The following is a 72,089-nucleotide window of genomic DNA, read 5'->3' as shown; positions in this document are numbered from 1 at the left end:
CATGTACTACAATGGGCCTGCCCTCCAGAAGATAATCCTAGTTCACCCCTAGCCCCTTGGTAGTATCAATGTAAACACAACCTCTGCAGAGAAAGCTTCCCTAGCCATGTAAAGAAAGCCCATCAATCACTACCATATTTTTGTTGCTATTCAAGAACAGTTGTCTCCATCTTTACCCCACCACTCTCCTGCACCACACATGCCTGCCTCCCACCTTTGATCCTACCCCCTTAGAGTCCTATATACATGTTTCTCAATGTATACCCTTCCCCTATTTTCCCCCATTATCTCTCTCCCCCTGTCCCCCTGGTTACTGCCAGTTTGTTCTTTATTTCAATACCTCGGGTTATATTTTGCTTGCTTGTTTGTTTTGTTGATTGTGTTCCACTTATAGGTGAGATCATATGGTATATGTCTTTTACCAACTGGCTTATTTCACTTAGCATAATGCTCTCCATATCCATCCATGCTGTCACAAAGGGTAGGAGTGCCTTTCTTTCTTCTGGGTAGTATTCCATTGTGTAAATGCACCATAGATTTTTTATCCACTCATTTCCTGGTGAGTATTTAGGTTGCTTCCTAAATGCACTTGGTTATTGTAAATTGTGCTACTATGAATATTGGGGTGCATAGGTTATTTTGAATTGATGTTTCAGGATTCCACAGACAGAACCCCCAACACAGAACCACAGGAAAGAGGAAAAAAAAAAAACAGGGCCCAGCCTTCTGCTGCCTGCAACATCCAAAAAGACCAGCAGAACCCGCTTGGTGGGTTCAAAGTCAGCAGGAGGCACTGTTTTTTTCTTTTTCTTTTTCCTTCCAAGTGTAAGACAATAAGACCTAGAACTGTGAAAGAATCAAAGACAGATCTAGAGAGAGATTAGAAGGCTAATGCCAACAACTAAGACAATCACTACCATATTTAATCACAATTCATACATTTATATGCCCATGACCCTATCACAATTATAATTAAATTTCCATTTTCATGTTTTCCTATTTTTAATGTCTTCAACAAAAATATACATTAAAAATGCAATATCCATGACTATCTTATGTATCAAAATATCATACCACCTACCCAGCACCTAGCTCCATGCCTGGTATATACTAGGCAATTAATATTTTTTTCCTTTTTAACTATTTATCTAGCAAATCTTTTCCAGCTTTACTGAGATGTAATTGATACACAACACTTCATTAGTTTAATGTGTTCAGTGGGATGATCTGATACACATACATTTCAAATGTTATGACATATGGCTGGTTAACACTTCCATGACCTCATATAATTACCATTGTATTGGGTGTGGGGCTTAGAACATTTAAGATCTGCTTTTAGAAAATTTTAAGAATATAATAGAGTATTGTTAACTATAGACATCAGGGTGTACATCATATTTCCAGAATTATTCCTTTTATAACTTCCAGTTTGAATCCTTTAACCACCATCTCCCTATTTTCCCCACCCCTCAGGCCCTGGCCATCACCATTCTACTGTTTCTATGAGATCAGCGTTTTTTAGATCCCATATGTAAGTATGATGATGCAGAATTTCTTTCTTCATTTGCCTTATTTCACTTACCATTATGCACTCAAGTTCCATGAATGTTTTCACAAATGGCAAAAATCATTTTTTCTCATGGCTGAATAATATCACACTCATTGGTAGATGAACACTTAGGTTATTTCCATGCCTTGGCTATTGGAAATCATACTGCAATGAACATAGAAGGTGCAGATATATCTTCAAGGTTCTATTTCACTTCCTTTGGGTATAAATGGAGAAGAGAGATTGCTGGAACATATAGTAGTTCTAGTTATACACATCATTTTTGAGAAATCCATACTGTTTCCATAGTAGCTATACCAATTTATATTTCCATCAATGTAAAGGTCACCTCTTCTCCACATCAATGCCAACATTGTTATCTGTCTTTTTCAAAATAGTCATTTTAACAGATGTGAAGTGATATCTCATCATGCTTTGATTTGTCTTTAGCTGATGATAGTGATGTTGAGCATCTTTTCATGTACCTGTTGGCCATTTGTAGAATTCTCTAGAAAAATGTCTGTTCAGGTACTCTGACAACTTCTAAATGCGATTTTATTTTTACTACTAAGTTATAGCAGTTCATTACATATTTTGGACATTAATCTCTCATTAGATAGTTTGCACATATTTTCTCCCACTCCCTAATTACCTTTTTTATAACATTTATTATTTCTTTTGCTGTGCAGAAGTTTTTAGTTTGATGTAGTCCCACTAATTAATTTTGGATTTCATTGCATGTGCTTCTGAGATCATATCAAAAAATCATTGCTAAGATAATGTAGAGAAGACATAAGGAAACCTAATTGAAGGAGATTTAGGTTTCAGGTCTAAGGTTTAAGTACTTAATCCATTTTGAGTGAATTTTTTTTTGAGTGTTGTAAAATAGGGATCTAATTTCATTTTTCTACATGACCATCCAGTTTTCACAATACCAATTATTGAAGAGGCTAATCTTTTTCCATTAAGTACTTTTGACTTCCTTGTCAAATATTAGTTGACTATATAGGTGAGGGTTTATTTCTGGGCTCTGGATTCTGTTCCATTGTTTTATATTTCTATTTTTATACTAGTTCCATAGTATTTTGATTACTATAGATTTGTAATCTCATTGGGAATCACCATATGCATGTCTCCATCTTTGTCCTTTATTCTAAGGAATGTTTTGGTCATTTCAGGTCTTTTCTGATTCCATGTAAATTTAGAATTGTTTTTTCTATTTTTATGAAAAATGCCAATGGAATTTTTACAGAGAATGCATTTAATCTGTAAGTTACTTTGGGCAGTATTAACAATATTAATTATTCCAATCTATGAACATAGAATATCTTTTCATTTATTTGTGTCTTCTGTAATGTTTTTCATTAATGTTTTACAGCAAGGGTGTTAACTCATTTTCACCAGGGGCCACATCAGCCTTGCAGTTGCCTTCAAAGGGCTGAAGGTGATTTTAGGGCTGTATAAATATAACTACCCTTAACAGTTAAGTGACAGCACAGCACTGCCGCTGGGTAAAAACAAGGTGCCAGGCCTGATAAAATAAAGTCGAGGGCCAGATTCAGCCCTCAGGCCTTGTGTTTGCCACCTGTATCTTATAGTCTTCAGTGAACAGATATTTCACCTCCTTGGTTAAATTTATTACTGTTTTATTATTTTTGATGTAATGTAAATGGGGCTGTTTTATTTCTTTTTTAGTTTGTTATTGTAAAGAAAAGCAACTGATTACTGTATGTTGATTTTCCATCCCACATCTCTAGAGAATTTATTTGTTACTCCTAACAGTTTTTTGGTAGGGTTTTTAGATTTTCTTTTTTTTTTAATTTTAATTGTTGTTCCAGTACAGTTTTCTGTCTTTTACTCCCATCCCAGCCCACCCCCACAGTCCTCCCCATCTCCCTCTCATGTCTACCCACCCCTAGTTTTTGTCCATGTGTCCTTTATACTTGTTCCTGTAAACCATTCCCCTTTTCCCTTGAAATTCCCTCCCCTCTCCCCTCTGGTCACTGTCAGCCTGTTCTCTATTTCAGTGTCTTTAGTTATATTTTACTTGTTTGTTTGTTTTGTTGTTTAGGTTCCTGTTAAAGGTGAGATCATATGCTATTTGTCTTTCACCACCTGGCTTACTTCACTTAGCCTAATGCTCTCCAGATCCATCCATGCTGTCATGAAGGGTAGGAACTCCTTCTTTCTTTCTGCTGTGTAGTATTCCATCATGTAAATGTACCATAGTTTTTTGATCCATTCATTTACTGATGGGCACTTGTGTTGCTTCCAACACTTGGCTACTAAATTGTGCTGCTATGAACATTGGGGTACATAAGATCTTTGAATTGGTGAAATTCACCTATTCTATTTGATTCAGTTTGTTGGTATATAATGATTCATACTATTCTCATAATCCTTTGTATTTTTGTGGTATCAATTGTAATGTCTCCTTGTGATTTCTAATTTTATTTATTTGAATCTTCTCTCTTTTCAGTGTAGTTAAATATCTGTCACTTTTGTTTATCTTTTCAAAAAAGTCAGCTCAATTTCTTTGAGCTTTTTAAGTTATTTTTCTGGTCTCTCTTTTATTTATTTACAACCTGGTCTTTGTTATTTTCTTCCTTCTGCTTACTTTCAGCTTAGTTTGTTGTTTTTCTAGTTCCTTGAAGTGTAATACTAGGTAGTTTATTTGAGATATTCCTTTTTTTATTAATGTAGGTGTTCATCACTACAAAATCTTAGAATTCCTTTTGATGCATCCCATAACTTTTTATATTTTATATTTTCCATTTTTGTTTACTTCAACACATTTTTAAATTTTATCCTTGACCTATTTTTGTTGTTGTTGTTCAGTGTATGTTGTTTAATCTCCAATTATTTGTGAATTTTACAGTTTTCCTCCTGTTATGGATTTCTAATTTCATATCTTTGGGGTCAGCTACTGGATTACTGAATAATCATTATGATCCTTTGGTGGTATCATGCTTCCTTGATTTTTCATGTTCCTTATAGTCCTGAATTGTTGTCTTCACATTTGAAATAGCAAGTCATTTCTTACTCTTTACTCACTGACTTCAAGAGATAAATACCTTCTGTTATCCCTGCTAGGGATTCTGAGGCTTTCTCAGATTTTTTATGCATATAAATGTCATTACTCTCTTAATTTTTTATTGTTGTTCTAACAAATTACCTTAAATGTAGTGGCTTAAAAAGCACAAGTTTATTATCTTACATTTCTGGGTGTGTCAGAACTCTGACGTGGGCTAAAATTAAGATGTTTGCAGTGTTCTATTCCTTTCTATGTTGTGAATATTTGTGTCCTTCCAAAATTTACATATTGAAATTGTAATGCTAAATTTGATGCAATTTGAAAATGGGGCTTTTGGGAAATGCTTAGGTCATAAGGGTGAGGCCCTCATAAATAGGATTGGTGCTCCTATAAAAGACAACCCAGATCTCTCCAAACACTTTTGCTATATGAAGATACAACCAGAAATCTGTAACCTGGCTCTCACCCAATCATGCTGACATCTGATCTTGGATTTCCTCCTCCAGAACTGTGAGAAATAAATTTCTGTCATTTATAAAACATCAAGTCTGTGGCATTTTGCTATAATAGCCTGACCAGACTAAGATACTTTGTGAACACTCCAGGGAAAAATCAGTTTCCTTTCCCTTTCCAATTTCTAGAGGCTACCTACATTCCTCGGCTCATGGACTCCCATTACATCTCCAAAGCCATAATGTTGCATCTCTCTGACTCTTCTTCTATTATCACATCTGTATCTTTGACCACAGCTAGGAAATATGTTCTCCCTCTTAAGGACTCATGGTGAGCATAGACCCACCCAGATAAACCAGGATAATCCACACTTTCTCAAGGTCCTTAATAGTAATCACATCTGAAAAGTCCCATTTGTCAAGTAAGATAACATATTCACAGATTCCAGGGATTAGGATGAGGACATATTTGAGGAAGCCATTATTCTGTCCTCTACGATCATTTCTCTGTCTCAGTTCTCCCACCTATATAACAAGAGAAATAATAGTTCCTACTTCATAGGATTATAAGGATTGAATGTGGTTCTACAAACAAAGCAGTTGGATGAGCATCTGGCAAATAATTGTGGCCCTCAAACTATTATTTTGCCTCATAAATAATAATTTGTTCCTGCTGTGCCTACTCACTTCTAACAACATCCACTTTCTACTAACACAAAATAGTTAGACTCATTGATTCTGAACCTTTTTCTGTCACAGATTCTTGTCTATATCTCAGAGGACAAAATCTCCTGTTTTATGGCTAAATCTTTCATAAGCATCTGTCTCTCCTTCAAATAAGTAGGAGAGGTAGTACCAAAGGTTATAGCTGTACAAATAAAATGTTCCTAACTTTCACTCAGTAGTAGGCCCTAGCACCCTTCAAAACTTCTGAGCATTCTGGCTACATTTCAACCTAAATAAATCCCACACTAAAATTCATCATAAGCACTTACATGTCCCTTTCAAACAGGCCTAGAGCTAGAGGTAGTGAAGCAGCCAGCTGCCCATCTGCTGCTTTCAGAGGGCTGGGGTGAGTCTAGTCAGACTGTCAAGGTACACCTAGAGGCTTATCTGCTAAATCACAACTTTAAAGAAAACAATCTGGAGTTATCCAAGAGGGGAAAAAAACACACTTACTTGTCTCCAGACTCTTCACACAGACTATATTAAATTTTCCATAACCAAATTTACTGCAGGACTGAGACCAATGGGATATTTTTGCTGAAAGTTTTTGATATTTAAAAAATGCCTTTTATGAACTTAAGGCAGAGGTAAAAGTCCCTATCTCTCTGGCAAAACTCATTTTTTTTTTCATTTGGGAAAATTGTTTGGCCATCTACTTATTTTAGAATACAAAGTAAAAAATAAGCTCAAAACACAGGACCTAAACTAAAATAGAAAATTCTTTTCACTGTCAAGAAAAAAAGATTATTTAAACACTGTATTCAATATCATCAGATTGTTCAAGAGTTCTTTTAACACCAGTTTCTGTGACATTTGCAAATCAATAAAACACAAGTACTCCAACTAGCAAAACAAATGGCATAAAACTTACTTTCCTTAACAATTTGTAAACTAAATATATGCTTGGATATAGCAATTGTTGAGCCAAACTGGTAATGAACTTGGAGACTGATTTAGCATATTTCCAACACTTGATAGTCACTGCATTAGGTGTACAACATAGGAATTTAGAAAACAAGTAAAATGCAGACAAATAGCTTTGTTGTACTCATCAGTCAAGAGATGCCAAAAAAGAAAGCATGTTTTGTTTGAAAAGGGCACCTCAATTCCCACCCCTGTCCATCAAGTAAAAGGGAAAATACATGGGGATATCAACTGCAAAATGTCAGCATACTAAGTAGGATATATAGCTCACATTTCTTGATATGAAAGGAAAGGTTCTTGGTGAATGCTATTTGAAAGTCCATCCGTCACAGAGTTCTACTGTACTTTCCCCAAGTTCTATAAAGCTGCTCTGGGGTGATGTGCTGAGTGAGGAAGTGCTATCTCAATACATCACCCTTCACCACCCATGGCTGTTCACAGGAGTTCTGGGGAGAATTGGGTGCAATAAGGAAAATGAATTTAGAAATAATAAAAGAAGAGATTTGAAATTTAAGCAAGAAAAGGAAAAGGACTAAAGCAAATGATATGTTTACCTTAGCCCATGGGACAAATATGCATGAATGGATAAATATCATAAGATTTTTTGCTAAGCCTAAACATATCTACAAAATATAAAAAGGGTCTAGATCTTTTGTTGTCACTCTCAAAGAGTGTAAGTGAGCTAGTCCCAAGTGACAGTGCCCGTGGCAGAGAGTGAAAGCTCAAATGGAAATGGTGATAAACTGTGTGCAAGTCCTATAGATTAGATAAAAATTTATTGCATTTACACTCCAGATTTTACTAAAGAACACATACAATCTTAGAGAATAATTTTTAAAGCTTTAATTTCAAAAGAAAAAGGGGATGTAATATAGATGGATGAATCTGAATTCATGAATGTCAATGGTTACAATATCTAAATGTGTTTCTGCAACCACAAAAGCCCCTAATCACTTCCCAGATTTAATAGGATGGAACCAAACTATAAACAGGGTGATTTTATACAAAATAACACCAGAGCCAACTCTGGGGGAAAGCAGAAAAACATGACACAGTTGAAAAACATATGAAGAAAAAAAGTGCAACAAAACTACCTAGAGTGTATGTGTGAACATCATAAGATTAATATTGTGTGAAATGTAGCTAGAATCCTGCTACCCCTAACAAGTACATCAGATCACAAAATGCTAAGATGGCTGAAAACTTTTAAAGACAGGATACTGTCATTTGAAATGGATTTTGCTCTAAAAAGCTGGTGTTGATGTATCACTACACAGTTCCAAAAGTTAACGGGCACCCAAGTGCAACGAGTGCTCTCAGGAAGACACATTTTCAACAATGACCTAATGTTGAAAGTGACAGTGAAAAATACATCAAGGTTTGAGTTGCACTTTTCTATCGCATGTTTTAAAATAAATCTAATTAAATAAATTTGATTATTTTTAAGTGTGCCCCCCACAATCTCATTTTAATCTGCCATCCTATTTATTAAACAGAGAAATCAAAAACATACTTCATATTTTTAAAAATTTTATTGTTATTCTATTACATTTTCCCAATTTTTCCTTTTGTCCACCTCTGACCAGCCCACCCCCCACTCCCACAATCAATCCTCACATCATTGACCACATTCATGTGTTATTCATGTATGTTCTTTGACTAGTCCCTTCTCTTTCTTTCCACCACTGTCCCCCTCCCACCTCCCCTCTGGTCACTGTCAGTCTGTTCCACGTTTCCATGCCTCTGGCTCTATTTTGCTCATTTGTTTGTTCCATTGATTATGTTCCACTCATAGGTGAGATGATATGGTATTTGTCTTTCAGTGACTGTCTTATTTCATTTAGCATAATGCTCTCCACTTCCATTCATGATGTCATGAAAGGTAGGATTTCCTTCTTTCTTTCTGCTGCATATATTCCATTGTGTAAATGTGCCAAAATTTTTAATCCATTCATCTACTGATGGGCACTTAGGCTGTTTCTAGCACTTGGCTATTATAAATAACACTGCTATGAACATGGGGGTACATAAATTCTTTTGAATTGATGTTTCAGACTTCCTAGAGTATAATCCCAGCAGTGGAAATGCTAGGTTAAAAGGCAATTCCATTTTTAATTTTCTGAGGAAATTTCATACTGTTTTCCACAGTGGCTGCACAAGTCTGCATTGCAATCAACAGTGCACTAGGGTCCCCTGAACTGTTTGTTGACTTATTAATCATGGCCATTCTGACTGGTATGAGGTGATATCTCATTGTGGTTTTATTTTTTAATATATCTTATTGATAATGCTATTACATTTGTTCCAATTTCCCCCCTTTGCCCCAGCTCCACCCCGTACTCCCTCCTTCCAGCTGTCCTCCCTTTAGTTCATGTCATTTTGTTTTGCGCATAGTTCTTTGGCTTTTCCATTTCCTATATTATACTTAACATCCCCCTGTCTATTTCATACTACCAATTATGCTTCTTAACCCCTGCACCCTTTCCCCAACTCTCCCCCTTCCCCTTCCCAGCTGATAACCCTCCAAATGATTTCCATATCTATGATTCAGTTCATGTTTTGTTTGTTTGCTTAGTTTGTTTGTTGTTTTTTTTTAGATTCAGTTGTTGATAGTTGTGGAATTGTTGTCATTTTAATGTTCATAGTTTTTATCTTTTTCTTTTTCTTAAATAAGGCCCTATAACATTTCATGTAGCGATAGCTTGGTTATGATAAACTCCTTTACCTTTACCTTGTCATGGAAGCACTTTATCTGCCCTTCCATTCTAAATGAAAGCTTTGCTGGATAGAGCAATCTTAGATGTCGGTTCTTGACTTTCATGATTTGGAATACTTATTTCCAGCCCCTTCTTGCTCATAAAGTCTCTTTTGAGAAATCAGCTGACAGTCTTATGGTCATTCCTTTGCAGATAACTGTCTCCTTTTCTCTTGCTGCTTTTAAGATTCTCTCTTTATCTTTAACCCTTGGCATTTTAATTATTATGTGTCTTGATGTGGTTCTCTTTGTGTCCAACGTGTTTGGGACTCTCTGTGCTTCCTGGATTGCATGTCTATTTCTTTCACTAAATTAAGAAAGTTTTCTTTTATTATTTTTTCAAATAAGTTTTTAATTTCTTGCTCTTCCTCTTCTCCTGGTATCCTTATGATTCGGATGTTGGCACTTTTGAACATGTCCCAGAAGCTTCTTATACTATCATCATTTTTTGAATTATTGTTTCTTCCTTATGTTCCAAATCATTGATTTGAGTCCCAGCTCCCTCCCCTTCACAGATGGTTCCTTGTAGATTTTTCTTTATTTCACTTAGTGTAAATTTCATTTATTTCTTTTTGGTGTTGCTGTACTCAGTGAGTTCTTTGAGCATCCTGATCACCAGTGTTTTGAACTCTGTAACTGATAGGTTGGTTATCTCTATTTCATTCAGTTCTTTTTCTGGGGTTTTGTTCTCTTATTTCATTTGGGCCATATTTCTTTGTCTCCTCAATTTGGCAGCCTCCTTGTGTTTGTTTCTGTGTACTAGGTAGAATTGTTTAGATTCCCTTAGTAATGTGGCCTATCATAGAAAAGTCATCTGTAATTTGTGTGGGATGGATCCTTAGGTAATCACCAGGGCAAGGCAACCTGTTTCACCGCTTTTTGCCTCTGTGTCAGGGAAAGGCTCAGAGAGGAGACAGTTCCACTGACTGGCTTCTGGAGGTTTCCCTGCACTCACCCCATTTCCAGTCACTTCACCCACTCCCCGTATGTGATTGGAGCTCTTCCAGATGTTGCCTTGATGCTACATCCCATGGTGGGTGGGTTTGAGTACATTCTAACACATGTGGGCCCCTTAAGAGGAGTCTCTTGAAAGTCTTGCAGTTTCTTCTGCTACCCCAACCCCCACTGGTTTTTGCAGCCAGAAGTTATGGGGATTTATCTTCCTGGCACTGGAACACTGGACTGTGCACTCTGACCTTGGGCTGGGATTGCTCACTCCCATGTTATCCACCACATGTGAAAGTGGACCGCCCATCCCACCTCCTCTGTATGTCACACTGCATCTCCTTGCCTCCACACCTATCTCTGTGTCTCCACCACCTCCCACCCATCTGGGCGAATGTGGCTTCTTTAAATTCTTGGTTGTTGGACTTGCAAAGAGTTTGATTTTATGACAGTTCTGGGTGTTATCTGTTTTGAGGTTTAGTTGTAATTCTCTGTGATGGTGCAAGAAGGCAAAGTGTGTCTCTACCTACACCTCCATCTTGATTTTAATTTGCATCTCTCTGATGGTTAGTGATGTTGAGCATCTTTTCCTATGTCTATGGCCATCTATATGTCCTCCTTGGAGAAGTTTCTATTCAGGTCATTTGCCCAATTTTTCATTGGACTCTTTGTCTTCCTGGTGTGGACTCATGTGAATTCTTTATATATTTTAGAGATCAAATGCTTCTCCAATGTATCATTGGCAAATATGTTCTCCCATAGAGTCAGTTCCCTTTTCATTTTGATGATAGTTTCGTTAGCCATGCAGAAGCTATTTATTTTAATGTCATCTCATTTGTTTATTTTTTTCTTTATTTCCCTTTTCCTAGGGGATATATCAGCAAAAATATTGCTACATGGGATATCTGAAATATTCCTGCCAATGTTTTCCTCTAGGACTTTTATGATGTCACAACTTATAGTTAAGTCTTTTATCCATTTAAGTTCATTCTGGTAGATAAGGTAAGTTGGTGCTCTAGTTTCATTTTTTTTTGCATGTACCAGTCCAGTTCTCCCAACACCATTTATTGAAGAGGTTTTTTTTACATTGTATGTTCATGCCCCATTTGTCAAATATTAATTGACCATAGAGACATGGGTTTATTTCTGGACCTCTATTCTGTTCCATTTATCCATATGTGTGTTCTTATGCTGGTACCAGACTGTTTTATTACAATGGCCTTGTAATATAGTTTGATATCTGGTATTGTGATCCCTCCTGCATTGTCTTCTTTCTCAAAATTGCTGAGGCTATTCAGGGTCACTTATAGATCCATACAAATTTTTGAAATATTGTTCTATATCTCTGACATGTATCATTGTTATTTTAATAGGTATTGCTGATTAGGTTCCACTTATATGTGTGATCATATGGTATTTGTTTTTCACTGCCTAGCATATTTCACTGAGCATAATGCTCTCCAGATCCATCCAGGCTGTTGTGAAGGGTAGTAGTTCCTTCTTTCTTTCTGCTGTGTAGTATTCCTTAGTGCAAATGTACCATAGTTTTTATACCTAATCAACAAAACAAACAAACAAGCAAAATATAACCAGAGACATTGAAATTAAGAACAAACTGACAGTGACCAGAGGGGAGGTGGGAGGGGATAATGTGAGAAAAAGGGAGAAGGGTCATCAAGGAATATGTATAAAGGACACATGAACAAAGCCAAAGGGGTGTAGGATCCAGGGTGGGAGGTGGGGATGATTGGGGTGGGGGAAAGTGGTGGGGGGGGAATGGAGAAAACTGTATTTGAACAACAATTTAAAAAGGAGAAAGAAAAAGAAAAAATAAAATTTGCTTTAACAAATAAAAAATAGAAAAAAATAATATTTTTATTGATAAAAATAATAAGTATTGCACTGAATCTTTAGAGTGCTTTGTGGAGCATGGACATTTTAATGATGTTAATTCTTCCAACCCATGAACACAATATGTGCTTCCATTTATTTGCGAACTCCTTAATTTCTTTTCAGTGTTCTATAATTATTTGAGTACAGGTCGTTTACCCCCAAGGTTAAGTTTATTCCTAGGTACTTTATTTTTCTTGTTGCTATATAAAATGTTTTTTCCCCTAATTTCTGATTCTGATCTTTCATTGTGGGTGTACAAAAATGTTTTCAATTTATGAATATTGACTTCAAATCCTGTTTTGCCAAATTCATTTTTTAGGTTGAGTAGTTTTTTGCTGGAGTCTATACGGTTTTCTATGTACACTATCATGTATCTGTAAACAATGACAGTTTCATTTTCTCCTTTTCAATTTGGGTGCTTTTTATTTCTTTTTTTGTTTGTTTGTTTGATCACTGTGGCTAGAACTGCCACTGCTATGTTGAATAGAAGTGGTGAAAGCAGGAATCCTTGTCTCATTCCTGAGCATAGGGGAAAGCTTTTATTTGCCCCCTGATTATGATGTTGGCAGTAGGCTTCTTGCATATGGCCTGTATATGGCTGGTATGTACTCCTACTTTGCTGAGTGCTTTTATCATAAATTGGTGCTGTACTTTATCAATTGCTTTTTCAGCATTTATTGATATGGTCATGTGGTTTTTGTCTTTCACCTTTATGTGATGTATTACATTTATTGATTTGTGAATATTGTACCATCCCTGCATCCCTAGGATGAATGCCAGCACCTCACAGTGTATAATCTTTTTAATGTATTTCTGGATCTGGTTTGCCAATATTTTGTTAAGAATTTTAGCATCTATGTTCATCAGTGACATTGGCCTGAAGTTTTCTTTCCTTGCTGTGTGATTTTGGAATTAAGATGATGCTGGCCTCATAGAAAGAGTTCAGGAGTCTTCCCTCTTCTTGGATATTTTAGAATAGTTTGAGAAGAATAGTGTTTAGCTCTTTCCTATATATTTGGTAAAATTCTCCTGTGAAGCCATCTGGTCCAAGGCTTTTGTGTGCCAGGAGTTTTTTGTGTGCCAGGACTGCTTCAATTTCACTAGTTTTATCAGTCTATGCAGGCACTCTGCTTCTTCTTGATTTAACTTTGGAGGATTATATATTTCTAAAAATTTGTCCATTTCACCCAGTTTGCCAAATTTCTTGGTATACAAATGTCCATTGTAATTTCTTACAATTCTTTGTATTTCTATGGTATCCATTGTAATTTATCCTCTTTTGTTTCTTATCATATTTATTAGGGTCCTCTTTCCTTTTTCTGGTGAGTCTAGTTAAAGGCTTGTCAATTTTGTTTATCTTTTCAGAGAAAGAGCTCCCGGATTTATTGTTCCTTTGAATTGTTCTTTTAGTCTCTATGTCATTTAATTTTCCTCTGATCTTGATTATTTCCCTTCTTCTACTAGCTTTAGGCTTTGCTTGTTGTTGTTCCTCCAGTTCTTGTAGATGTTGGGTTAGGCTGTTTATTTGAAATGTTCTACCTTTTTTACATAGGCCTGTATTGCTATGAGCCCCTCTCAGGACTGCCTTCACTGTGTCCCATAGGTTTGGGGCTGTTGTGAGTTCATTTTCATTTGTTTCCAGAAACTTTTGAATTCTTCCTTGATCTTGTTGTTTACCCATTCATTGTTTAATGTTATGTTATTCAGTCTCCATGAATTTGACTGTTTTTGAGTTTTTCCCTTTAGGTTGGCTTCTAATTCTAGTCATTGTGATCTGAGAAAATATGTGACATGATTTCAATTTTACTGAATTTTTTAGGCTTATTTTGTGTCCTATCATGTGGTCTATCCTTGGAAATGTTCCTAAGCATTTGAAAAGAATGTGTATTTTACTTATTTGGGGTGAAACATTCCATAGACATCAGTGAAGTCTATGTGATATACAGTGTCATTCAGTGCCACAATATCCTTGTTGATTCTTTGTTTGAAAGACCTGTTCAGTGTTGAGAGTGGGGTGTTAAAATCCCCAACTATAAATGTGTTATTTTCTACATCTTTCTTGAAGTCCTCCAAGATTTTCCTTATATATTTGGGTGCTCCTATGTAGGATGTAGATATGTTTACAATGTTGTATCTTCTTGATGGATTCTATCCTTCAGTATTATGAAGTGTCCTTCTCTGTCTGTTCTTATAGCCTTTGTTTTGAAATCTGTTTTATCTGGTATGAGTATTGCTGCCCTTGCTATCCCAATTTTTTTCCTGCTCATTTGCTTGGAATAATTTTTTCCAACACTTCTCTTTCAGTCTGTGTAAGTCTTTTGTTCTGAGGTGGGTCTCTATTAACAGAATATATGCAGGTCATGTTTTCTTACCCATTTTGCTACCCTATGTTTTTGCTACCCTATGTGTCTTGAAGTGGGCCTCTTTGGGTTCCTCTTGATTGGGCCACTTTGTGTTTCCTGTGACTTTGAAGCTTCCCTGGAGTTCTTTAAAGTTCTTACTGAACTCATTGAGCATCCTTACAACCGTTAGTTTGAACTCCATGTCTGATATTTGGTTGCCTCAATTTCATTCAGCACTCTTTCTGGGGATTCTTCCTTTCCTTTCAGTTGGGGGTTGTTTCTTTGTCTCCCCACTTTAGGTGACTCTTCTTGTTTGTTTCTGCACATTGGATTAATCTGCTTTGACTCCCTGTCTTCACGATCTTCTGTGGTAGGAGAACTGTGGGACTCAGTGGTGCATTTTCTTTGATCACCTGAGCTTGATGCTCTTATGATGCTCTTTACGCCTTTTATGTGGGCTCTCTGGTAGTAACTGGATTTTGTTTGTCATTGTGTTGTTCTTTGTTGGGTTCTTCAGCAGACTGACTGAGAGGTACTCTGCCCTCCACATCTTGTATACCGTTGTACAGGGGCTACCAGAACAAAAACCAAACTGCCCAAGAAATAGACACACAGCCACAAAATTAACCTCTACCCACAGTTTATACTATCAACAGCCAATAAGCTAATATCAATAAAGGTACAACAAGATTAAGAGGATTATAAGAGCCCTGGCTGGCATAGCTCAGTGGATTGAGCGCGAACTGGGAACCAAAGTGTCCCAGGTTCAATTCCCAGCCAGGGTACATTCCTGGGTTGCAGGCTATAACCCCCAGCAACCGCACATTGATGTTTCTCTCTCTCTCTGTCTATCTCCCTCCCTTCCCCTCTAAAAATAAACAAATAAAATCTTTAAAAAAAAGAGTATTATAAGAAAGAATAACATATGAGATAACTAGCCGAAAGATATTCTGTGATGGTAGATGGAAGAGCAATAACAAAAGTAGGGAATAGAGACAAGGAAAAGTGGGAAATAAAATAAAATTTGCTTTGTAACTAAAAAGTGGGGGAAGGAAAATGGAATGGATTAAGAGAGGCAAAACATATAGTATTAGGTTGAAACTGAAATTTAAAGAAAATTTTATATATGTACATGCACAGAGAGAGAGAAAACAGACAACTACAATAAATATATATGTTATGTATATATATATATATATTTGTTATATAAATAAATAAAATGAACCTAATTGCAGAAAAATCTCCACCACAGAAATATCAACAACCAATCAGCAGAGATTTATGTAGGTGGAATGGAAATAAGAAAGCAAAAGGAAAGACAGAAGAGTTTAAGAGATGTCTAGTGGAAAGGGAAGTTATTTTGAGAAGATAGAAGGAAAAGGTATACTAAGAGTGTGGCTAAAAACCTGGCTAAGAGAGGGGGGGATTAACATTTAAAAAAGAAAAAGGAAGAAGGCAGGAGGAAGGCCCAATGGCATAGCAGAAGGCAACAGTGAAATCTGAGCTTTGAAATACAAAGAGAGTCACCATCTAGAAATAAGTTTGAAGAACTGTAACAACAACTATGTTACCCACAACCTATGACCAAAGATTGATAGAAGTGGAGAGATAATAAGCATAGTTTAAAACCGTGAGAAGGAATGTGAGATGACTGGTGACAATCACAAATGCTTTTAAGAGGCTGGAGGGGGAAGCAATAGTAAGAGTGTGGAATGGAAACAAGTCATGGCTTGAGAGAAAATAAAATGTAGAATTTAAAATAAAAATATGAAGAGGGAGGAAGGAGGTAGTATAGAGTAAGAGAAGGGACAATCAATATATGAGATTTGAAATAAACTATATTAGAGTCTACAGCCATACCACCCTGAATGTACCAAATCTGGTCTGGTCTAAAACCTGGTGCCATATTATGCCCAAACTTGAAGGATATGAAATGAATATTAAACAACTATGCAGGACAGAAGATGGTGCCTTGTTGCCCCATCTCTATTTTCTCTGATGTGCTGGGTTTAGTAAATTGGGGCCTGAGGAGTTGTGTAGCACATAGTGTCTGGCAAGTAGTATCTGGCAAAAGGCTCTGTTGGTGCTTTTTCTTCTTTTCCCTGAGGAAATGTGCACATCAGGAAATTCCTGAGCCTGTCCTTGCCAATCCAGTGAGCCTGTAAGACCAGGTGGGGTTGCATTCTTCACCTATGAAAGGCTCTGCTTGACTGCAGCAAACCTCAGGCATTCAGCTTCTGCCTTCCAAATCCAACCCTGCTTCTCTCTCACAGGAGTTTCATCCTGAATTCACCACTTTGAGCTGCCTTCTACTCAAGAGGTGTGCTGGGTTGGGTCCTCCCATTCCTTCAGTGTATTTATTTTCTGCCTTTAAGTTTTTGGTTAGCAAATTCACTGCATCCCACCCATGCACACAGGTGTGTGAGCCCAGGTCTCAGCCAAGCCTTGGGATTTGCTTCAGGGCCCCCTTAGAAAGAGTTTCTATATGGCCCCCACACTGTAGCACCAGTCCCTGAGGATCCTGTTCTCTACATGCTCCCCATTCCCCAAAAAACATACAGGCTCTCCCAGTCAGGGATGGCCATCTCCTTCCAGAGCCTCCAACAGTTTTAAACAGTGTTTCTCTCTGAATCTTTTCCAGATATTTTTGGGAAGACCCCCACAGCTATACTCTAACACAAGGCTATGGTGACATGCTGACCCTGCTGCCTCCAGAGATCTTCAGCCTTGGGCATGCCTGCTCCCACTATGCTGTTTCTGGAGCCCACATCTCCCAGGAGTTCTCTTGCCTCCCTAGTAGCTCATGGGTCCTGGGCCAATCTACAGCTACCCCGACTCTGTGTAGCTAGCTGTGCTGGACTGACCAGTGGTGGCAGTCCACCTAGAAAGCCCAGGCCATGGGCTCCCAGGTGCCCCATAGGTGAGCCGATCCCTGCATACTCCTGAGCATTCCCCACACTCTCATCCGTGTATGTGCTCACTCACAGATGCTTTCACTCATTCTCCACTCTGTGTTGAGTTCAAATCCAGTCCATGTCTGTGAGTAGATGAATGGGGCTTCCTGCTACTCTGCCACCATCTTAGATCTCTAAGTTCAAATATTTCATAAGGGGCCATCCAATGAGGCAGAGAGGAAAAGTCATGTTAGCAAACAAACAACAACCAAGACATGTGGGATGTAAAAACTAAGGTAAAATGAGTGTTTAATTAAAAAAATCACAGGCCCAAAATATTTGTCAAGGCTAAAGGAAACACTTTTTACATACTAATTAGATAGATATATTATGTATACTGAGGATAAGCCAGGCAGAAATTAAGAAATTAAAGGTCTTATGAATTAAGTTTTAAAGGTCTTATAAATTACTGTCTGGGTAGACAAAGAGAGGGTTACAATAACTGAATTTTTAAAATTAAGTAATGGTGACTTTAAAGTAAAAAGACATCTAAAAGCAAACATAATCCATACTCAGATGGTTTGGGAATAGCTATTATGTAAAAACAAATGTCCTGATTATGCAATACAAATTGTTAAATTCTAGCTTTATCTTGGGTTTCAGATTTTTCCAAATGGGCAAAAAAAAAATCACTAACATAACTCAAAACCCTAACTGAATCTTTTTACCTCCCTATCTATTCATGAACCAGAAATCTGCTCCAAGAATTTATTCCAGTAGAAAATAATTCCATGCTCCAAGCACTACTTAATACAATGGCATTTTATTACTCATTGCACAAACAGATATAGTAAATACAGTAAAGAATTCCACAGTTGCACACATTGTGATCAAAAGTACCAAGAAATCACAATTCATAAATATAAATGATTATAATTGATTTGACATTTTATCAGACCACTTATTATATTATATTATATATATATATATATATATATATATGTTAAAGTGCAGTGGGTTTTCTTGTGTATCACAGAATTCATATAGCCCATACATTTTTAAGTACGAATTTTAGATGATGATATTCTTAGTTTCATCATTCTTAGTTTCACTGCATTCTCTCTATATTTTTAAGTCATACAAAAAACCTTTCAACTATAGCTACTATTTACTGTGTAATGTAACTCTAAAGATTAGACCAGAGTTATAACTTAGCAGTTACCACAAATTTTCAAGCAAAGATGAATTATGGGTTACTCATAATTGTTTAATGAGATTTGAAATAAAATTCCCACCAAGGTAAATCTTCTAATTGCCAGTACTATTCAGATTCAATTTTTCAATTCTTACCATTTTCAGTTATTTGTCAAAAAGATCAAGAAAACATACATAGTCCAAAGAACAGAGGAAGAATAGCCAAATTATTGTAATGATGAAGGTATTGAACTGGATTCTCTCAGTACAGCTGTCAATGTTCAACATATACTTTCCAAACTGCTTTAAGGAGAAAACCAAGGATCAAATGGTCTAATCTGAGATGTGCCAGCATCTCTGAAAATGAACGTAAGTTCTCTGAACCTCAGATACTGCTACACTTTTCATGCTATTCCCCCTTTGACCCACAGCCAAAGTATGCCCATTCTTCATGAGTCAAATAATATCCAGCTTCCTACATTCATTCCTTTTTGATTATTTAAGCCAATATTGATGTATTTCTACTTTGAATTTAGAGTCTATATTTTAGGCTATTGAGTTTAGAGCCTTTATACTAGAATCCAAATACAGAGTTAGATGACCCAATTTAGCGCAAAATTATGTACTTATCCATATTGCTTTTTAAATAAACTTTATTTTTTAGAGTAGTTTTAGGTTCATAGCAAAATTTAACAGAACATCCAGAGATTTCCCATATACCCCTACCCCGTACATGCATAGGCTCCACCAATATCAACATCCCCCACCAGAGTGGTACCTAGGTAACAACTGATGAACCTAGACTGACACATCATCACCAAGAGTCCATAGTTATGCTTGGTGTTATATATTCTATGGATTTGGACAAATGTATAACATGTATCCATGATTATAGTACCATACTCAGTAATTTCATTGATCTTAATATCCATTGTGCTCTGCCTATTTATCCTTCCCTCCTCCCTAACCACTGATAATCTTGACTGTCTCCATAATTTTGCTTTTTCCAGAAAGTCATAGAATTGAAATCATACAATATGTAGGCTCTTTCAGATTAGCTTCTTTCATTTGCTAATATGCATTTAAGGTTCCACTTTTCATGGCTTGATGGCACATTTTTTTTTAGCACTAAACAATATTCTATCATCTGGATGTACCAGTTTATCCATTTACCTGCTGACATCTTGGTCGCTTGAAAATTTTCACAATTATGCATAAAACTGCTATAAATGTGTATACGGGTTTTTATGTGGACATAAATTTCAACTCCTTTGGATAAATACCAAGGGTTATAATCAAGTTATGGATCATACAGTTTAAGAGTATGTTTAGTATTGAAAGAAGCCACCAAATGGTTTTCCACAGTGGTGTACTGTTTTGCATTCCTACCAGCAATGAATGAGAGCTCCTGTCTTCTAAATCCTTGCCAGTTTTTGATGTCAGTTTCCTGGATTTTGGCCATTCTAATAGGTGTGAAGTGACTGGTATCGCACTTTACTTTTCATTTCCCTAATGGTATATTATGTGGATCATCTTTTCATATGCCTATTTGCCATCTATATATCTTCTTTGGTAAGCAATCTGTGAAGGTCTTTGCTCATTTTTTAACTGAGCTGTTTGCTTTTATATTGCCAAGTTGTAAGTGTTCTTTGTATATTTGGATAACAGATTTTTTATCTTTTTTAAAAATATTGTTTATATTGTTCAGTTACTGTTGTCCCACCTTTTTCCCCATTACTTTCTCCTGCCCCGTCCACCCTCTTGTGCTCCCACAGTCATTTTTCCCCCTTGTCCATGCTCATGAGTCCTCTATTTGTGTTCCTTGTCTTGCCTGCAAAACAGATTCAGAGACTTAGTTAATAGTTCTTTTTCACCTATATCTTCTGAAAATGTTTTTTCCCAGTCTGTGAGCTGTATTTTCATTCTCTTAACATTGCCTGTCACAAAGCAGTTTTTAATTTTAATGTCAACTTACCCTTTTTTTCTTTCATGTATCCTGCCCTTGGTGTTATATCTGAACAGTTATTGCCAAATTCAAGGTCATCTAGATTTTCTCCTATGTTATCTTCTAGGAGTTGAGCTTTGACTTTTACATTTGGATCTGTGATCATTTGAGTTAATTGTTGTGAAGTGAAAAGATCTTTGTCTAGATTCACTTTTTTTTCAAGTTGATGTCAATGTGTTCCATTATCATTTGTTGAAAAGACTACTTTTGCTCTATTATATTATCTTTATCACTTGACTATATGTATGTGGGTCTATTCCTGGGTTCTCTATTCTGTTATATTGTTCTATTTGTCTATTCTTTTGTCAATACCACACTGTCTTGACTACTGTAGATTTAGTAGTTTTATAGTAAATCTTGAAGTCAAGTAGTGTCAGTCTTCTCCCCAGGTTTTTGAGTTTTTCCCTCTGGTAATAATAATAATAATAACATAATAATAGTAAACTACTTCCAGTTTTGATTACCTACTGTATACCAAAGACCATTCTTAGCCAACTGCATACACTATTAATTTTTTGCTCAACTAGTGAGCCAGCTATGACTGACATAGTGTGAACACTAGCTCAGCCACATATTAATAGAGTCACAGTATTTTAAATAAATGTATGGTTCATGGGAGAAAAAAGAAGTAAATTATTTCCACTTATTACCAGGGATAAAGTAAAGGTATAATGGAAAGTTTTTGTTTATTTTTACTAATTTTCTATATCTTTGAGTACCAAAAGGCCAAAGATTTTTATTTTTTCCAGCTTTTTAGAAGTATGATCAACAAATAAATATTATATATATTTAAGTTGTATAACATGATTTTTATAGGTATACAACATGATGATTTAACATATATGTATATAGATGTATTTGCTGTGAAATGATATCACGATCAAATTAACACATCCATTACCTCACATAGGTACATTTTGCATGCATGTAGTAAGAACACGTTAGGTCTACTCTCAGAAAACTTCAAGTATATAATATATTATTATCAACCACAGTCATCAAGCTATACATTAGATCCTCCAAACTTGTTCATCTTCTAAATGAAACTTTGTACTCTAATACCTATCTCCCTTTCCACACCTCCCAGCCCTGACAACCACCTTTCTTTCTCTGCTACTATGAGTTCTACATTTTTACATTCCACATATAAGTGGAATCATACAATAGCCTTCTGTATCTTGCTTATTTCACTCAGCATAATGTCCCCTGTATACAAATAAAAGCTAGAGTGCATTCATGGTTTCCAGATGTTACACATTGCTTGGATCCTTTCCTTAAACACTTTCATTTAAATGCAAGTCCAGTGACTTGACATAGAATCTAGAAAAAAGCCAAGTGCCCTGGTTAAATGAAAGGAAGGAGGCAAAATATAAATCAATGAGTATCATGTGACCCTGTTGATGGGAAATACTTCACATTTCACATATCCTACCAGTGAAGGGACACTGATTATAAATGTAGATTTCCCTTGGCTCTGTGAATTAACTAGTTGGAAAATTTTGGGAGGAAAAATGACTGGGTATTCTGTGTTAGCCCCACTCACTTTTTCTTGAGACAGCACAATTGTTCTCTCTTCCACATTATAAAGTGTACCTGGGCAGGCTTCTTGCATAGGCAAGCTCCAGTTTCCAACTACCTGGTACTAGGTGAAGATATCTGAATGATCCTATAGTTTCCTATTAGCAGCCTACCTGGCCAATAATATAAGGCCACTTGCTCTGTCTAATCCCTATTAATAATAAATATTGTTTTTGTCTCTGTATTTGTTTTTTTTTTCTCTTCAACATTTCAGATGTATGGAAAGGTGCTATTTACTGGGGTTCCCTTGAGAAACCCACAAACCCATTTTTGTAAAATTCTCTATGCATGCTTGCTTACTTAAAAACCAGAAAAATAAAATCAACATGATAAAATTACAACTTAGTTTTACATCTTCGCATATTCTAAAATTTTACCTTATTGTAATTAGGAAAAATGGTTAAATATATATGTTTCCAAATATGACCTCTGCAGAAAGAGAAAATTGGATACCATAGTCTTTACAATAGGTGTTGCCTGAAAATGCTCAATATTCTTATTTTAGGCATTTAACAGTGTTTTAATAATGAGTCCCCCAATGGATTGCACAACTAGCAGAAATTCACAGGATGTCACAAGCCTCCTATATTATTAAGAAAGCTTTCTAATCAGTTAATGGACTCAGAGTAATCAAAGAAAATTGCCTCTTTTTTTTTTTTTTAGCACGGATCACTGGAGTTTTCAAAAACACATCACTGCATTATACTCTGAAGGCAGACACAGAAACCCTTTGCTCCAGTGGAAGCTATTGCATGCTTTAATGGTGACATTTTCCTCCAAATATCACTAACTTTGATAGAAGCCAGCAGCTTCAAAGTCCTGGAGGAAGCAGGCTTGAAATCAGAAGACATTGATTCTGTCCTCTGTCACTATATTTCTGCTCACTTAGCCTCCCTTCATTTTGCCCATCCACAAAATGAGAAAAATAACTCTCACTTGTTTCTTAGCAGTGACAGGAAGAAAATAAATGGAAGTCTACACATGAATGCTGTTATTTGAGATTCTTACAAATGTAAAACTATGCATATACATAGAAACATTCAGAATTGCTATTACTGTAATTTTAGCAGTGTATCAATTCAGGCTATGTAATTTTTCTTTTCTAACTCATGATGAGCTTAAATATGTGATATTTTTCTCCAAATATCACTAACTTTCACAAAAGCCAGTAGCTTCACAGGGCTAGAGGCTGGAAGGCATTAGAAGAGCAGAATCTGATCCAGCTCTTTGTTTCAAGGAGGAAAACTGGTGTTCTTCAATTCAACACAAACATCACTCTGAGAGCTTCTATCCCCAATGAAAAAATGAAAAATCACATGTAATAAGTTAACAAAACAGTAGTGGAAGAGTGCCAGTTCTAGGGAAAGACATGTTGATGGATGTGAATAGATAAATGAGATGCCTGCCTTATTAAACAGCAGCTGATCAGTGTTCTTCCCACAAGAGGAAGTTTACAGGGACAGGGAGTAGAAGGGTAGGGAGAAGACACAGCTTGTCAGGGGACTGAGACTCACAACCATCCATGGTAGCCTGAAAAGACAAAAGAACTAACTCCATATAGCATGAAGAGCATTAAAACAAGGGACATACAAGGCACAACAGGCATTATTGCAGCTTGAAGATGGAAAGCAGAAAATTAGGCTCAAGGAACAAACTTGTTTTAATAAATTTGAAAAAAACAGGAAGACAGAAAAAAACACTTAAAACTAAACAGGGCCATATCATCAAATAGCAAGAAAAGGTTAACTTAAATAGTTCCTTTGCAGTGGTTTTGTTTTGTTGGTTCTAATAAACTGGAAAGCAGTGATATTTTAAATAGAAGACAAAGGAAATAAGCCACTGTTAGACAAACATAGCATTAAAAGATTGCTAAAATGTTCTGCCACATTAAGCTTACAGCCTGCAACTAAGCCCAGCTGTTGACTTAGAGTGACAGCTGTAGGAAAGACAGAGAGTTAAAGGTATCAAATTGAGGAACCAGGTTGAGGGTTTGTGATCACTTTGCCTGATTGTTACAGAACAAGGGGGGGCCTGGGACAATATACTATTACTGAAAAAAAAAAGCCCCAGGTCTGTCATGTCTGCCGCCAGAGGAAAGACGTCTCTCAATGCCAGAGATTCGTGAAAAGGAAAGGAAATGTTTATTTAATGTTATACAGACTTAAAGTAGTGACCTAATGTCTTCACCAAAATCCCAAAGTCCCTTAAAAACACCCACAAACACACAGTCCTTCCTTCCTTCCCCCTTAGCCCAGTCCAGAGTACCGTATCTCAGGAAAGGAAATAGAAGTCCATGGCTCAGGCAGTCCTCTGGTTATTCCCAGTTAGTACTCTATCTCGACTGGGAGACCTCCCTGGGTTCCTGGCACCCTCAGCTGAGTCACCAGGATCTCTGCTAAAACCAGGTGGTGGTTCTGTCACAGGTGGGCACAGGTAACCAGGTTCTTAGTGATCAGGACAAAGAATTGAACCGAACGCCCAGAGTTCATAGAAGAGAACATGGGAGCAGGCCAACTCCAAGCAGAGATTGGCCTCATGGGCTGGAGGGACTCTATTCTTATAGGGAGGATCCTTTCTGGCTAGTTTTGGTGGGCTTTTACTGAGTATATACAAGTAGTTGCATTACTTTAAAGCTACTGAGCATGTGGTTTCCCATGATCCTCCCCAATTGGCCACCAGGGAAGAGGGTCCCACAATGCTAGGGAATTAATCCCCGTTTCTCCTGGGGTCCCCCTGTACTAGGTTCACCTTTCCCTAAGCCAGATAATTATAGCTCTCCATGCTAGAGATTGGTGAAAAAGAAAAGAGTTATTTATTCAAGTTATACAGACTAAAAGTAATGACCTAATGACTTCGCCAAAATCCCAAAGTCCCTTGAAACACCCACAAACACACACAGCCCTTTCTTCCCCCCTTTGCCCAGTCTGGGGTACCGTATCTCAGGAAAAGAAATAGAAGTCCGTGGCTTAGGCAGCTCTCGGTTTTTCCTAGTAATTTGTGCTCAGCTGGCAGGCCTTCCTTAGTTCCCAGCTCCATTGGTTGTGTTGCCAGGATCTTCAGCTAAAGCCTCATGGTGATTCTTCTCATGGCTGCAGCAAGGGGTGAGGGTGATCCCCCTTTCTGGGAGAGCGACAGCAGCAGCAGCAGCAGCACCGAGAGGGCTAGCGTGGAGCTCATCATGTCCTGGCCAGAGCAGGTGGCTGCAAGATTGGCTAGGCCCGAGAGTGTGGGCGCAGCGTGCGGAGGCCTGGCAGTGGCTGCGGCGGCTGGGCAGTGACCTGGTGCTCCCGAGTCACTTACTGGGGGACCCTTCTCTCGGCTGCGGCTGCAGAGCCGGCTGGGGCTCAGAGCCAGGAGATAGAGGAGCCGTAGGCGGCTGCATGGTGGACAGTGTCTGCAGGCTGCGGGATTCCCCACTCTGCTAAAGCCATGTGGTTCTCTCCGATGGCTGCCACACCTGAATTTAAATCCCCGCACCAATCTTCCTCTGCGGCCCCATTTCCAATTCCTCCCACACTTGGCTTCATGTGTCAGAACTCTCAAAGCCTTCCAGCTTTACTGGACTGCCATTGTGGGTCCAGGCGGGTGCGGCCCCATGTCATGGAGCCAATCCTCTCCGAGCTCCCATGCAGGTGCTGTAACTGGGGGGACCTGACCCCAAGCTACATCTTGGTAGGGAAGTTACTTCCATTCCCCTGGCTCAGAGCTGGTTACAGCTATTTAACATATCTATGCAACCAGTTAAAGGTTATAGATATGTTAAATGACCACGCCAGAGGGTAGCTGCAAGGTTGTTGCTATGCTAAACAGCTCTCAATGGCTCTGCTTCATTTGTCCCCTCCCCTGGGGTGGAGGGTGAGGACATTCTATATATTTTTCTAATATTTCCTGGACACCTTGACTTCTGAACTCCATTACAAATCCTTCTTTTGGGCACCCTTTGGCTGCACCCTCCTACAGTTCCCCCTTCTAAAGCTGAGGGGGTCCCCACTCTGTCAAAGGCATGTGGTCCTCTCTCCCAGGGCCACGGGAGTCCCCACTCTGCCAAAGCCACGTGGTTCTTTCTCTCAGGGCTGCAGGAGTCTCCACTCTGTCAAGGCCTTCTCTCTCTCAGGGCTGCCGTGTCTGGGTTTAAATCCCCACACTGATCTTCCTCTGCAGCCCCATTTCTGACTCCTCCTACACTAGAGCACACTTGCCCTCAATCTGCTGTCTTCTCCAGCTTTTCTGGTCGCCATCATGGGTCTGGGCAGGTGTGACCCCATGTCATGGAGCCAATCTTCTCCGAGCTCCCACACAGGTGCTGTAACTCGGGGGACCTTCCCCCAGTCCCATCTTGGGGGGGAGGTCCCTTTCCATCCCCCCTGGCCTTGAGCAGGCCATAGCTATTTAGCATATCTAAGCGACCAGCCAAAGGCTATAGATATATTAAATGACCACACCAGAGGTTAGCTACAAGGCTGTTGCTATGTGAAACAGCTCTCAATGGCCCTGCTCCACTTGTCCCTTCCCCCAACCCACACCTGGGGGGTGGGGGGGAGGGAGTGAAGACATCTTAAAATCTCCTGGACACTTTAAGTTCTGGACCCCATTTCAAATGCCTATTTGGGGTCCCCCCTCTTGTCTGCACCCTGTAACATGATTATATTAGAGGCTTCAAGGAGATCAAACTCCAGATGCTGTAACCTGCTTTGTTGGAAAGACCTCTAACTAAATCAGACACAGACAAAATAAAATTACATAAAAAGTAATAAAATCTCTGATCAAGATTTGAAGCTGTAATGTTTGGACTGCTCTGATTCTTTTGCTGTCTTTTTTACAAAAGACATTAATAATTAGAAATATGCATTATTTCCAAAAATCCAATGATTCCTGTTTAGGATGGAAAAAAATAAGAAAAAATTCTTAGGAATTTTTTCCATATTTATGTTTTTGATATGAAAATTATACTCACATAAGAACATAGGTACAATATGTATATACAGTTGCAATGAAAAAAGATAAATATGGCTTTATGTTAGAGTTTATGACAAAGCATTTGGACAAATGTTTTGGCAAAACCTAACACCCCAGAGTTCTGCTCTTGAATTCAAAACCAAATACAGATTTCTGAATATCTTTGAACAGTGTCTTCATATTTGTTCTTCCTAGCTTGTCCAACACTCTCCAGATAACTTCCATGCTCCAATTGTGAGAAACAAAAACTGATAGAGCAGTTGAGCTGATTACTTCTGACTCAGTGTTGACAGCCAAAAATATTCCTCAACACACACAGGACTCATACATAACACCAGAGTGGGTACCTGGGGTTACATATTAAAGAACAGATACTGGTTTTGAACCAAAGAAAATGCACAGTAATGATTTTAGTGATACAGGGCACGTACATTCAGAGATTCAAACCAGAGACTAGCACTAGGGAAAGAAAATAAATACAGAAGATGCAAGAAGACGTTCCTAACAAAAAAAAACCCCTGACTTTTTAAAAAAATATTTCATCTGTTAGAGATCCTCTGCAGTAACCATCATGGCCAGCTAGCTCTCCTTGCTACACACTGCCACCTACAGGACAGCTGACAATCTCTAGCTAATAGCTTGTTTTCTTTTTCAGGGCTGCAAGTTTTCAATAGATGTTCTCATTAATTTCATGGTGCCCCTATTTGTCATGCAGCATTAATGTTAAGTATGCAAATGCCCTCTAAATATTATACCGGTAGTCATAAAATGAAAGTGCTTCCTGAAGTTTGAGACTGGTTTAGATAAACGGAAGGAGTCCTTTCCTGCACATAGTATTTCAGTGCAACATTCTTCTCATTCCTGTCCCACTTCATTTCAAGAAGCAGATTATCAATACTAGGGAGTCAAGTTCCCAACAAGGATTTCAGTTCCCTCTAATTGTGATGAAGCTAATGTTTACCTGCAGCATTTAATGAATGCTTTGATGGTGGTAGTGGTAAAAGTACTTTTACCCAAATGCTTCACTTACTGTGATGCAATTAGGCACTGTTTCTCAAGGGCAGTAGCACCAATATTTACATTAAAAAGATTTGGATTTTTAAGGTAATCTTGTTGATAAGCATATAAAAAGGAATTAAAAGTAAAAATGATAGGGGTTTAAGACTTGGGAAAATTTAGCTTAAGGTAAATAGTCATAAATCTAGCAAATAATGTGTATGTTAAGTTTTTGTTTCAGTAACTACAGATAAGGCCCATCCTGGTACCTGGGATTCAGCAGTTGACCTCCTGAGGCACTGGCTGGAGATTACCTCAGTCTGGAGATGTCTGTACCTTGAAGAAGGGAGCGACTACCCTTCCCCTTGGAGGAAACTGTTGAATTTCAAAGGCTTTCTCTGACACCTTGTTTGCCCTCCCCCAACCCCCTTATAAAAGATCTGGCTGGGAAAGAAAGGGCAAGATGGTTTGTTAGGGTATGAACCCGCCATCTTCTCAGATTGCCAGCCATCTCAATAAAGCGCCTATAAAAGATTCAATCACTGTCATTGCTTATTGGATTTGGTAGTGACAGGCAGCCCGAATGCCGGTGTCTTTTCCAGTTACAAAAAGACTTTTGGTAACACACTTTTAAAAATATACAAACAAATATTAATATCTACTGAATGTACATAAAATAACCAAAATATCACAATATTAGGAGGAGACCATTAAGTATTAAAAAAAACAATTTGGTCCTTTCAATTTAGTAATAAGAACATTATGACATTTTCACTTCAGAAAGAATTAGCAAATTACTTGCTTACAAAAAAAATTGATCAAAGCAGGCCAGAAGAGCAGCTTCCATGGCAACTGATGCATTAGACAATCATAGATGCTTCATATCCTCATTTACCATCTTGACTGATATAATTCAGAGTCAGTGAGGCCTATAAGAACCCAAAGCTAAATTTTATCACACTTATCAATGAACTTAATAATAAAATTACAGGCGAATATAATCAACAGTTTCCCAAAGAGTAGTTGAGGTTTTTGTTAAATAGTTTAAACTCATCCTAAAAACAAATCAATCCTAAATAGTCCCATATTGGAAAAAATTATCTCTTTCTTTTTGTTCCACAGTAAATGTATAAATGAAGTTCTGTATACATTACATTCTGTCATTCCACTCACACTCTTAAAATACTAGAGAAGCTCCGTATTCATAGGGGTCACTCAGTGCAGCGTTTTGTAAAACAGAATCATTCTATAGTACAAATAGTAACAATTTTCTCTCCTCCATGTATTTGGTAAATAATGATCTCCAGATACTGAATTTTCTTAAAGTAATATAGCCATAATTTGCAAATAACAAAATCCCACAAAACACTTTCAGAAATTACTACTAGAGAGTTCAGAATTCAGATATTGCACTGCAAGAAGGAAATTTTACAAGCTAATTATCTCTTATTTTCCTATTATAAATAATAAGCATCTGTGAATTAATCAGGTCTACTGCCCAACGATAAGTATCCAGCAATTCAGAATCTTGGGTCGAATTTAACATAGCAAGAACCCAATGGTCTAGCTATACTATGTGTATCCTCCAGCGGGGGGAAGATAATATATCAATTTTCTTCTTAGTTAGTAAGCTTTACTGTAGCTAAATTTTATTAAATTTTTCCTTTTGTAATAATTCAAACCTGCACTATGTTGTATCATTTTGGTTTGATATATAATTAAATGTTTTTGTGTGGTTTGTCCTTTGTATCTAACTGTAGGAGGGTACAGCCACAGGGGCCCCAAAAGAAGGATTTGTAATGGGGTCCAGAACTCAAGGTGTCCAGGAAATATCGGAAAGATACATAGGATGTCCTCACCCTCCACCATAGGTGTGAGTTGGGGGAAGGGACACATGGAGCAGGGCCAGTGAGAGCTGTTTTGTATAGCAACAGCTTTGCAGCTAACCTCTGGCATGGTCATTTAACACATCTATAACCTTTAACTGATTGCATAGATATGTTAAATAGCTGTGGCCATGCTCTGAGTCAGGAGGATGGAAGGAACTTCACCGCCCCCAAGATGTAACTGGGAGGCAATTTTCCTAGTTACAGCACCTGTGTGAGAGCTTGGAGATGATTGGCTCCACAACATGGGGCCACCCCTGCCCAGACTCATGCTGGCAGCCCAGGAAAGCTGGAAGGCTATGGGAGTGCTGCCAAGTGCAGCTGATTGTGGGAGGAGTCAGAAATGGGGCTGCAGAGGAGGACTGGCACAGAGATTTAAAACCAGATGCAGCAGCCACTGGGGAGAAAGAGAAGCGGCAGCCATTGAGGGGAGAACCACTCAGTCTTTAGCAGAGTGGGGACTCCCACAGCCCTGTAAGAGAGAATCATCATGTGGCTTTAGCAGAGAATTGCCACTCAGCTTTGGCAGAGTGGTGAACCCCTCCTCACAGCCAGTGGAGGGAGAACCATGCGGTTTTAGCTGAGTGGAGACTCCCGCAGCCATGAGAAGAATCACCATGTGGCTTTAGCAGAGAACCACCAGGCAGCTTTAGGTGGACATCCAGGTGACACAACTGACGGTGCTGGGAACCAAGGGAGGCCTCCCAGCTGAGCATAGATTACTGGGGAGAACCGGGGGCTTCCTGAGCCACGGACTTCTATTTCTTTTCCTTATATGGTACCCCAGACTGGGCAAATGGGGGGAGGAAGGACTGTGTGTTTATAGGTGTTTTAAGGGACTTTGGGATTTTGATAAAGACATTGAGTCATTACTTTTAAGTCTATATAACTTGAATAAATAATTCCTTTCCTTTTCACCAATCTTTAACATGGAGAGCTATAATTCTCTGGCTTAGGGAAAGGTGAACCTAGTACAGGGAGACCCCAGGAGAAAGGGGAGTCCATTCAGTAGCATTGTGGGACCCTCTTCCTTGGTGGCCAATCAGTCAAAATGATGGGAGGCCACATGTGCAGTAGCTTTAAAGGAATATAACTACTTGTACATACGCAGTAAAAGCCCACCAAAACTAGCCAAGAAGGATCCACCCTATAAGAATAGAGTCCCTCCAGCCCATGAGGTCAATCTCTGCTTGGAGTTGGCCTGCTTCCATTTTCTCTGCTATAAACTCTGGGTGTTTGGTTCAATTCTTTGTCCCAAGCACCAGGAACCTGGTTACCTGTGCCCACCTGTGACATAACCACCAACCATATGAGAGGTCTCCTCAAAAGAAATAAAGATTAATTTTTAAAACTACAGATGAGAGTCCATTTGGAGTAAGAATTTCTCTCCATATAAGTTCAAGATTGGGTTTAAAAATAGACATTTTAGTAGGGATACAATGTAGTACAAAACACTAACCTGGATTCTTTATTTTATTACAGTATTACTTTGTAAGCTTAAGCAAGGCTCCATTGTATTCCTTGAAAGAATACTGGTATTTTACTCTATATTATTTTGAAAAATTTTAAATGTTGTATATAAGGCTCTGCCAGCAAAAAAAAAAAACGCTTTTGTCTCAAATAATGATTCCCCTAGAAGAAACCTAAAATGGTTCCATTTGCCAAATAACTGGGGAAAAGTGTTGACCCTAATTTGCATTAATTAGCAATTACTTTCATTTTGCTACATATGTTCACATTTGTAAGAAAGCCTCATAACATTGGGTTGGCTAAAAAGTTTGTTGTTTTTTTTCCATGACGTGGCTCTAGTAGTGCTTGGTTGTCTTTAACTGTATTCAAAACAATTTTGTTAGATTGTATTGTTACAGCTGTCATATCAGCATGCATTTTTTTAAAAACTCATCGAAACTGGTAGATTTTTTTAATAAGATCTTTATTTTTTTTTAGATTTTACTTATCTATTTTTAGAGAGGGAAGGGAGGGAGATAGAGAGATGGAGAGAAACACCAATGTGTGGCTGCTGGGTGTCATGGCCTCCAACCCAGGCATGTACCCTGGCTGCGAATTGAACCTGCGACACTTTGGTTTGCAGCCTGTACTCAATCCACTGAGCTACGCCAGCCAGGGCAAAACTGGTAGATTTTTGTGAATCCTTTTTAATATTGAAGATGGAAGAAAATACATGGCATTTTCAGCATATTATGCTTTAATTTTTCAAGAAAGGTAAAAATGCAACTGAAACGCAAAAAAAAAAACAAATTGTGCAGTGAATGGAGAAGGTGCCGTGGTAGATTGAACATGTTAACAGTGGTTTGTTGGGAACTGCTCTGCCTGGTTTCAGAAGCTGTAAACCCCCATGGCTAAGGCTGAGTGAGAGACCTTGGGACCATGAGCCAAAGAGACAAAGCTTATCTCCCTGGCAGGGGTGCTGCCTCTGCCCCCTTTACTTCACCCTGCCTGTCCCCCACTGCATGACTGGTTAGCCAAAGATGGGTAATATTCGTCAAGGGAGGAACTACCTAAGACAGGCATGGTCACAAAGGGGCCCCCAAGGAAGGACTTGGGGGGCTATAGCAAAAAGGAGTGATGGACCTTCGCCCCTCGGCTTCGACATAGCCTGAGTCCTCATTCTGTCTGCAAGAAGTCTCCTAATGGATTGGCTGCCTTACTTCCTCTAACTGACTTAAGCTTGAAACAATTATGGAGAGGGGTACAACCCTGTGCTGGAAAGGGTGGGTTCCCTGGTGCCATTAGTCCTAAGAAAGAATACATAAAATCCTGTGAAACCTGCTTTGCTAAGAATGCTCTCAATTTTCTGATAAGGGTCCAAGCAGGAAATGAGTTTGTTTCCCAAAGTTTCTTAAAGTCCCTATAGCCCCTGAGCTAACTGAGCCTGACTCAGAATAAGCCCTCATAGTTCTTTGTATGTTATCTATTGTTTGATCCTTAGTACCTGACAATGATTAATGAGCTTTACCTGTATTCCTGTGCAAACAGAACCCAATAAAAGCCCATTGAGGAAAAATGCTCCTGGCCCTTCTCCTTTAAGAGATCAGCCACCTTTTCTCCCCAAGCAGATCATGTCTTGGTAGACTTATTCTCAGCTGTGTTAGCTGGGCAGGGGCCCTGCAGGTGGAGCTCCTCCACAGTGGTTTACAAAGTTTTGTATTAGAGATTTCTTGCTGGAAGATGCTCCACAGTCAGGTAGACCAGTTGAAATAGTGACCAAACCAAGATATTAATTGAAAACAATCAACATTATACCACACAGGAAATAGCATACTCAAAATATACAAGTCAATAAAGTTATTGGTGAAAACAAAGAATATGTCAAGAACTTCTAGTCAAGATGGTGGCATAGATAGACACAGATTGCCTCCTCACACAAGTACATCAAAATTATAACTAAACTATAGAATCACCATCATTCAGAACTATCAAAAATTGAGCTGAGTAGAAGTTCTACAACTACAAAATTAAAGAAGAAACCACATCCATACTGGTAGGAGGGGTGAATGCAGAATGGGCTGGTCCTACACCCACAAGTAGTAGATAAAAATTGAGAGGAATATCTCAGGAGAAAGGGGTCCTACCCCACACCAGGCTCCCAGCCCAGGGTTCTGGTACCAGGAAAAGAAGTTACCATAACTTCTGGCTGTAAAAATCAGCAGGGACAGGCTGTGGAAGACAGAAACTGCTGAACTCCCTGGCAGTTCATCTTAATGGACTCATGCAAAGACTTACTCAGACTCATTCCCTCTGAGCTCCATCACAGGGACAGCAGATTGAAAGGCACCAGAGACATACAGGGAGGAAGTGAATTAACTGGCACTAGGGCAAGAACTGGGGGACACCTTTCCTGTAGACAGAAGTGCTGGTAGAGGCTGTTATTCTTTTTCTGAGCCCTCCCCACAACAGAGCTGGCAAGCAGGCATCACATTGGAGACTCTATCAATCTAGCTCACACTGTTTACCCCACCCTGGTGATTCTCTGAGGCCCTGCCCCACCCATCTTTTGAGCCCACCCAAGCTTTTTCCCATGGCTTTCCCATACAAATGGCTTGACTTGGCCCATGTTTTGGATTTTCTAAATTCTCTCAAACAAGCAGCATTTGGTTTCATTGAACCCTGTACCTCTTGCTAAGCTGTCCCAGGCATGACACTAGCAGCAACCTGGCCTTTTTTCACAGCATGGCTTCTGCTGGGCACCACCAGGCCTAGAACAAATAGCAGCCATCTAGGATCACTTTGTAGCATACACTGTGTATCCCCAGACAGAATACAGGTAGTGGTTGACCTTGCATGTGCCAACAGCAGTCAAGAATCAATTACAAGAGAAGAGTATACACAGCCCACACAGTGGGCACATCTTGAGTACCCAGCTTGGGTAATAGGATAGGCTGTGCCTCTGGACCCTACAAGATACCTATTACATTAGGTTACTCTACCAAGTCTGGGTGACATAGCAGCTCTACCTAATACATAGAAGGGAGGTTGCCAAAATGAGGAGACAAAGAGATGTGGCCCAAATGAAAGAGCAGAACAATGCTCTAGAAAAAGAACTAAACAAAATGGAGACAAGCAAGCTACTAAATGCAGAGTTCAAAACATTGGTTATAAGGATATTTAAGGAACTTAGTGAGGACCTCAATAGTATAAAAAAGATTCTGTCTGAAACAAAGAATACACTAATTATAATAAACAGCAATCTACAGGGAATCAACAGTAGAGTGGATGAAGCTGAGAATGAAATCAGTGACTTGGAATATAAAGAAGTAAAACAACCAATCATAACAGCAAGAAGAAAAAAGAATCAAAAAATGATACTGTAAGGTACCTCTGGGACAATTTCAAGCATACCAACATTTGCATCATGGGGGCTCCAGAAGAAGAAGAGAAAGAGCAAGAAATTAGAAATATATTTTTAAAATAATGACAAAAAAGCTCCCTAACTTGGTGAAGTAAATAGACATACAAGTCCAGGAAGCAAGACTCTCAAACAAGATAAACCCAAAGAGGCCCACCCTAAGATATATGAAAATTAAAATGCCAAAGGTTAAATACAAAGAGTATATCTTAAAAGCAGCAAGAGAAAAGACCTTAATTACCTACAGGAGAGTTCCATTAAGACTGTCAACTGATTTCTCAAAATAAATTTTTCAGGCTAGAAGGGAGTGGTGAAAAATATTCAAAGTCATGAAAAGCAGGGACCTATAGCCAAGACTGTTCTACCCATCAAAGGTATCATTTAGAATGGGAGGGCAGATAAAGAGCTTCCCAGATAAAAAGCTAAAGGAATATATCACCACCAAATCAACATTACATAAAATGTTAAAGGTTATTCTTTAACAAGAAGAAGAAGATCAAAACTATGAACGATAAAATGGCAACAATACATACCTATCAACAACTGAATCCAAAAAACAAAATAAACAAACAAGCAGAACACAAACAGGATCACAGATACGGAGAGTACTTTGATGATTGCCAGATGGAAAGAGGGTCAGAAGATAAGTGAAAAGGGTGATGGAATTGAGAAGTATAAATTGGTAGTTACAGAATAGTTATTGTGATGTAATGTATAGCATAAGAAATAGAGTAGCCAAAGAATATACATGTATGACCCATGGACATGAACAACGGTATGGGAATTGCCTAGGGGGTGGGTGGGTAGGGCTGAGTGGAGGGGGAAGAGGGAAAAATTTGGATAACTATAGTGGCATAATAATAAAATATAATTTAAAAGAAGAAAAAGAAAACGTGTCTTCTATTTTACCAGAAAAAAATAAACAAAACTTTTGGCCAAACCAATAGTTGTGATTGCATTAGAAACTTTTACACTTTTGTTGGTGTGAATACACACTTTGTGAAATAAAATGTGATTATAATTTCAATGACAGGCTCACCACATTTTAATAAGACATTTATATAACACATTGGTTTTGAATAGATCACAACACCACAAGAATCATATCACTAGTTTTCACAGCATCCCTAAATGGCACACAGGATATCCATCACAAAGTTTATAGGTAAGGAAAAACAAAATGACAGCTGAAGTTCAAGTCTGCTCTAAAATTAAAAATGACTATAAGCTCCTTGAGGGTAAGCATAGCATCTTATCTTCTCATATCCCCTGCTAGGGATGTTACTTTGCACAGTTTGAAAAAATAAAATAAATTCATGGCCTTTGCACCACATCCCATATATCTTCACATAGTACTACCCATTTCCACTATAACAATAAACTATTATTCCATAATTATATGTTATATATAGTTAAATATCTGAACTAGAATTAAATGTGATGATGACCAGTTAGTAGCCATGTAATATGAAAAGTAGAGACATTTATTGAAGAAGATGCAAGATACAAGAAATATTGTACATAGGACAATGATGCTTCAGTTCCATTCCACATAGGTACTTTGGGACCAACCATTCACAGTTTTGCCAGTTGCCATCAGCTGCCCTTTACTTCCCTGAATCTCACCAGTGGTCTGAAATCTCTTCCTTTTCAAAGGTGATTTTAGTGTTGAGAAAAGCCAGAAGTCTATGCTGGCTTCAGGGCACCAAATCTGTGCTGTAGTAGGGCTAAGTCACTTGGGTGATTTGATGTTTTGCCAAAAAACTCTGTCCAAGATGTAGTGCATGAACAGGCGCATTGTTGTGATGAAGCTGCCAATCACAAGTTGCCCATAGCTGCAGCCTTCTGAACTATCTGAATAGTTTCTATGGAGGGCTGTTCAAACTTAACATAAAATTTGATGCAGATTCATTGTTCTACTTGTGCAGTCATTTTGGATGTGATGGCCACACAGTACACGTGCTCATTCAATGGCACCACCCCCACTGACTAGTACAGTGAAGTCATCATTGTTCACACATATGCATTTCAGTCCACTCTACTTGGCTTCCAGGTTACATCAATGTCACACAAACTGTTCTTGTTATGTTAACAATGGCTGGACTTTTTCTGGACAGACCTTGTATATGAGACTTCATCTTCTAGGTGTCCCTTCTATATATTTAACAAACACAATAATTCTTCTTATTCTTTGAAAACTATGAAATAAAATCCCTTGAAAAGTATAGTGCAGATGTTTAGATCATCCCTTGGAACATGTGATAAAACTAATCAGAGTATGCTAATTCACTGGTAATTTATCTACAATTAACCAGAGGACATACAAGGGCTCATACTCTCAATCTAATACCATGACTTAACTAATTGCTATGAGAATTACTAATTCTTCAGAGGAAACCCAGACTGCTTTGATTTGAAAGCTTGGAGGGCAATCGAAAGACATTGTATTAGCTAGTCTTCAAGCAAGATCTGCACTTCCTGCCTCCCACACCAATGTGTAGTCCCCTCCACATGTATAAAGGATTGACTGTGTGCCAAATACAATATCACAGAAATAATAGCATGTCACTTCTGAGATTAGATTAGATGATTCCTCATCTATCTTGGTCTCTGTCTGTCTGTCTGTCTCTGTCTCTCTTTTGTGTCCAACTGAAATCCACCCAGGAACCAAGGCTTCCCAACAACCACATGAGTGTGTTTCACAGTGATTCTGTGGCTCTAGTAAAGCCTGAGGTAACTGTGGTCCAGCCTCCACCTTGGCTGCAGCCTCTGGAGAGAACCTGATACAGAACTTCCCAGCTATGTTGCTCCTAGATTCCTGACCCTCAAAAAATGGGAGATAATAAATGTGTGTTGTTTTAAGCTGTTATGCTTTGGGATAATGTGTTATAGAGAAATAAATAACTGATGCAGCTGAAAGGGCATATCTAGGGACTTTATAGTGTTTTTACCAGTTGAAAAGTATGACTATAGAAGTAAATTTTTAAAAAAAAAATCACAGAAACTGCACTGACCTGTATGGCTCATTTTCTCTCTCTCATCAATGCCTCTCTCTCTCTCTCCCCCCCTTCCTCCCTTCCCCTCCCCTTTCTCTAAAATCAATAAGCATGTACTTGGGTGAGGATTTAAAAAATCACAGAAAGTGAATTCTAACCACATAAAAGAGGATGTTCGTGATTTGGTTTTCAAGACTAAGGTTTGTAACTCCTAAATCACAGACTCCTGAAAAAGGCTGGAAATCTAAAATAACACAGATACCACTGAGAAATAAAAACAAAGTAAGATCATATGCAAAGAAAATATATTTATAGAGAAATCCACAGACCTAAAAGCACAAGCACAAATAGGAACCAATATGTAAGATTTGTAAGAAAGAGCAAAAGAAACATTATTAGGGCATCAGTGGTAATTTGGTTCATCTGGTTCATAGTTCATATAAATCCCTCTCCTGCTAGTTTCAAACCCTAACGTGCCTACCTAACCCCACTGTGCCATCACCAGCTAGGATATGGAGGCAAGTTGATTATTGGCAGTATAGTCACAACACAATCATTGGACCAAGAAAACATAAAAGTATTTTTTCTATATTTATTCTGTAAATTTAAAATACAAATAAATGTTACAGGGTATTTAAACCCAGACATATCTTCTTAAGCATTAACATTTTGGACATGGCTGAATATCCTGTAAGGAATGTGACCTACAGAGTACCTAGACTTATCAAACTTACAGATTTCAAAACTGCATAGGGACAAAATAAGGGAGATATAAAGAACTTCATGTATAATGGTATCTGATAAAGTTATTTTCAGTAAATGCATATCTTGAAAATTTTAGACTTTCCTTGTTGACGATTTCATGTTTCATGTTTCATAATACCCAGAACACTGACAAGATTTAGAAATGTCTCCACAATGGAATCTTCAAAAAGGAAGGGGGAAGAATCATAGCTTATGTAATAGATTCTAAAACTTAAAAACAGATTTTGTCAGTGATTTTTTCAAAAAAAAGAAGGGGAAAATTATCCAAGTAATATACTAATGGCATTGGTCCCAGGAAGAATTTTAGACTAGTGTATGGATACTTCAGAAGCAGTTGTCTCTAGAAATCATCCAGAGTCACCAAGAAAAGCTCCTGTTATAATACCTTGATCTTCTTTTTTAAAAAATAGAATTACAAGGCAAAATATTTGGAATATCACTTTTTAGAAGAGTATCCCCAATTTAACATATTTTTTACAAAGCATCCCCCAAAATACCTGTGGGGAAACAAAAGAACTATATGGTTAGCAGCACAGTTAAGTGTAATGATCATTATAACTAAAATATGTTGATTAATAGATTGATAAAGTTTTTAAATAAGGTTGTAGTGGCTTATTATCCATTCATTTGGAAAGATACATTAGAAGCAGGTTTATCACATTCATTCATAATGCAGAGTCAGGAAAAATAAATTAGATGGCAAAATTAAATTTTTTAATAAAGAAAATATATTCAACAGGAAATATTTGAGGTCCTATCTTAGATTAAATCAATTGCATACATACAGATTGGGAGACAGTGGCTATTAAATAGCCAATTGAAAAAAATCCTAGTTAACCCACTATAATCTCAATGTTAGCCCACAGAGTAATATACCAATATTGTTTAAAATGTGAAGTATACAAGTCCTATTGTAATAATCATTCTGCATTCTGCATTCTGCTTTGATTGGATAATCTTAGGGGTATCATGTTTAGTTTTAGGCACCACTTTTAAAGCATCCATTGAAAAACTTTAGAAAGTCTATTGGTAACTGATCATTAATTTTTCTAATAAGACATCCAGATATAAGTTTTTAATTGTCTAATTTGTTTCCAATATTATACTAGAAGTAGAAATAGAAAGATAAAAATGACCCTGTCCCTGTCTACAATGAACAAATGACCCAATAAGGGAGGAAAGCAAATACACAAGACTGTGTGCAAATTTTGTGATACAAATCTTTAAAATAATTGGAATGCTCAGAATGAAGGAAGAACCTATGGGAAAGTGAGAGATGTCTTCAAACAAGTGAACATGTGACTTTAGGTGTATGTCTGTACATGTTGTATCTTATCAAAGGGCAAGAAATAAAATGACAAGAAGGCAAAATGTGGCCTATAAATTTTCAACAATTAGAAATGAATGGCAAGAGAGTGAACTTAATCATAAGTACAGAGACTTTATCTTGGAAAATCTCTGGTCAAAGGGGAGATGCAACTTGGAAGAAATATTGTAAGAAGGGTTTCTGCATTGAGACATGGTGATAGTGGTGGTGGTGGTGACAGTGATGGAGGGTGGTAGTGATGTGGGTGGAGGTGGTGGTGGCAGTGGCAGTGACAATGATAGCAGTGGTAGCGATGGTGGTGGGTGATGGACAACTGTGTTCAAATGTGTTTAACAGAAAACAGAGAAGGGGGCTGATATTCACTCTGTTTCTAAGTTTCTTCAATTCTATGCACAAAAATTATTAATCTTTATCTTAATAAAACAAGTTTTTATTTGGATTACATATCAAAAGGTGTAATGTTTCAACATTCATCATAATTTAGACAGCACATGTATGTAAGAAAAAAGTCATATATTTAAGAGGTTGATTCTAGTTTGCTATGCCAAATGTGTTTCATTAAATAGAGCAACTTTTAGAAAAAGTTAGTTAATAGACTCACATACAGGAGACATAAAAAACTTAAATTAACTTGGATTTAGAATTATTTGATCTCATATTTATATGTAATAGTGAAAGCAATTATGTTTTAAGAAAATCTGTTCTTTTCTACATAACTTTTCAGAATTTCTTCCAAAAGATTTTCTTTTGCATTAAGCATACTCTTTTCATCTTTTTCTATGGTTCTTAATGCTGCCTGGATTGTAAAAAAGTGACTGACATTCTCTTTTGAGTTTAGTTCAAACAACCTCTCAGGGGATTAATAACACAGATTCTGAAGAACTTAGTACCCACCCCATGCCATGTACTGCTATGTCGGCTACAGGATCTAAAAATCTTCAAAACATAATGACTTATTTTTCTATTGTGAAACACATTACTTTGAACAACAGGTTAAAAAAGACACTAGTCCATTGACTTCTTGCTTAATACACCCATGTTACAGAATAAATAAAATGTAGCCATATTCTAAGTCAGCCAAACTTAAAAGTACCATATTTTCAGACTATAAGACACACCCCCCACAATTTGTGGGGAGTAATGGTTGTTAATGCCGCTGTTGAGTTTTGTTTACATTTACATTCGTGAAATATTATGTTACTTATGTTATTAAATATTTAACCACATTTTTTGCTTCAAAAATTTTTTCCTGTTTTCCTCCTCTAAAACCTAAGTGTGTCTTATGGGCTGAAAAAATACAGTAATTAATATATTAATTTTTAAATGATTAAGAAGTATATGTTTGTCAATTTGATCTTTAAGATAGTACTTCAAATAATTCTTCCATTGTCTATGAAACTCCTCGGGAAATCCTCACATCAACGTTTTCACAGTAATTTTTCTGTGCAGGCAATCTCATTATTACAACAATCCTGTTTAGAGTGTATATTGACTGAAAAAGCCAGAAGAAATATATTGGATAGCATAACTAATTTTTTAAATACATTTAACAGGAAACACTGAAGGTCAAATTTTACATGGCTGCATCTTGAATTACCAAGATTTCATTTCTGCAATCCAGATTCCTGCTGAATGGCGGAATCACATATACCACCCATTCTTATCTAGGGCTCAGTGGTGATAAACCACTTACACAGAAAATAGCCAACTACATCTCTAAGTCAATATTCCTTACATTGTGATCTGTGGGCACAAGAATCAACTGAGGTGCTTTCTAATAACACATACTCCTGAACCGACCATGATATGTTGAGTCAGAATCTCCCAGATAATCTTTGTGAAACCTAAAACTGACAACCTACTTTTAGATGTGCTTCACTACATCTGGATCAAGCCAGGTGACCAAACTGCTACATCAGAAGAGCAACATGAAAACTCAATACTGTATTTATTTTACATATTATTTGGTAGACACTGACCATTATACCACACAATTTCTTTTCTATGAGAACACAGAAACTACAGCTTTCAGGAAAAAAAAGTTTTGTTTTTCCTAGAAAAAGCTTTACTTTCATCTTAGCCCTGATTTGTACTTCTTTCTTTGTTCTGGTCACCAGATAACTCAGAAACCAATTTCAGATCTATCTCTTATAACACCACAGTATCTAATAAAATGTACTGAACCTACTCAATAGTTTATTGTCACTTTTAAAGATATATAGATAGGAAATTGACTCAAGACACTTTGTTACAAAAGTGGAATATAAATTGATAAATAGGTCAATAAATTCTCCTAATAATGCAATCTAAGATTATTTACATTATTCCAATAGCCAAATTGCACAGATAACTGTCAATTGAAACACATTTGCTTCATTATATATGATGTACATAGCCTCCCCTTCTTTTCCTTTAAATCATTAAAAATTATTTTTACATATGTATTTATTTAGTTTTGAGAAAAAGAAAAACATCAACCAGACAAATATTTAGAGATAAGATCATTCTAATAAATTGGAAAAGAAAAATAAAAGAAAAGAACACCCCCATATATCAAAGGACTTAATCGATTCTAGGTTAGGTTGGAAGTCCTCCTTGTAGTGGTGAAACTTAAGCTGAGAATTTAAACATGATAGAGTAATCTGGAAGAAGAAAAGGAATGAGTACTTCAGGCATAACAAACTGGTACAATGGCCTGATAACTGGCAGAATGACCAAAGACCAAGTACTATTAAAAGGAATGGTCTAGACACCTGGTAGGCAGAAGATGGTGGCAAGGTAGGTGGGAGTGGAGCCCAGTTTTCCCTGTGCCCAGATGCAGCACCTAGCAGGTCATCTGAGGAAGAGAGTGAACAGCAAATGGAATCCCAGCTTATATGAAGTTTGGAGGCCAAAAAATTACAGAGGACACTGAAAAAGAGATGGTGAGGAGATTGGGCTGGGACAGTAAGTTTCCTGGAATCTGTGCAGGGACCAAGGCTGCTATGGCCCCTGACCCAGCACCTGTTGCAGGATATGGAGAGGAGAGGTAGAGTACCAGCTCCCTCCCCTGCCAGAGCAGGGAGGGAAGCCTGGAACCAGGAGGGATCTGGACACTGGAAGTCACTGGGGGGAACAGAGATGAAATGGGAGACACACAGAGGCGGTATACATCCACTGGGACTGTGGACACCAGCAGCACAGAAATTGAGATTTCAGGCAAAACCTAGAGAAGTGGGGAGTTGGGTCCGGTCAGACTCTGACTTGGATAGTCTTCGAAATGGTTGGACAGTTGGGCTGTATGAAAAGGTGTGCACGTCTTAAGAATAGCAGGCAGTTGCTTTTAAGGAACTCTTGAGCAGCTGGCTCACCCCAAGGGTGATTTGAGCTGAGTGCACCCAGAGACTGAGTGGCTAAGTGGGCCTGTGCACCTGAGATTGACTCGTGCTACATGCACAGAGACTGAGTGGCTGATTGGAACCTGGCAGCTCATGGAGGACCTGGGCTGGAGGCTGGGAAACTCTGAATATTGCAGTCCAGACCTGGTCCTCATCTTCTCAAAACCATAGGAAGGGAGAAAGGCAAAGCCCAAATCCCCTCTTCCTATGAATCTAGGAGGACCAGCAGAACTTGCTGAACAGATTGAAAGTCAGCAGGAGAATTATTTTTTTCTTTATTGTTCCGCTTTCTTTTTCCCCTTTTTTTCTTCCCCCAAGTGAAGCAATAAGACATAGAGTTATCAAAGGTCCAGAGACAGATCCAAAGGGGGAACACAAGTCTAACCCCCAAAATTGAGAAAGTGAGACAAATATCTCACTTTGTGATCCCATAGAGCTGGCGTTTTATTCTTTGTGTACTATTTTTTTTCATTAATTTACCACTTTAATTTTATTAGTTTTTTTATTTCTCTTATGTTTAGTTTTACTCATTTTATTTCTCTGTGTAAATGCATTGTTTGACTGGTTTTCCTTATTCTCTCTTTATTGTATTTTAATTTCCTTATTTCATTTCACCCATTTTCCAATAACACACAACTCCTGATTAAGTACTTTCTACTGTAATTATCCAAATTATATACTTCTTGTCATATTACTGTTCTTCCAGCAATACTGTAAACAATTGTTGTTCCATACAATTGTACATATTATCCAGCTACCCTCCCTAATCTCACCTATTTCACTTTAATCCTGAGTATTATTTTTAAATATATTTTATTGATTATGTTATTACAATTGTCCCATATTCCTCCCTTTAGTTCATGTCCATGTGTCATAAGTTATTTAGTTTCTACATTTCCCATACTATTCTTACCCTCCCCCTGTCTATTCTCTACCTACCATCTATGCTACTTATTCTCTGTACCTTTTCCCCCTCTCTGCTCTCCCACTCCTCCACTGATAACCCTCCCTGTGTTCTCTATTTCTGTGGTTCTGTTCCTGTTCTAGTTGTTTGCTTAGTTTCTTTTTGTTTTTGTATTTGTTTTAGATGTGGCTGTTAATAATTGTGACTTTGCTGTCATTTTACTATACATATTTTTTATCTTCTTTTTCTTAGATATGTCCCTTTAACATTTCATGAAATAAGGGCTTGGTGATGATGAACTCCTTTAACTTGACCTTCTCTGAGAAGCACTTTATCTACCCTTCCATTCTAAATGAAAGCTTTGCTGGATAGAGCAATCTTGGATGTAGGTCCTTGCCTTTCATGACTTGGAATAATAATTTCCAGCTCCTTGCCTGTAAGGTCTCTTTTCAGAAATCAGCTGACAGTCTCATGGGAACTCCTTCATAGGTAACTGTCTCCTTTTCTCTTGCTGCTTTTAAGATTCTCTCCTTATCTTTAATCTTGGCTAATGTAATTTTATGATGTGCCTTGGTATGTGCTTCCTTGGGTCCAACTTATTTGGGGCTCTCTGAGCTTCCTGGACTTCCTGGAAGTCTATTTCCTTTGCCAGATTGGTGAAGACCTCCTTTATTATTTGTTCAAATAACTTTTCCATTTGGTGCTCTTTCTCTTGCCCTTCTGGTACCGTTATAATTCAGATTTTGGAATGTTTAAAGATGTCCTGGAGGTTCCTAAGCCTCTCCTCATTTTTGTGAATTCTTATTTCTTCATTCTTTTCTGACTGGATGTTTCTTTCTTCCTTCTGGTTCACTCCATTGATGTGAGACCCATATTTCATTCCATCACTTTTGGTTCCCTGTACATTTTCCTTTGTTTCACTTAGCATAGCTTTCATTTTTTCATCTAATTTGAGAACAAATTCAACCAATTCTGTGAGCATCCTGATTACCAGTATTTTGAACTGTACATTTGATAGGTTGGCTATCTCTTCGTCGCTTAGTTGTATTTTTTTTTTCTGAAGCTTTGATCTGTTCTTTAGTTTGGGCCATGTTTTTTGTCTTGATGTGCCTGTTACATAGTGAGGGGTGGAGCCTTAGGTGTTCAGAAGGGTGGAGCAACCCAGTCACAGGGTTGTGAGGCTATATGTGGGGCAGGGGTCTAAGAGGGAAAAATAGTGTTTGCTCTGCTCTCTGCCAGATTTCAGTCACTTCCCCCACTCTGCACAAGCAAATTGGGCCCTTCTGGTGTTGATTCCCATATGGGTGTGTTTGTGTACATCCTGTGACCCTGTGTGTCTCTCCAATGAACTCTCCTGTGAGACTGGGAGTTTCTCCCAGCACCTCAACCCCACAAGTCTTTTCAATCAGTCTTTTGAGGCTTTATTTCTCTCTGCTGGGACCCTGAGTCACACGGTCTGTCTTGCTCCTCAGTTTCACCTGGTTTATCTGTGCATGAATGTATGACCGCCCCGTCCACCAGCTGCCTTGTGCACTGCACCCCTCCACCATCCACCACCTCACTGGGTACACCCGCTGCTTCCTTGTGTGCCCAGGGTCCACCAGCTGCCCTGCCACAAACCCTCTCCATCCCAGCCACCTGACTCCGCCCCTCCAACCAGTATGGATGAATGTGTCTACTTTAACTCCTTGATTGTCAGACTTCCATACAGTTCAATTTTCTGTTGAACTGAGACCACAGGGTCCCAGTACTGGTTGTTTTTTTGTTTTTAAATTGTTGTTGTCCTTCTTTTGATTGTGGGAAGAGGCACAGTGCATCTACCAATGCCTCCATCTTGGCCAGGAGTCCCTAATCCTGAGTATTATTAATGCTGTGGTCAACTCTATTCTTTCTCATACTATACCTAGTTTCTATCCTTTGCTCTGACTATATCTCATCACATAACCTTGCACAAGAGCTCTGTATTCTGGATTTAGCTCACAATCATCCTCGCCTCTAACAAGAGTCTTATCTTTCTTTCGCCTTTTATAAAAAGTGGCTCCTTGAGTGAAATATCAGTTAATGCTATACTTATCAAAGGAATATCCTATCTCTTCTCTACATGCTGGTACTTTAAATCCCATAAAATACTCTCCTACTATCTTAATCCATTTGCCTACCCCCTGTCACTGATCACATACAAGAATAGGTGGGAGATGTGAACATCAGTATACATACTCAAGGACAGAAATCACCAAAAAAAGGAACCACCAACAGGTAAAAAGCAAAGTACAACAAGAGAGCCCACACAAACAGAAGAAAGGGCAAACCTAGAGCATCCAGTCAAGGATATGAAAGAGACCACAGGGCCCCATAGAATCCTACCACATAAGTTCACCCTACAAAGACAGCTAGCAAAGTGAAAGATTAGGTATTGCAGAAACAAACAAAAAGAGTCACCTAAAATGGGGAGACAAAAAAAGAATATTCAATCAAAAGGAATGGAAGAGTCCCCAGTAAAGGAGATAAATGAAATGGAGTTAACCAAACTATCAGGTATAAAATTCATCATAATGATTATAAAGATGCTCAAGGGACTCACAGACAATTACAAGGAACCAAGTGAGAACTACAACAGCATGAGAGAAGAAACAGAAAATATAAACAAAAATGAGGAACAAGTGAAAAACAAAATCTCAGAAATAAAAAACACTAGAAGAAATTACAAGCAGGCTGGATAAAGTTGAGGATAGAATCAGTGAGCTGGAGGACAAGGTAGAAAAAAAAACACCCAGATAGAGTAAAAAAGGGAAAGAAACTCAGAAAGAATAAACTGGAGCTAAGGGAGCTACAAGACAACATGAAACATAATAATATCCATATAATAGGGATACCAGAACTAGGAGAAGAAGAGCAAAGAATAGAAAACCTGTTGGAAAAAGTGATAATGGAAAACTTACTAATTTGATGAGAGAAAAAGTCACACAAATCCAGAAAACACAGAGAGTCCCAATAAAGAGGAACTCAAAGAGGCCCACTTTAAGACACATCATAATTAAAATGGCAAAATTCCAAGATAAAGAGAGAATATTAAAGGCAACAAGGGACAAACAGGGTAACATACAAGGAAGCCCCATTAAGGCCAACAGCTCACTTCTCAATGGAAACGTTCCAAGCCAGAAGAGAAAGGCAAGAAATGCTCCAAGTAATGAAAACCAGAGGACTGCAACCAAGGTTACTTTACCAAGAAAGGCTGTCAATTAAAATGGAAGGCCAAATAAGGACCTTCCCAGACAAAAGAAGTCTAAAAGAATACACCTCCACCAAACCAGCTCTGCAAGAGATGCTAAAGGGACTGCCTTAACAAAAGGGAGAGAAACAGTGAGAGAGAGGAACAAAGGTATGAAAAAAAGGCAATGAATAAGTACCTATCAATAATGACCTCAAAAGTAAATGAAGTAAATGCTCTAATCAAAAGACATAGAATAGCTGAAGGTATAAGAAAGCATGACCCATACATATGCTGCCTACAAGAGACCCAACTCAGAACAAAAGACCTACACAGACTGAAAGTGAAGGACTGGAAAGAAATATTCCAAGAAAATAGACAGGAAAAAAAGCCAGGGTAGCAATACTCATATCAGACAAAATAGATTTCAAAAAAAGAACCATAAAGAGAGACCCAAAATATCACTCCATAATACTCAAGAGAAGAATCCATCAAAAAGACATAAACATTCTAAATATATCTACAGCCAACATAGGAGCACCCAAACACATAAAATCTTGGAGGACTTCAAGAAAGATATTCACAACAATACAATTATAATAGGGGATTTCAACACCCCATTGTCAAAAATGGAGAGATCTTCCAAACAAAGTATCAACAAAGATATTGTGGCATTGCAAAATGCCCTAGATGAAATGGACTTAACTGATGTATATAAACACTTTCATCCCAAAGAAGGAAATACACATTCTTTTCAAATGCACATGGAACATATTCAAAGATAGACCACATGATAAGACACAAAACAAGCATCAACAAATTCAAGACAATTAAAATCATATCAAGCATTTTCTCTGACCACAAGGGACCGAAACTAGAAACCAACCTCAAGGAAAAAAACTCAAAAACACTCACACTCATGGTAATTGAATACTATGCTATTAAACAACAAATGTGTCCAAGGATGAGATCAAGAAAGAAATAAAAAAGTTTCTGGAAACAAATTAAAATAAACTCAAAATAACCCAAAACTTATGGGACACAATCAAGGCAGTCCTGAAAGGGAAGTTCATAGTGATATAGGACTACCTAAAAAAAGATAAAAACATTTCAAATAAACAACCTAATCCTACAAGAACTCAAAAAACAACAACAAAGATAGCCCAGAGCAAGGAAAAGGAGAGAAATAATAAAGATCAGAGCAGGATTAAGTGATGTGGAGACTGAAAGAGAAATTCTAAGGATCAATATATCCAGGAGCTGGCTCTCTGAAAAGATAAATGACATCAACAAGCCTTTAAGCAGACTCATCTAGGAAAAAAAAAAGAGAGAAGACCCAAATAAACACAATCAGAAATGAAAGATAAGAGATTACAGTGATAGCACAGAAATACAAAGGATTGTAAGAAATTACTACAAGGAACTATACGCCAAGAAATTTGAAAACCTAGGAGAAATGAACAAAGTTCTAGAAAAATATAATCTTCCAAAACAAAATGAAGAAGCAGTGAAACTGAACAGACCAATAACAGCTGACGAAATTGAAGCACTAATCAAAAAACTCCCAACACAAAAAATGCCTGGACTGAATGGTTTCACAAGAGAATTATACAAAGCATTTAAGGAAAAGCTAACACCTATCCTTCACAGACGATTCCCAAAAATCCAACACAGAAGACTCCCAGACTCTTTTTATGAAGTTTCATCATCCTAATCCCAAAACCAGATAAAAACACACCAAAGAAAGAAAAATTCAGGCCAATATTGTTGATGAACATAGATGCTAAAATTCTCAAGAAAATATTGGCAAACTGCATCCAACAATACATCAAAGAGATCACACACCATGATCAAGTGGAATTCATCCCAGAGATGCAAGGATGTTACAATTTCGCATATCAATAAATGTGACACATCACATAAACAAAAGGAAAGACAAAAATTATATGATTTATCAATAGATGGGGAAGACAGCATTTGAGAATGCACAGTACCCATTTATGATAAAAGCACTCAGCAATGTGGGAATAGAGTGAGAATTCTTCAACATAATGAAAACCATATATGAGAGACTTACACTCAACATCATACTCAATGGGCAAAAACTAAAAACTTTCTCACTAAGATCAAGAACAAGACAAGAGTTCACGTCTTCACCACTCCAATCCAACATAGTACTGGAAGTCCCAGCAAAAGCAATCAGACAAGAAAAATACATAAAGGGCATCCAAATTGGAAAGGAGGCAGTAAAACTGTTATGGTTTGCAGATGACATGATAATGTACATAGAAAATCCTATAGACTCCACCAAAAAACTGCTTGACCTAATAAATGAATTTGGCAAAACAATGGGATATAAAGTCAATATTCAGAAATCAAAGGCATTTTTGTAAACCAACAATGAAATATCAGAAACAGAAATCAAGGAAAAAATCTCATTTCACATAGCAACAAGAAAAAAAACTACCTACGAATAAACCTAACAAAGGAGGTAAAAAAAAACCTGTACTCAGAAAACTACACAACACTGAAGAAAGAAATTAAGGAAGACACAAATGGAAAAATATGCTGTGTTCATGGATGGGAGTAATTAACATCATCAATACCTCCATATTACCCAAAGCAATTTATAGAGTCGATGCAATACCTATTAAAGTACCAATGGCATATTTCACAGATATAGAAAAACACTTCAAAAATGTATATGGAACCATACATGACCCCAAATAGCTGCAGCAATTTTGAGAAAGAAGAGCAAAGTAGGGGGGATCACAATACCTGGTATAAAATGTATTACAAGGCCATTATAATCAAAATAGTCTAGAACTGGCATAAGAGCAGACATATGGACCAATAGAACAGAATACAGAGTCCATAAATAAACCCAAGTCTCTATGGTCAATTAATATTTGACAAAGGAGGAAGAAGCATAAAATAGAGAAAAAATAGCCTGTTCAGCACATGGTGGTGGGAGAGCTGGACAGCTACATGAAAAAAAGAAAATGAAACTCAATCATCAACATACATCATACACAAAAATGAATTCCAGGTGGATAAAAGACTTAAATATAAGTCTTGACACCATAAAGTCCAAGACAAGAACATCAGCCTGAAAGTCTCATATGTTCCACACAACAATATCTTCACTGATATGTCCCCTAAAGCAAGGGACATAAAGGAAAGAATAACCAAATGAGGCTTAGCAAATTAAAAGACTTCTGTGTGGCTAAAGAAAACAGCATTAAAATGAAAAGAGAACCAACCATATGGGAAAACATATTTGCAAATGAGATTCAGACAAGGGCTTGATCTCCAAAATATATAAAGAACTCACATGACACCATTCCAGGAAGACAAAAAGCCCAATTAAAAAATGGGCAAAAGACTTGAACAAACACTTCTCCAAGGAGGACATATAGAGGGCCCAGACATATGAAAAGATGCTCAGCATCACTAGCCATCAGAGAGAAGCAAATTAAAACCACAATGAGATAACACTTCACACCAGTGAGAATGGCCATCATAAACAAATGTTGGAGAGGATATGGAGAAAGGGAAGCCTAGTGTACTGTTGGTGGGAAATAAGATTGGTGCGGTCACTGTGGAAAACAGTATGGAATTTCCTCAGAAAACTAAAAATGGAGCTGCTTTTTGACCTGGCAATTCCACTACTGGGATTATATCCTCAGAACCCTGAAACACCAACCCAAAAGAACCTATGCACCCAATGTTCATAGCAGCACAATTTACAATAGCCATGTGCTGGGAGCAACCTAAGTGCCCATCAGGATATAAGTGGATAAAAAACTATGGTGCAATTACACAATGGAATGCTATGCAGCAGAAAGAAAGGAGGAGCTCCTACCCTTTGCAACAGCATGGATGGAACTGGACAGCATTATGCTAAGTGAAATAAGCCAAGTGTTGAAAGGCAAATACGATATGATCTCACCTTTAACTGGAACACAATCAACAAAAGAGGAAATGAAGCAAAATATAACCAGAGACATTGAAATTAAGAACAATCTGACAGCAACCAGAGGGAAGGTGGGAGGGGATAATTTGGGGAAAAATTTTCAGTAACTACTATGAAGAACACATGGACAAAACCAAGGGTGAGGAAGTTAGCAAGGGAGGGAGGTGGGTTTGACTGGCAGAGGAGTGATGGGGGAAAATGCAGAACAACTATAATTGAACAACAGTAAAATAACTTTTAAAAATAAGTATAAAAAGAAATAATGGACATATATACTGAATAAGTTTTAGATGTATTACATGTGGTTTGATTTACATATACTGTGTAATGATTACCACAATAGGTTTAATTAACTTCCATCATTCCATCATCTCATATTGTTAAAACATAAAGAAAAGAGTAAGATTTTTCTTTGTAAAGAGAACTCTTAGGATCATCTCCATTGACAACTTTTCTATGCATCATACAGAAAGCAGTGTGAACTATAGTCATCATTTGTACATTACATCTCTACTGCTTACTTATTTTTTAATTATTGTTCCAGTACAGTTTTCTGTCTTTTACTCCCATCCCAGCCGACCTGTACCAGCCCTCCCCGCCTCCCTCCCATTTCCACCCCCACCTAGTTTTTGTTCATATGTCCTTTATACTTGTTCCTGTAAACCCGTTCCCTCTTCCCCTGAAACTCCCTCCCCTCTCTCTGCTCACTGTCAGCATGTTCTCTATTTCAGTGTATTAGGTTATATTTGGCTTGTTTCTTTGTTTTGTTGTTTAGGTTCCTGTCAAAGGCACCTAAGGTGTCCATGTGTTCTTCATAGTAGTTACTGAAAATTTTTCCCCAAATTATCCCCTCCCACCTTCCCTCTGGTTGCTGTCAGATTGTTCTTAATTTCAATGTCTCTGGTTATATTTTGCTTCATTTCTTCATATGGTATTTGTCTTCCACTGCCTGTTTATTTTGCTTAGCATAATGCTTTCCAGTACCACCCATGATGTTGCAAAGGGCAGGAGCTCCTCCTTTCTTTCTGCTGCATAGTATTCCATTGTGTAAATATACCAGAGTTTTTTGATCCATTCATTTACTGATGGGCACCTAGGTTGCTTCCAGGACTTAGCTATTGTAAATTGTGCTGCTATGAACATTGGGATGCATAGGTTCTTTTGAATTGGTGTTTTAGTATTCTTAGGATAGAGTCCCAGCAGTGGGATTGCTGGGGCAAAAGGCAGATCCATTTTTAGTTTTCTGAGGAAGTTCCATACTGCTTTCCATAGTGGTTGTACCAGTCTGCAATCCCACCAACAGTGCACTAGGGTCCCCTTTTCTCCACAACCTCTCCAACACTTGTTGTTTGTTACTTTGTTTATAATGGCCATTCTAACAGGTGTGAAATGGTATCTCATTGTGGTTTTAATTTGCATCTCTCTGATAGCTAGTGATATTGAGCATCTTTTCATGTCTCTGGATCCTCTCTATGTCCTCCTTGGAGAAGTGTCTGTTCAAGTCCTTTGCCCATTTTATAATTGGGTTGCTTGTCTTCTTAGAGTGAAGTCATATGAGTTCTTTATATATTTTGGACATCAAACCTTTGTCTGAGGTCTCATCAGCAAATATGTTCTGCATACACTTGGTTCTCTTTTCATTTTAATGCTGTTTTCTTTAGCTGTGCAGAAACTTTTTATTTTGATGAGATCCCATTTGTTTATTCTTTCCTTTATGTCCTCTTGCTCTAGGGGACATATCAGTAAAATGTTGCTGCATGAAATATCTGAGATTTTCCTGCCTATGTTCTCCTCTAGGACTTTAATGGTGTCAAGACTTATATTTAAATCTTTTATCCACCTTGAATTTATGTTTGTGTATGGTGTAAGTTGGTGCTCCGAGTTTCTCCCCCCCCTTTTTTTTGTATGTAGCTGTCCAGTTCTCCCAACACCATTTGTTGAAGAGGCTATTTTTACTCCATTTTATGTTGCTGCTCCCTTTGTCAAATATTAATTGACCATAGAGACTTGGGTTTATTTCTGAACTATCTCTTCTCTTCCATTGGTCCATGTGCCTGTTTTTATGCCAGTACCAGGCTGGTTTGATTACAGTGGACTTGTAATACAGTTTGGCATCAGGTATTGTGATTCCTCCTACTTTGCTCTTCTTTCTCAAAATCTACTGCTTACTTATTTTATAACTGGGAGTTTTTACTTTCTGAAAAACTAAATTCATTGAAATGTCATTAGTTAATAAAATTATACAGGTTTCAAGTGCATAAAAAACTGTTTAACATCCCATCCACTTCTGATTCAGGAAATATATACATTGATGGTCACTTGGGTAGTTTCCATATTTTGGCTACTGTGAATAATGCTGCAATAAACATGAGAGTGCAGATATCTTGTCAAAATCCTATTTTCACTTCCTTGGAGTATATACCCAGTAGTGGAATTGCTGGATCATATGGTAGATCTGTTTTAATTTTTTGAGGAACCTCTGTATTGTTTTCCATTGTAGATGGATAAATTTGCATTCTCACCCACTATGTACATGGGTTTCCTTTTCATTCTATTGTGTTTATTGCGGCTTTATATACAATGGCCAAGATATGGAAACAACCTAAATGCCCATCAATGGATGAATGAATAAAAAAGATGTGGTACACTTCCTGAGTTCTGGTCAAGATGGAGGCATAGGTTGAAACCCTTCGCTTCTTTGCACAACCAAAAGGAGGATAACAACCAATCTAAAAGCAATAAACAACCAAAAGTGCCAAATAATCAAACTGCATGAAACTCTGACAATCAGGGAATTAAAGAAAAAAATCAACCAAAAATCAACTGCTACAGTCCATGAGGACTGGTAAAGCAGGCCTCATGGGCCAACTCAGAAAAACTGCAGTGAGGTGGTTGAGGGGTGGGGCTGAGTGGGGAGCTTGGCAGAGCTGCACAGGAGAGGCTGAATTAAGGGAAACTGACACTCAGAGCTGACTGTGGGCTAAGGCTGGGGTTGCCACAGTGAGAGGTGCTCTCAGTCTGACACAAGTCTGTTGGAAAGTGTGCTACAGATGAACAGGCAAGCTGCATTGTTCTCTCTCTGGACCCTCCTTCACAGGCAGCACAGCAAGGAGGGTTGCCCTACCTGGGTGAATACCTAAGGCCCCGCCCCCTTACAACCTATCAGCTGTCCCAAGACAAAGAAATATGGCCCAAATGAAAGAACACAGCAAAACCGCAGAAAGAGAACTAAGTGATGAAGAGATTGCCAACCTATCTGATGGAGAATTTAAAGCCCTGGTAATCAAAATGCTCACAGAACTGATTGAGCTTGGTCAAAAAATGGAAGATGCACTAAATGAAATAAAGTAAAGTATTTAGGGAACCATCAGTGACAAGAAGGAAACCAGGATTCAAAGCAAAAATTTGGAACAAACAGAAGAAATAAACATCCAACTGGATCGGAACGAAGAAACAAGAATCCAAAAAAATTAAGAGAGGCTGAGGATTCTCTGGGACAACCTGAGACATTCCCATATCTGAATTATAGGGGTGCCAGAAGGAGAAGCACAGCAGCAAGAAATTGAAAACTTATTTGAGCAAATAATGAAAGAAAACTTCCCCAATCTAGTGAAGGAAATACTTCCAAGATGTCCAGGAAGCTCAGAGAGTCCCAAAGAAGTTGGGCCAAAAAAGGAACATAACTAAGCACATCATCACTAAGTTACCGAAGATTAAAGACAAAGAGGAAATCCTAAAAGCAGCAAGAGGAAAGGAATCAGTGACCTACAAAGGGGTTTCCATAAGGCTATCAGCTGATTTCTCAAAAGACACCTTACAGGCAAGAAGGGGCTGGAAAGAAGTATTTGAAGTCATGAAAGGCAAGGAACTACATCCAAGATTACTCTATCCAGCAAAGCTATCATTTAGAATGGAAGGGCAGCTAAAGTGCTTCCCAGATAAGGTCAAGTTCAAGGAGTTCATCATCACCGAGCCCTTATTATATGAAATGTTAAAGGGACTTGTCAAGGAAAAAGATCAAAAATATGAATAATCAAATGACAACAAACTCACTACTATCAACAAAGGAACCTAAAAGAAAAGAAAGACAATGAAAACAAAAACTAAGCAAACAACCGGAACAGGAACAGAACCAGAGAAATGGACATCACACAGAGGGAGTTCAGTGGGCAGTGGGAAGGGAGGAATGGAAGGAGAAAGAGACAGGCAAGACAAAACGTAATTAGTAGGCATAAAATAGATGGGGAGAGATAAAAGTAGTGTAGGAAACAGAGGACTCAAAAACTTGTATGTACAACCCATGGGCATGAACTAAGGGGGAGGGGAATGCTGGAGGGTTGGGGGTGCAGGGTGGAAGGGGGATAACGGGGAAAAAATTGGGAAAACTGTAATAGCATAATCAATAAAAATACTTAAAAACAGATGTGGTACATATAAACAAGGGAATACTATTCAGTCCTGAGAAAGGAGGAAGTCCACACACTTGCAACATGATAGACTTTGATCACATTATGCTACATGAGATAAGTCAGACAAAGACAAGTACTATATAATCTCGCTTGTATATAGAATCTAGAAAAGTTAAACCTACAAAAATCAGAGAGTAAAATTGAGGTTACTAGGGGTTGAGATAACCCCTGGGATTGGGGATAACAGTGATAGTGTGTAAGGTACAAAGTTTTAACAAGTAGTAAAGAAATGATAAAGCTCTAATGCACAATATAATAAAATAGACAATACTGTGATACTATCATTATGTAATATGATAAATATTATGACATTGGCAATCATATTACAATACATAAATATACCGAAGGACCACACTGTACACCTTAAACTTACACAATGTTATGTGTCAAATTTATTCAAGAATAAAAAAGAGAACTCTCTCCATTTTAAGGAATGTCCCAGTATAATAGTAATAAGAGTTCTTAATTTCTACCTTTATAATACTATAACACTTACTCTTGCCCAACAAACTATCTTTTTTAAAAATTTTACTCTCCATATTATTTTATATATGGATAAACAATAATACAATGCAATCTGCTTTCATTGTTTAAAAGGTAAATTATTCAATTTGAGATTTGTCCTGGGTATTACTGTGTGATCCTCCTTGTTGGTAATCTGCAAGACAGTTTCCATGATTACATTTTATCTTGATCTATTTTACATTTCAACTTAATGAAAAGCCACCCTCACTATATGAGACTGCTCCTTTATGAATCAATATATGATTAATCACTTATGTGGTCTTCAAGATCAACCCAATGCATCTGCAGGTTGCAACATCTAATGTACCATAACACATTGTGACAAAAATCACTTCGAATAATTATAATTATTATTATCTGTTTTCATCAAAACCAGTGAATTTGATCTTCAACTTTATAGCTGCAGTGAAGCTGAATCATATTCTGATAAATTAATCTTAACCTGTATACTTCATTCTGTGTGTATTTTTCAGCATGGAATATATTGGTGGCTCTCAGAGGAAAACACTGGGTTCAATACCACTTAAAGATGCATAACCACTTATTTGTACAGGCTGGGGAGTCAAACACACCACTTACACCTTAGGCTTTTGACTGTTCTGTTTCTTCTTCTACCTCTGAATTATCCATGTCAATGAATCATCCCATGAAACATTGCCAAAAACATGGCCAGAATTTCTTTTCTAAAACTGTCATATTTAACAGCATGGCTGTCATCTAATCCTGTCCTGTATTTGGGAACAATGTATTTTTTAAATATATATTGATTCCAGAAAGAGAGAGAAGAGAAACATCGATGTGAGAGAGAAACTGACCAGTTGCCTTCCACATGTGTACCAACCACGGATTGAAACTGCAACCTAGGTATGTGCCCTGACCTAGGATCAAACCTGCAGGCTTTTAGTGCATGGAACAACACTCCAACCAACTGAGCCAGACCAGCCTGGCTCAGTGAACAATACTGAAAAACAGCTGATTCAGGAACTGCAGAGTAATATTCAGTTTTTAAAACTTCTACTCCTTCTAAAAGATAAATCCTTGGTAGAGTTAGGGTACAGAATTAATGAAAAGGTTACAAGAAATCACTTTATGAGAAGACAAGTTTTACTCAAAATCCTCAAGGACTCTCCATCTTCCATAGGAATTGCAATTTAAGCTGATAAATAGGTTCTCTCTCAGCTTGAAAGCCTATGATTTACTCCTGCATAGAGAAGTTTAAATGGATTTTTCTTTAAAACAACAACATTTTTCATCACCATTTTTTTCTCATCAATAATGCAAGATGACTGAAGGAAGTAGAAAGATAACTCCTGCATTTAAAAATGGCCTAGACATTATACATCTTAAGATTAGGTCATTGATATCTTTCCAAAGTATACTGAATGGTCAGCAGTGACATTAAATGGGAATTTTTTTGCCTTAAGAAATATACGGTGCTCTCTTCAGCAGCACATATACTAAAATTGGAATGATACAGAGAAGATTAGCATGGCCCCTGCGCAAGGATGACACGCAAATTCGTGAAGCGTTCCATATTTTTCTTCATAATACTCAAGGGAAGAATACATCAAAAGGACATAAATATTGTAAATATATATGGACCCAACATAGGAGCGCTGAAATACATAAAGAAAATCTTAGAGGACTTCAAGAAAGATATGGACAGCAACACAATTATAGTGGGAGATTTTAACACCCCACTATCAAAAATGGACAGATCTTCCAAACAAAATATCAACAAAGATATTGTGGCATTGAACAATACCCTTGAGGAAACGGACTTTACTGATATATACAGAGTCCTCCACCCAAAAGAAGCTAAATATACATTCTTTTCAAATGTACATGGAACATCCTCAAAGATAGACCACATGATAGGACACAAAACAAGCCTCAAGAATTTCAAGAAAATTGAAATCATACCAACCATTTTCTCAGACCACAAGGGTCTGAAGCTAGAAAAAAACCCGAAGGAAAAAAAACCAAAAACACTCAAAATCATGAAAATTAAATAGCATGCTATTAAATAATGAATGGGTCAAGAATGATATTACGGAAGAAATCAAAAGGTTTCTGGAAACAAATGAAAACGAACTCAAAACAACCCAAAACTTATGGGACACAGCCAAGGCAGTCCTGAGAGGGAAGTTCATAGCTATACAGGCCCACCTAAAAAGGTTACAAACATCCAAACAAACAACATAACCCTACGTCTACAAGAACTCGAGGAACAACAACAAAGGCAGCCCAGAGCAAGCAGAAGGAAGGAAATAACCAAGATCAGAGCAGAATTAAATGACATAGAGACTAAATGCATGATTCTAAGGATCAATGAATCCAAGAGCTGGTTCTTTGAAAAGATAAACAAAATCGACAAGCCTTTAAGCAGACTCATCAGGAAAAAAAGAGAGAAGACCCAAATAAACACAATCAGAAATGAAAGAGGAGAGATTACAACAGATACCACAGAAATACAAAGGATTGTAAGAAATCACTACAAAGAACTGTATGCCAAGAAATTTGAAAACCTAGGTGAAATGGACAAATTTCTAGAAAAATATAATCTTCCAAAATTCAATAAAAAAGAAGCAGAAAACCTGAACAGACCAATAACAGCAAAAGAAATTGAAGCAGTAATCAAAAAACTCCCAACACACAAAAGCCCTGGACCAGGTGGTTTCACAGGAGAATTCTACAAAGCATTTAAGGAAGAGCTAACACCTATCCTTCACAGACTATTTCAAAAAATCCAAAAAGATGGGAGTCTTCCAAACTCTTTTTATGAGGACAACATCATCCTAATTCCAAAACCAGATAAAGACACAACAAAGAAAGAAAACTTCAGGCCAATATCACTGATGAACATTGATGCTAAAATCCTCAACAAAATACTGGCAAACCACATCCAACAATACATTAAAAAGATCATACACCATGACCAAGTGGGATTCATTCCAGGGATGCAAGGATGGTTCAATATTCGCAAGTCAGTAAATGTAATACATCACATAAACAAAAACAAAGACAAAAACCACATGATCATATCAATTGATGCAGAAAAAGCATTTGACAAGGTACAGCACCCATTCATGATAAGAACACAGCAAAGTGGGAATAGAGGGAGCATTCCTCAACATAATAAAGGCCATATATGAGAGACCTACAGCCAGCATCATACTCAATGGGCAAAAATTAAAATCTTTTCCACTAAGAAGAGGAACAAGGCAAAGCTGTCCACTTTCACGGCTTCTGTTCAGTATATTACTGGAAGTTTTAGCCACAGCAATCAGACAAGAAAAAGAAATAAAAGGCATTCAAATCAGAAAGGAGGAAACAAAACTGTCACTGTTTGCAGATGACATGATAGTATACATAGAAAATCCTATAGACTCTACCAAAAAACTGCATGACCTAATAAATGAATTTGGCAAAACAGCAGGATACAAAGTCAATATCCAGAAATCAAAGGCATTTCTGTACACCAGCAATGAAACAGCAGAAACAGAGATCAAGGAAAAAATCCCATTCAAAATAGCAAAAATAAAAATAAAATATCTAGGAATAAACCTAACCAAAGAGGTAAAAGACCTGTATTCAGAAAACTACACAACACTGAAGAAAGAAATGAAGGAAGACACAAACAAATGGAAACATATACCGTGTTCATGGATTGGAAGAATTAATATCATCAAAATGTCCATACTACCCAAAGCAATTTACACATTCAAAGCAATTCCTATTAAAGTACCAATGGCATATTTCACAGACATAGAATAAACACTTCAAAATTTATATGGAATTATAAACGACCCTGAATAGCTGCTGCAATTTTGAGAAAGAAGAGTAAAGTAGGAGGGATCACAATACCCGACACTAAACTATACTACAAGGCCTGTAATCAAAACAGCCTGGTACTGGCATAAAAACAGGCACATAGACCAATGGAACAGAACAGAGAGCCCAGAAATAACCCCAAGTCTCTATGGCCAATTAATATTTGACAAAGGAGGCAGCAACATTAAATGGGATAAAAATAGCCTCTTCAACAAATGGTGTTGGGAGAACTGGACAGCCACGTGCAAAAAAATGAAACTTGAGCACCAACTTAAACCATATAAAAAAATAAATTCAAGGTGGATAAAAGACTTAAATATAAAACGTGACACCATTAAAGTCCTAGAGGAGAACGTAGGTAGGAAAATCTCAGATATTTCACACAGAAACTTTTTTACTCACGTGTCCCCTAGAGCAAGGGACATAAAGGAAAGAATAAACAAATGGGACCTCATCAAAATTAAAAGCTTCTGCACAGCTAAAGAAAACAGTATCAAAATAAAAAGAGAACCAACTGTATGGGAATACATATTTGCCAATGATACCTCAGACAAGGGTTTAATCTCCAAAATATATAAAGAACTTACACGACTGCACTCTAAGAAGACAAGAAATCCAATTAAAAAGTGGGCAAAGGACTTGAACAGACACTTCTCCAAGGAGGACATACAGAAAATCCAAAGACACATGAAACGATGTTCAATATCGCTAGCTATCAGAGAGATGCAAATTAAAACCACAATGAGATACCACTTCACACCAGACAGAATGGCCATCATAAACAAAGCAACAAACAACAAGTGTTGGAGAGGTTGTGGAGAAAAGGGGACCCTAGTGCACTGCTGGTGGGACTGCAGACTTGTACAACCACTATGGAAAGCAGTATGGAACTTCCTCAGAAAACTAAAAATGGATCTGCCTTTTGCCCCAGCAATCCCACTGCTGGGACTCTATCCTAAGAATACTAAAACACCAATTCAAAAGAACCTATGCATCCCAATGTTCATAGCAGCACAATTTACAATAGCTAGATGCTGGAAGCAATCAAGATGCCCATCAGTAAATGAATGGATCAAAAAACTATGGTACATTTACACAATGGAATTCTATGCAGCAGAAAGAAAGAAGGAGCTCCTACCCTATGCAACAGTGTGGATGGAGCTGGAAAACCTTATGCTTAGCGAAACAAGCCAGGCAGTGAAAGACAAATACCATATGATCTCACCTTTAACAGCAACCGAAATAACAAAACAAAGAAAGAAGCAAAATATAACCAAAGACACTGAAATAGAGGACAGGCTCACGGTGACTAGAGGGGAGAGAAGAGGGAATTTAAGGGGTCAGTGGGAAGGGCTCACAGGAACAAACTTAAAGGACACATGGTCATAAACTAAGGGGAGGGTGGTAATGGGAGGGAAGTGGGGAGGGTGGGAGGGGGGAATGGATTGGGAGTAAAAAGGAGAAAACTGTATTTGAAAATGATTAAAATATAATAAAAAAAGAAAAGAAATATAGGGTTTTTTATGCTTTTCCTTTTTTAATTGTTGTTCAAGTACAGTTGTCTCCATTTTCAACCCACCATGCTCCCTCACCCCCACTCATTCCCACCTCCCACCCTGGAACCTATCCCCTTTGGCTTTGCCCATGTGTCCTTTATACGTGTCCCTTGATGGTCCTTCCCCTATTTTCCCCCATTATCTGTCTTCACCCTCGTCTCTGATTACTGTCATTTTGTTCTTTATTTCAATGTCTCTGGTTGTATTTTTCTCAAACTATATTTCTGGAATAAGTAAGCAAAATATAACCAGAAATAGTTTCAGATCACATTCACCTAGAACTTTAAGGCCTGGGGATCAAGGGGTTTCTGTAAGTGCAAAAAGAAGAAATGCCTTAGTTCATTATTCATTGTGAGTCACATGTGAAACTTGGACTCAGAAAGAATTCCAAAGATTCTTCTCTTTTTGTACCATGTCTTCAGAACAGTTTAATAACAAATAAACTTTGGCCCCTCCCCTTCCTAATCCTAGCCTGACTGATGAACATGTGAGAAAGAGAAATTTAGATCAACAATTCTAAAATTATTTAATATTAGATAAAATGTCTAAAATTACATAGTGACTTTCCTCTGCAAATTCACATATCTCACACAAGACATATTCAAAACACTTGCTAGCAGACACACACACTCATAATTTCAACAAACATGGTGCCCATTGTCTCTTTTTAAAAATAACATGTCATTACTTGAATGTAAAAAGTATAAATGAAAAATTCTGTCTACACCTTCACCTTATGTTTCACAGACTCTAAACATAAAGAAGTAATAGTCAGAAAATGTTAATTCCCTCTAGTAGTCCTGGGACCTCTGTTAGGAATGCTAAAAAGGTGTGAAGACCAGAGAGCTGAGATGCATGGAGTTCTTTCTCATTATCTTTTATCAAGCATGGAGGAGACTGAGAATAACCTAATTTGACAGCATTTTATGTGAAAATCCTTAATGATATTAGTTAACCGGAATTTTGGTGAGTCATTAGAATAACGCAAATACCAAAAAATGCTGATGTGGTCATGGTCTATATTAGGAACATTTTAAAAGAACACATTGTTTGCATCTATGAAGGAGAAAGTCTGAACTCAGCACACATACAGTGATGTTTGGAATGTCATTTTTTTTCTTTATTCTTGGCTTTTAAAGAGGAATGTCAGCTACATATAACAGTCTACCCAAAATGTATGCAATGGAATATCAATGACAAAGAAAATAATTCCATGGCTACTCTGATTAAATTAGTTTGAAAAATACCAAATTAAACACATGCCATTTTAGAGAGTTTTCTCAAACTCAGATTCCATCAGAAAATGCATATACTAGTTAGTGTGCATTGTGAAGCTCTAAGATGCTAAGGTTTTAGCTTTCTCTGATGAATTTACCATGGAACTCCTTTTTAAAGATGTAGGTCTCAGAACTAGTGTTACAAAGGACATGCTTTGGGAAATATTGATCTAAAAGCTATTCAAAATGTCATGTACCAAGTGATAAGAAATTTGAAAACCAAGCTCATTGAGGTTTATTTGGACAAACTAAGCATTTTAGATTGAAAAAAAAAAAGAGTGCAGAGAATCATAGTAAGTGAATTAAAAGAGAAGACATTTATTTCCTTCAAGATTGTTTTAAGGACATATAAATTACAATCACTGTGTGGAAAATACAGGGGCTTGTTTTGACTTGGAATAAGAAAGATATTTCTATCAGTGTCTAAGACTGCTGGGATCTTTTAAAAAGAGCAATGAGATTTCCTAAAATAATTCAGATTTTTCTCTATTAGACATCAGTTTGGAAGTTTGTGGAAGAAATCTTGAATCTGTAAAAACTTAGAGTGGCGTCCAAATTTACACCAATTCAATGACTTAAATTATGCAGTCATTTCTCACTAATCCACCTATGCATCTATGCCATATTATTAATAACCTTAAAACATATCACTCTATAGTTTATATCACTCAGTAATTAAAACTTCCAGTGGTTTTGATATTGATTATCAGATAAACTCCTGTTTCATTAGACTATCCATTAGTCATGACACTGAGCACACACATAGCAAAATTCAAGTGTTGTGTACAAAAGAAATACTTGGCAACAGCATGATCCTAAAGACACTGTCTCAGGGAACAGTGGTTCCCAAAGTGGTTGCATAACAGGAATAATCAAAGACACTTTTAAAAATTAAAGGATTTCAGGGGTCCATGCCTGCAAATTCTGAGTCAGGTCTGGGGTAGAGCCCACAGACCTTTTACAATAGAAGTCTCCCAGTTGATTCTGGTGTACTAACTGATTTTTGAGCCACTCTTCTTGATTCAGGCTCCATTTGTTGAAGCATACCTCTCCAAGCTTGTGTCACTGTGATGGTTACGTCTCTGAGGTGACAAGTGGTAACAGGCAAGATCGAGGACCCAAAATCTGATGAACTGGCTCACATTTCAATTGCAAGGATTACTGTAACCATCCCAGACCAATTTAAGGGGCCTAGAAAATGCCTCTTGTATGACTTTGGTTCTAATGTGGACTTCACTTGGACAGAAACCCCTCCAACATTAGCTGGTAAAACTAGGCCTATGTTCCATACTTGCTATTGCATGGCATTCCATAAATGCGTAATCCCAAAGGTAAGCCAGAGATGAAGTAATGGGACTCTTGCTCTCCTATGCTGAGCAGAAAGCTCCCCTTTTGAAATTATACTCAGATAGAAAGTAGCAGAAACAGTCCCAGAATTCAGAGCTGTGTTCCCTCTAGACTGTTGAAAGAATGTCACCAACATTTAAAATTGCCTACAATTTTGGTTCAAATTACCTTCCTATCTTTATCCCTCAATTCTTTTGTGAAGCCTTCACCCTACCCAAACAGAGCTACTTGCTCCTCTTGAACATTGACTCCTTATTCCAATTCCCATGTTCACTCATCATGTCTCCAAGCCTCAGGATATGTTGCTTTTTCTAACCTTACACCATGGAAAACCACCATATTTTAGAACAGATGTCAGCAAACTTTTTCTGTCAAGGGCCAGAGAATAAGTATTGTCAGGCTTGCTGCCATACTGTCTCTGTCACAACTCAGTTTTGCTGTTCTGAAGCAGGAAAGTAGACACAGACATGGGCCAGATTTGGTCTGCAGGGCACAGTCAGCAAAGCTTGTCATTAGATTCAGCTCAGAAGTTACCTTCCCTGACTGCTTTCATGAAACGTCCTTCCCTTTTATCTTCATCAAGCAGAGATAGAATTTCTTCTTTTACACTCACATAACACTTGTACATATTTTTACAGCAACTCTCTCATGTACTATGTAAATTATTTACATTTTCCGTTTCCTTTCTAAACAGTGACCCCATCAAGGATAAAGACCATTTTTATTAATCAGTGTCAAACAAAACAACCGACGGTTATACGCATTCAATAAATGTTGACAAGTTGAAGTAATAAACAAATGACTAAATGAACAGATGATAAATACATTAAATGTGAGGTGAATCTTGAAAAAATGGACAGAACTTACAGAAGACTCTTGAAATAAAAGTGTACTTTTAAATCTAAGGGAACACAGCTTGCTTTTCTCCCTCAAGAGCCCCCTTTATTCATTCTATAAATATTGACTGAAGAGTATGTGCTAAGGGGAAAGCCCTTGAGTGTTAACATTCTGCAAAGTGGTGCTTCTCAGAGTTGAAGATTATAAAGTACATGAAGTCACTGTACCCACTAAATGTGCCTATTATCATCTGTGCATGAAAGTCCTTTTAAAAGTTAATGGGATTTAAATTCACATAGCAGAATAAAAGAGAGGAATGCCCAGACCAAATTACACGAGAATTTATGATACCTTGTCTCAGTATGTTGAATTGAGGGATTTGCGTTACTGAAGATGGCATTCTAATGGAGGCTTTTCATCCTTAGCCACATATTGAAAAGGAGAGCATTGCAGAGTACCAGCATACTAACCCTTTATTTGAGAAGGTCCCTGGGTCTTTATATCCACCATAAATACCATTAATCTTCTATAATTAACTATGAAGTTCTTAATTTGTGTTGTCTATCATTCGGTCCAACTGGACCTCCTCTTGGCCATCTGTTGTAATGTATATTTCACCAGTGATCTTCATATATTTTAGATGCTATAACATTCTAGGCAATCATTCATGCAACTATTGCTAAAGGACTGAGTATCAATTTCTGCTGGTTGAAAACTTCATATTTAAATGATGCAAATCCAAAACTCTTCTTCAAATGCCTAAATATCTGTTGCTAAGCTTTGAACAAACATCCCTGGTTGTGTTAAATTCATGGCTCCAGATTTTTGGCCCATGGGCTTCATGTATAGGTTAGGAGTCTTGGTTTCTGAACATTCTAATGCAGTCTGAATTCATTATAGGAACTGAACTTTCACTGGCTCTGAGACAACACTGCAAGGCTGAACTTCAGCCCCTTCAAAAGAATCCGTGGGCCACCATCAAGTATTGAAGGAATCCCCAGGAGATGTTTTCCACATTCTTTTTTTTTTAAAAGATTTTATTTATTTATTTTTAGGGAGGGAAGGGAGGGAGAGAGAGAGAGAGAGAGAGAGAGGGAGAGAGAGAGAGAAACATCAATGTGCAGTTGCTGGGGGTTATGGCCTACAATCCAGGAATGTACCCTGGCTGGGAATTGAACCTGGGACACTTTGGTTCCCAGCCCACGCTCAATCCACTGAGCTACGCCAGCCAGGGCTCATTTTCCACATTCTTATGTGGAAATCCATTCCCACTTTGTGTTGACCATCTTCTGACATTCTTGCTAGAAAACACCATATGGATATTAAGCCTCTAACAGGGGTATCAAATTCATTTTCACCAGGGGCCACATCAGCCACATGGTTGCCTTCAAAGTGCTGAATGTAATTTTAGGACTGTATAAATGTAACTACTCCTTAACTAGGGGCAAGGAGCTCAGTGCTGCTACTGGGTAGAGACAAGGTGCTGGGTCAGGAAAAACAAAGTGGAGGGCCAGTTTCAACCTGTGGGCCTTGTGTTTGCCGCCTGTGCTCTAACTCTACAACTGTGGTAACACAGGGGAGGGAATAAGGCACCCTTCTATTATACTTCATTGGTGATGGCAAGTTGGTGGGTCTTTGCCCCAAAAGTTTACATATTTTAGTGAAGCAAGCCTGTTTTACATTACAGTGCTTTTCATAGACATATGTTGAGGGGTCAGGAGTGGTTTCAAATGGATATTTGCAAAATGCCTTCAGAATAAGCTATCTCTTTGATGCCAAAAATTTTGTTACTGGGAAAATTTTTTATTCCTGGTGCATCTCCTTAGAGCCAGCTCTTTCCAAAGGATCATCTCACTTTCAGTTGATATAATCTGCTATCTCCCACAATGGCCCTCACACCTGCTGTTTGCCATACCAAAATGTCAGTTTGTGTTCAATATAGAATCCTTGCTATATCCATAATGCTTTTATCCTGAATTCCTTCTTTAATTTAGTGAAGACTGTTCACTAAAGTTATCAAAAAAGTTACTCTACCTCTTTCTAAATGAAAAATGACAAATATAAGTACATATATTAACATTACTAATGTCTTCTCAGAAAGAGCTATATCACATGGAAAAGTACAGTGATTATTTTGTCTTCATATTTTGGAAGTAGGAAAGATCTTGGATTATATCTTCAGTGGTAATGTTCTACAAATGAGAATATTTAGCTCCAGAAAAATCAAAGGAATTAAGACGTCACACAATTAGAAAGCTATTTATTATTGTAGTCCCTTGGAAAGAATGGAAAAGGTAAAACTTTAAAGAAAAGGCTGGGAGAAGGTCATCATGAACTACAATGTCCATAGTGGTACAATGGACAGCAACACCAAGCCAGGAATGGCAGCATGCATTAGGCAGGCTGACAACAAACCTAACACTTACCACAGTTTACGTGTATGTTCATTTTCTAGGGTAGGTCTGTAATAAGAATATGTTGCCCACCAAAAATTATGCTGAGTACTCCATGACTTTATTCCAGATTCTGCACCAAATTAAAAGTTCTAAGGCACTAGTTACTGCCCTCCAGTATAATTCTGTGTGCTCACTCCCATAACTTCAAAATGTGATCTTAAAGATGTGTTGGTTTTTTTCTACAGTTATTGTATAGAACCAAAATACAGATCAAAAGACATCTTTGAACTTCTTGTGGGCTAAGAAAAGAGACCATATTTTACTGTTTTCTAAAAACAAGAGGATTCTGGGAATGGGAGCAATGAATTTGGTTTCTGACAGCTTCTCTGTGTGTGATGGTTACTGGTTACAGGGCCTTACTGTCACCTCAGAGTATAAATTGTAGCCCAAGGATTGTTCTGTGTGTGACCTTTCACGCACACTTGAAAGCAAACAAATGAAAGAGAGGCAATACCATCAGATATGATGATTTATTATTAAAGCACCAGATTTTTGTTTAATATAAATGTAAAAACATAACCTTCCCTTCCAGCTAGCCAGGTAGTTTCGGCAGTTTATCAAACCCAAAGCAGTGAGCTGTGCAGTAAGAAAGGAAGAAAATCTATTTCTGTCCAGCTGTCTTTCTTTTCCTGAAATCTAGGGAGACAGATTTGGGACAGAGGTGATTCCAAATAATGATCACAGTCAAACAAAGAAACTCCTTCATACAATTAATCTCATTTCATTTCATCCTTAATTCTTAGATGTGCCAGCACCTAACATGAAAAATGTTAAGTCTCCTTTTTTCTCTTTGCACTGTTCTGTGAATTTTTATTTCTTCCATACTTTTGTCAGCTCCTCATTCACATAATAAATGCAGGTTTTTTGAAAGCCATTTTCTTCTGTCTCGTTTTTTGAAAGGTATTTAAAATTCTTGCACAGATCCTGCCGAAATACAAAGCTGATGCCCATAGTCACTCTGTAAAGCATAAGTTGTGTTGTGACTACCTGATCGATTCACCCACTCAAATATTTCTTGAGCACTTACTATATGTCAGGATGGATTCTAGAAACTGGAAATATAAGGATTAACATACATTGTAAGATTCCTGATCTCATGGAACTTAATATAGTGTGTGTGTGGTGGGAGGAGATGAAGCAAAGGTAATAAATAAACAAGATGACTTTATATAGGTAAAGTGACCTGGAGTTGGAATGTCAGTTACTTTATAGAGAGTGAAGAGATAACACTTCTCCAAGAAAGTAATATTTGAACTGAAACCTGAATGGTAAGGACTCAAGCATGAGAAGGTGTAAGAGAAGATATTTTGGGTAGAAGGAATAACCAGTGCCAAGACCCTCAGTCAGAAAAGACCTAGCATACTTACAGAAAGGGGGCATACTTATAGAAAGGGTGTCAGTGTTAGGAGCAAAGTTAACATGGGGGAATCACAGAGATTAAGTCCTAAGAGGAGGTAGGGACCAGATGACACTGTGCCTTGCATTGTAAAGGATGATAGTATTTCAAGGTGTAATAAGAGCAGATATTGGAAGATTATAAACAAAGAATTGACAAGGAAGTCTTAGGGGGGGAAAAAAGAGAAAAATGCAGCAATTTCATTATAATATTTTGTTTATGTTTGCTTATTTGTGCAGACATTTTGAATTTTGGGGATTTAGCGGAATGATAGAATAGCACGTCCATTCTACAGACTGGATGCTTTCTTACTGTTTTCAGTTAATTAAACTTGTCCTAAGATCTAATTTTAAAGGTGCATAAAAGTGGAGAGATTATAGCTGTCTGGTAATGCTTGCTCTCCCAAATGTGTTTGGTGGAGACTGAAACTAAATAGAGAGAAAACCTGAAAAATTAACTTGAATTTCAGGAATAGGAAGAAGTCAGTAAAACCTGAAGGACAGGAAGCAAATTTCAGGACAATATATACTTTAAGATGTCTTCCTTTACATTCTCCAAATACACACTCATCAGAATAAAAAGAAAAGTCAAATGAGAAGGCTGTTTTATTTGAATTAAGATTTTATACATCACACTTCAAAATCAGAAATAGCTATAATGCTAAGACATTTCAAAGCACAAAAACATTAAGGAAACGGACCCAACATTACATCCTTCCATCTGTTAAATTCCACACTATTTTCCACATGTTCTCAGAACAACAAGGAAGGATACACAGGAAATTACTTCCAGAATTAGATCAGAAAAATTAAAGACCATTTTCTGTGCTACTGTACAGTTGGAAAACAAACTTCTCAATGCCTCCCAAAGCCCCCCCAAAATTGAGCTATATTTTATGAAGATGAGGACTAATGCCTACTCAAAAAGATAGCTGATTTGATGCACAGAATTAAAAGAGATAAAATAACTGGTTTGATGTAAGCCAAACTGGTCAAAGGAATGAATGTTGTATAAGATATCTCTGTAAATATGGAATGGATGATGTCTTTAAACAGAGCTGAAAATTCAGCAGACCCAGTTCATCTTAGGGAGCCTCCATGTCCCCTTTACATGTAGAATATCTTGCCATCTTCCTTTTCTTTTGGTCTTTTCAACTATAAGACCCAAACAACTTAGAAGTTCAGATAAGCTCCTTGTCACATCACTGTGACTCTGTCCTGCCTTATATCTGAAAGACTAGAGACCAAGAGAAAGGTGCAAATACCAATCACAAGCAATGAAGTGTGATGATAATTGTTTTCCATTAGTTTAAGTCAAGACTGGTAAATTTGAATGCAATTTGAATTCTTATTGAATGCCTATAATAAAGGATATATAAAATTTACATCATTTAGATGCCCAAGAAGCAAAACACTAAAGATAACTTAAATATTTGCTTCAAAACGTAATTATTAAATTCATTGCATTTTCCACCCTGTTTCTCTGATTGGTTTTATTATTCTTCCTATAAAATGGAAACTGACAATAAATTGATATATTTTGAAGAGAGAACCAGAAAGAGTAAATAACCAATGAATTAAGAAGAAGCATAAGATGTAGAAATTTAGCATGGAGACTCTGAAAGCAGGTAGCCTGGGCTTGATTCCGGCTCTTCTGCTTAGTGGCCAATAACCTCTGATGCAGACTCCATCTAGTGGGGTCCATATGTTGTGGACAAAATGAAACAAATTCACACAGACTACCAAAGTCCTGTGGAGGAAAAGGGATGGCATGGCCACTCTCTCAAGGGGAGAGCACTTTTCTAACAGCATATATCAAAGAAGGTACTCATTCATTATGCTCAGGTTTGCTTTAGGTTACTAAAAGCAAGAATACTTTTTACAGATAACAAAGGAAAGGATGTTACTGATTACTTCTTAGAGATCAACAAGAAAAAATGTTGCAAATGCAAGGGAACAATAACAGTGATTGTTCTGGTTACACACCATCCTTGGGATAATTAGCACAGACTTCAGGAAGTTACTTTAAAGACATGCAGTAAGCACTTGCTGCTTCAACTCAGGGTGAGGGAGTTTTAGCAAGAGTAAGCCTCAAAGCAGCCTAGGTATAATGCAGGCCTGGTTTCCCACGGAAAAGCTGATCCATGGGTTTGGCTTCCTGTGTACCAATGTGCACCTATCAGTTTTCCAAGAGGGCTGGGCTACATTTGCTATTCCACGCAGATAGGTTCCTTACAAACCTCCATTGCTTCAGTTTCCCCATTTATAAATAACAATAGTACCTACATCACAGGGTTTGGCAGATAATTAAATGAGAAGAATATATGAAGTCTTGAAAGGTGTTCCTTGCATGCAGTTAAAAACCATTATTTTTAAAGAAATAACAGTTTACTCAAGATAATTCAGTGTGTCAATCCTGGAGTCTATAATTAATGAAGTGTGAAGGGTGAATTATAAGTGAGTTACTTTTAGAATAGTTGTGAGACAGTATTAGGTGAGAAGATTTGATTTTTTAAATTTTAACTATAGTGGGGGATAAATGCAAATAATAAATTTTAGAAAGGGTCTTTTAATATTTATTTATGATAAATAACTATAAAACAGAAGATACATTCCTAGGAAAATAACATGAAAAACCACAAATGGACTTAAATTTCAAACCTGATTTCAAATGTAGGCTCCATCACTACTAGTTTTAGGGGATCTCTCTGATATTTAAAGGGTTTTGTTGTAATAAATGTTAATTTTTTAAAGTCTCACGAAGCTTGCAGCTAGTTAGCTTTGCCCTGGCTGGTGTGGCTCAGTGAATTGAGTGCCAGGCTGTGACCAAAGTGTTGCCAG

The 72,089-nt window shown here is 37.6% G+C and overlaps 2 long non-coding RNA genes and 1 other non-coding gene across 3 annotated transcripts; 1 reads left to right on the top strand and 2 right to left on the bottom strand.

Annotated features, from left to right (window-relative positions):
* Nucleotides 1-21,110: 21,110 nt before the first annotated feature.
* On the bottom strand, nt 21,111-41,374 carry LOC118501696. Its single transcript, XR_004904332.1, has 3 exons — nt 41,171-41,374; nt 35,966-35,972; nt 21,111-21,121 (listed from the first exon to the last, which is right to left on the bottom strand). It is a non-coding gene; the product is annotated as an uncharacterized LOC118501696 (long non-coding RNA).
* Nucleotides 41,375-52,441: 11,067 nt separating this feature from the next.
* On the bottom strand, nt 52,442-70,313 carry LOC118501870. The gene is made up of 4 exons (XR_004904532.1): nt 70,195-70,313; nt 66,302-66,305; nt 58,753-58,759; nt 52,442-52,452 (listed from the first exon to the last, which is right to left on the bottom strand). It is a non-coding gene; the product is annotated as an uncharacterized LOC118501870 (long non-coding RNA).
* LOC114502241 lies at nt 57,980-58,086 on the top strand. Its single transcript, XR_003685071.1, has one exon. It is a non-coding gene; the product is annotated as a U6 spliceosomal RNA (small nuclear RNA).
* Nucleotides 70,314-72,089: the final 1,776 nt, after the last annotated feature.

The sequence above is a fragment of the Phyllostomus discolor genome, chromosome 7 (assembly GCF_004126475.2).
Source record: "Phyllostomus discolor isolate MPI-MPIP mPhyDis1 chromosome 7, mPhyDis1.pri.v3, whole genome shotgun sequence".
Lineage (NCBI taxonomy): Eukaryota > Metazoa > Chordata > Mammalia > Chiroptera > Phyllostomidae > Phyllostomus > Phyllostomus discolor.
The sequence above is the reverse complement of the archived record's forward strand: the minus strand, read 5'-3'. Positions and strand labels throughout refer to the sequence as shown.